Source organism: Gossypium arboreum, chromosome 4 (assembly GCF_025698485.1).
Source record: "Gossypium arboreum isolate Shixiya-1 chromosome 4, ASM2569848v2, whole genome shotgun sequence".
Lineage (NCBI taxonomy): Eukaryota > Viridiplantae > Streptophyta > Magnoliopsida > Malvales > Malvaceae > Gossypium > Gossypium arboreum.
Window position 1 is genome coordinate 72,674,509 of NC_069073.1, and position 72,089 is coordinate 72,746,597.

Genomic DNA, 72,089 nt, shown 5'->3' on the forward strand with positions numbered 1-72,089 from the left:
CTGTGTGACACGCCCATGTGAGAAAGTCCAGGCCGTGTTGATTTCCTACGTGGGTCCGTTTTCTCCGTTTTCAGCCCATTTCTCACTCTTTTTACTCTTTTATGCTCACCTAAGTATAAAACATGAAATTAAAGGATTAGGAGCATCGAATTCACCAATTTTAAGGAGAAACCATCTATAAATGTTCTAAGCATGGGATAAAAATATGTATAAATTATGGTTTATCAAATACCCCTACACTTAAGCATTTGCTTGTCCTCAAGCAAAATCCTCAACTCATAATCAAAATAAATTCTTCTCAATTTATAATCCCTATCAATAACATCTCAAAATAATCCATAAGTATTCATACATTGAGAATTCAACTAAAAGTACATCAAAGTTTCAAACATTCCAAGTTGAGCATTTTATCATGAAAACATAGGTGTCTCCTCTTATCTAAGTGATTACCTTTGATCAAAATATCGTAAATTTTAACATCCTTACTAAAGATTCACTCAAATCACTCAAGGTGTTTAAGGACATCAATAAAAGCACTCATTAGTCAATATGAAAAGCTATTGCCATAGGCTTGCTTGAAAATCAAATCTCTACCACTATATATTGAGCTCATCCATCAATCAAAAAGCTCTTTTCAGAGGGTTGTAACGTGGCTTTTAAATTAGAGGGTGTGGTCAAAAGCTGAAAGAAAAGGTTAGAATCGAGATTGAATTGAAAAATTACATAGCTAGAAAAAAATAACTAGTCATTAATTGAATACAAGTGAGCTTCTTTTTAGAATATGGAATTAAAACTCAAGCTCAAAAATGATTTATTTCTAATAATATGTAATGAAATATTATATATATACATATTTATAAGAAAGTCAAATACATAGAAGAACAAAACATAGCTAAGCAATTAGGTCAAATCAAATCTCGATAAAAATAGGGATCAAATTAGGGGATTTCAACAATAATGGGTTATAGGTTAATATTGAGGGTAGATCAATTAATAGCTTGTTAAGCTCAAAAAGGGTTCACTAAGGGTTAATTATGTAGATAGGCTTTTGTGGAGTGAGTGGGTTAAACCTAAGTGCCTTTATCATCTTGACACATCAAATCAAATGGTGTGGTCTTGACATGCATAATCAAGCAAGTTCTAGAATAACAAATCAAAACTGACGCACTCATAATGAAAGTGAGCATGAAAGGAATAAAATATGCTCTAAAGGCTCAAGATCTCACAAAAATTATGGCTTTTTGATGTTTAAACTTGTGAATTTCAACTCAAGATAATACCTAAACTTAGGGAAACAACCTAAAAGTTTTTTAATTCTTCAAAAATCAACTCATCATGCTTGACTCCCTAATGTCTTAAAGTTTAAACAATCAATGCATAAACACCTATGTTTTAATTCAAGACATATCAATAAAAATCATAAATTAATCAAAATTCATTCTAATAGTGATATGAGTGATTCACGTGAGAATATGACACAATTCATGGATTTCTAATGATGATATAAAAGACCCCCATACTTAAGATGTACATTGCCCTCAATGTACAAAGAAAGATATATTGACAAAGATAGATTTATAATCATAAGATAGGGAGAGAAGTGAAACTTCCTGAATGATGAATGAACTCCTTGAATTGGAGTCATGGAGAATAAACGGCCAAATCAATGATGAGGGTGGAGGAGGATACTCCGTGGTGGTAGAGGTTGGGTTCCACAAATGCTGCTCCAAAATAATATTATATCCCATGTTGGCTATGGTCATGGTCGAACAGGGCATGGCATCGTGGAGAACCTTTCCCAGTGGAGTTTCAAGTTCCTAAGTAATAGTGAGCTTTGGAGCTCTTTATAACTGTGATAGAATCAGGAACTTTTTTAGGAAATATATAAAGAATAATAATTACTCGTAATGAAATAGCCAAAATTAAAGATTGTAAAATAATAATTATAAAACCTAATAAAAATAAGCTTAAAGAAAAATAAAAAGTAGTCTTAAAATAGAATAAAAGTAACAAAATAAAATAATAAATAAAAGTTTTTAAACATCTTCATCGTTAGATGGTTTGCGAGGTGAGGGTGGCGATGAGATGTGGAAGTGCTGACAAATCTGCTGTAGAGTAGCATCAATGTTATCGAAGCGCTGAAAGCACTGCTGCTTGAATCGTGTAAGGCGTTCAGAGATGTTAGCGTATGAAGCCGCCGTATGAACTGGACGAGAGGGGGGTGGTGGCTGAGATGGTGGGTCCTCATGACATGGAGGGACATCATCAGTAATATCCTCTAGATCCTCTTCTTCTGTGGGACAAGGCAGTATTGAGGAGGGTAGGTGCCACATCGTTTCTCGATCATCCTCATACTTAGCATGCTCGAGATGCCCTATGGGGATATCTGGCCGATGAGAGTGAGGAAGGATGATTGGGCTGCTGTGTTGAAGAGCCCGAAGTGCCGAGCCAGTCGAGTCACATAAGGCCCGATAGAGATGACCCCTCTCCTGTGTTGCTCCGTCTGGTGGCGAATGGCGATGGAAATAAAGTAGGCAAGGTCAATGATGTGCCATTCGCCATACTCCATAAGAAATAGGCGTCATGGGTGGTGACGACGCCGGGGCTCTCTCGGCTCCCTGTCAGAGTGTGAGCCAAAATAGCATGTAGATACCTCAAGGATAGAGAGAGAGTCGATACCTTGGAGCGACTAGGATCGTAGGTGGCCGAGGCAGAGACGAGGTCCCTCCAGCATTTTGAGAGGGAGTAGTGGATGTGGTGTTAGAGGGTGTTGAGTTCACTATCGTCCATGAATTCCTCCATGTATAGCCCTAGTGTAATCCTGAACTCGGGTACGCTCAACTGGCGTACTAGATCACCAATGCAGAGCTGGACCGTTCCTGGATCGTCGAAGTTTGTCATGACAGTCTGAAGATGGAACGTCGAGCAGAGTTCCATTGTGAACTTGAGATACGTCAACTCGACGATCTCAAAGAAGAGCCCCCACGGGTCAGTCGTTAGGAGGGCTCGGACCACATTAGCCAATTGAATATGTTCAAGTGTGGCCCAGTCAATGTAGCGGCCCACACCTAGGGGTCAGCCTGAAATATCTGATATAATTCCTCCTGGGGTCCCAAAGGAACTTGGAGGAACGGGTGCCTAATTCTGTGGTAGGACCTGAGGATGACGCTGCTCCTTTCCTCTTCTTTGAGGCGAGAACAACAGTCTTTTTACCATGTGAGGAGGACATTGTACCTGTGTTGAAAAATCGAAGTTCAACCAATACGTCCCAAAAATTGCACGAAAGCACAAAACTAAATAGGAATGTTTCATGAGACTTACGTAATGGATGAAGTAAACAAAACTACTAAACATATCAAGTTATAGGATTATGGAAATAATGTAACGGGAATATGAATGAATGCATGTGGGTAAGCATAAATTTCATGGAATAAGGAAAAATGAAAGAGTATAACATAATGTAGTAACTAAAATGACAAAATTTTTATAAACAAGCATGAGTATTTTAATATTCTAACTATGAATATTCATTCAAAATAGTTTAATAGAGCAGAGAAATCATGAAATAAGCAACATATTTAAAGAAAATAGAGAGAAAAGAGTAAACAAATGTAAAAGGCAGAAGATTGGGGTGTGACAGCCCAAAATTGACCCTAGTCGGAATGTGGTTTCGGTACCACAAAATCGAGGCATAAAAATAATTTAAAATTTATTTTGATGCCTATAATATGTGTGTGCTCATGTGTGAATTTTGAATTCTTTGATTTAGTTAATTTGATTGTGAATTGAAAGAAAAAGGACTCATGTGAAAGGATTTAAAAATATGTAGCTAATTTCAAGAGGTTAATAAAGGAATGAAGCAAAATAAATGGAGTTGCATGTCAAATACTCCATTTATTTTGAATGAGTGGCCGCCATGTCTAGATTATGGGCAAGGGACATGTTTCCAACATGTTTAGTTAGTGCATTATGTAGAAAGAATTAAGAAATGAAAAAGAAATGAGCATGGATGCCCCCATGGTGCCGTAGCTAGAGAGAAAGAAAGAAAAAAAAGTTGTCATTCATCCTTTGTTTGAGCAAAGACTAAGAAAGAAAAACAAAAAAATTGTTCATCTTTTCCCTCCTTCCTTTGGCCGAAATTCCTAAGAGGAAGAAGAGATTTTGCTTCATTTTCTTTGTTTAGAAGAGATCTAGAAGGAGATTTGGCTAAACTTGCATCAAGATTAAGGTATGTATGAGGTTGTGTCATGAGATTCATGCTTGTTTTGGTTGCTAACTTGATGTGCATGTTAGCCATGGTTCAAATCCTTGTTATGCCATGAAAAATGGTATTTGGCCAAGGTTGATATTGTGTTAAAGCCATTGCATGCTAAATGTGAAGCTTGCTAATGATGCATGCAATGATGGATTGACTACTCTTGAAATTTCTTTGTAGCAATCTTGAGTAAGACATTGAGTTCTTTGTTTAACCATGACCAAAGTTCAATGGGGTATGATTGTGATGTATTCGCCATGATGCATTCATGAGCATGATTTATGCTTGTTACTTGATTGGTAAAAATTTGTGTTTTAGAGGGTTATGAACACCTTGAGATTCGCCATGCACCTATATGTGTATATATGTTTGCACATGATATTTTGATTATGAAGAAAGTGATAAATATGTTTGTTTAAAGAAGAAATTTGTTGAAGAATGTTGTGAAATTTGCATGTACATTCGCCTAGTACATGTATAGTGTGAAAAACCTTGAAATTATTTTTGATTTTGTGTATTTATGACCATGTGTAATCGGCCACATGAGTAATTTGAGCACTTGATGTTATGTTAAAATTCTTGAGCTTAAATATATGGATGTATGTATATGTGGCCATATAATGGCGTGTTGGTTCAAAGGTTGAATGATAAATTATAATAAAGTGAGATGATATGAGATGCCGAATGTGATTTACTAGTAAACATTATTGATAGAAATATTGAATACTTCTACTTGTATTCATTAAGCTCAAGAGCAAAAGGGAGTTAAATCCGATAAAGGGAAGGAAAAAGTAGTCGAATAGCCATCGGAATCGTTCGACAACATCCGAGGTAAGTTTTCGAGTATCGAAACTTAGATTTTGATTCGATTGAATGAAGTAATAAGCAATTGAAATTCTGCCCTTGTATATGGCCATTGAGCCGAAATGATATTTTTGTTAAGTGAATTGTGCATAAAAGTTTTGTTGTGAAAATGAAACAAAGATGTGTATGAATGTTCGAGTGATATCCGGCTAAGCCCAAGGCAATTGTGCGAAGCTATGATATCCGGCTAAGCCCAAGGCAATTGTGCGAAGCTATGATACCGGCTAAGCCCAAGGCAATTGTGCGAGTTGTGATATCCGGTTAAGTCCCAAGGCATTTGTGCGGGTTACCATAACCGGCTATGTCCCAAGGTGTTTTGAACGAGTAGCTATATCCGGATAAACTCCGAAGGTATGTGATTTGAAATTTATAAGCTGCTGGAAAATTTTCAGTTATTGCATTTGTGAAATCCCCAACAAGGTATGTTTTGTGTGTGCTTTGCACACTATGAGTAAATGCGCATTTAATATTCGCTCTAATGATAAATGAGCTATCGGCATTAACTAGGCCGTTATTTGTGTATGAATATAAGAGTTGGGATTGTGAAGTAAGCATGTCTTTGAGAAATTGTGCATATGAATTATTGTTTAGCTACTTGAATGCTATGCTTTGGTTGTGTGTATATTATGGCTCAAACTTACTAAGCATAAATTGCTTACTCCGTTTCTTTGTTTCTCTGCTTATAGATTTTGCTCGTTAGCGATCGGATTCGGGATCATAGAAGTTGAAGTCAACCACACTATCAAAGCCCTTTTTGGTACTCCTTTAGTTGAGTTCGGATATGGCATGTATAGGACTACCCTCGGTTATTTTTAAGTACTTGTGATGTATATGTGTACGGCCATGCGAAAATGGTTCGTAATAGTGGAGTATGGAATTAGACCATTTGTGGTTTGTAATTATATATGGTTTCATGATGTGATTATGGATTGGAATGGGAGTGTTGGTCACATGATCAGCCATTGGAATGGCTAAATATGATCATATGTGGACCCATGTATGGCAAGACCATAGTTGGCCCATGAAGACTACAAATTAGGTAAAGCCTACCTTAAAAACAGATGCTGCCAGCTGCAGTGATGTGGAAGGGGAAAATCACCAAAATTTGTAGGAATGGTGTTAAATAGTGAATAAATTATGTGATTGAACCTTGACGAGTCTATTTTCATATGAAAGTAACGAAACGATCATATGATCAGTATACCGAGAGATATTAAAGTTCTCGTGAGACAGGGCCAGAACGGTTTCTGGGTCCCCTGTCACGACTTTAAAAATTCACTATAAATTATCCAGAAATAATTAGGAGTCATTCCTTATATGTGCAGATTCCCTTTTGAGTCTAGTTTCATTAGAAATAAACGGCACCAGTATTAAAGCCCTGTACAGAGAGATATTCAATTTGTAACGCTCGAAGGTCAGAGCAGTCGATCCCTGTAACATGGGTGACTTTAACTAATAAACTGTACCAATTGGCCCGACCAAAAATTCTAGAAATAAATCCAAGGAAGGATATATGAGTCTAAATTCAGGGAAAATTTACGGAATCAGTTTCCGAGTTTTGAAACTCGAGATATTATTTTTAAGGCTACAGTGATGCAGTTTTCCAGCCTGTCTGGAAATGCCAAATTGGTCGGTGCTTTAAGAGGACTTGGCTCGTTAACCCCTCGCGTCCGACACCGGCGATGGTCTCGGGTTCGGGGTGTTACATGGGGCATCAGAATTGGTGTTGTAGGCAGTACACGGGAGTGGGGGGTAGGGCGTGTGAAGTTGCAGCGGCTAGGGCTAGGAATTTTCGGGGAGGGAGATGATGAATAGTAAGGAGTTTATATAAATTTTGGGGCACACGACCGTGGGACACGCCCATGTGGCCTAATTTTTGCCCGTGTGTTTTGCGAATTTTGAATTTGGGCGTGTCTGACATTCGGCCCACGCCTGTGTTCTTTGGGCTTGTGGGAGCACACGGCTATGTCGCACGGTCGTGTCTTGCTTCGTTCGCTTCTCCTACGCCCGTGTACTTAGGTCCACACCTGTGTTCGTTTTGACAGTGTCGACCACTAGTGGATGGCATGGGCGTGTCTCACCCTCGTGTTACATTCTCAGTTTCAACCATGGTTTTGAGGCACGGGCGTGTCTCACACCCGTGTTGTTTTGGCAGTTTCACCCACGGCCATATCACACGGCTGTGGCAACTTATCGTTTCCCATGTTGGGGAAAAAATCTTGCCCTATTTTCACACTGCCTAATGCACGCCCATGTGCCTGGCCGTGTGGTCTTTAGCAAGCCTGCGTTCCATGATTCGGTTAGTATGTTAGATGTTAAAAACTAAAATTTAAAGAAATTAACACTATTAGTGCTCAGGTTACCTCCCGAGAAGCGCTTATTTATAGTCTAAGCTAGACTTACCTTTCTTCTGCATGGTCAAGGTGGTGCGAGGAGATTATACTTCTCATCCCTGCTATCAACTTTATTAACATAAGGTTTAAGACGGATATTTTTTTACCTTAAATGTGCCGAATTTGGGATGAATTACCTCGACTGTACCATATGGGAAAATACTGAGTACCGTAAGAGGAATTTCTTCATTAGGTTCAGGAGTGGCAATGCGAGGATCTGCTGCATCTAGTAGCACTTTGTCTCCAACCTTAAGTTGATTTAATGAGGTATTGAGCTTGTCCTGGCTCAGTTTTGGTTTATCGGGTGTTCTCAATTTCTGTGTCCGCCATTCATCTAGCTCCTCGATTTGTAGCCTTCGTTCTTCATAGATAGGCCCTTTGTTGTTGTTTGAACATGGCTCATATGTGTTCTTCGAAACTGTTTCTTGCATAGAGGGTGTCACCACATGATTAGTACTAGTAGAATAATTTATACAACCACCTTTAATTTTTGATGTGTTACTCGAATTATGAGCTTGAAGGGTGATTGTTTCGTCTCCCACAAGAAGTGTGAGTTCACCTGTACCAAGATCAATAATGGTTCTAACAATCGCTAAAAAGGGTCGTCCTAAAATTAAAGGGGCGTTACTATCCTCTTCCATGTCTAGAGCAGCAAAGTCTGTTGGGTATATAAATTTATCGATCTTAACAAGAACATCTTCAATGAGACCCCTAGGAAATCTAATGGTTTTATCAGCCAATTGAATGCTCATCCTAGTTTGTTTGAATTTCCCAAGACCTAGTTGTTTAAACATTTTATAAGACATAACATTAATGCTTGCCCCTAAGTCAGCCAATGCATTATGAACATCTAAACTACCAATTAAAAAAGGAATCTTAAAACTCCCTGGACCCTTTAATTTGTTGGGTAGCTTATTCTGTAATATGGCTGAGCAAACTACATTCAACTCCACATGCGACGCCTCATCCAACTTTCATTTATTTGTTAAAAGCTCCTTTAAAAACTTGACTGCGTTTGGCATCTGCGAAAGGGCTTCAATAAATGGTAAGTTAATGTAGTTTCTTTAAAAGTTTAAGGAATTTACCAAATTGTTCGTATGATAGGTCTTTCCTTGTCGTATTGGGGTATGACACACGAGGTTTATATTCTGTACTCATCGACTTTGGGTCATTTTGGCCTACCTCATCCTTACATTTGCTTACCACTATTTCTGGCCTTGGTTTTGCAACTAACCCTTCCTCATCTTGAATGGAAATCACATTGAGTTGCTCCCTTGGGTTAGATCTAGTGTTTTTTAGCAGGCTACCTTATGGTCCTTCAGAAATCAACTTGGCGAGCTATCCAATCTGAGTTTCGAGCACCTAGATTGATGCTTGTTGATTTTTTAGTGTCTTCTCGATATTCTAAAAATGAGTTTCTGACACCGAGGTGAATTTGGTTAGCATCTCCTCAAGGTTCAGCTTTTTCTCCTACTGGTATGCTGGTTGCTGAAATACTGGAGGAGGTGGTGGTCTCTGATTTCCTTGGCATCCCCATGAAAAATTTGGGTGGTTCCTCCAACCTGCATTGTAAGTATTGCTATAAGGATTGTTTTGAGATCGAGGATTGTTACCCATTTAATTTAACTGCTCGTTCTCCATGTTGTGGCCATAAGGTGGGTATTTTGAACTGCTTGATCTACCTTCACTTGCTTCGCACTACATTACTGGGTGAACCTGTGAAGAACTAAGAAAACCATCAATTTTCTTATTCAAGAGTTCTACCTGACTAGAGAGCATGGTGACCGAATCGACATTAATTATAAACGCCAAATTATACATGTTTTTACCCCAAATACTTAGCATATTTATGGATGTTTATTACTAGATTTGTGGATTTTGGTGCTCTTAATCCAGTTATCTCATGTTTGTACTCAGGAGAGCACCAAGAGACAAAATGAGCCAAAAAAGGACAGAACGGACCAAATCGAGAAAATGACACGGCCTAAGCCTTGCCACACGGGCTGTTCACACGCCCATGTCTTTCGAGGGCGTCGACCAAGGATTTCATGATGCACACGGCCTGGCCATTGACCCACAAGGCCATGTGCAATTTAATGGATCGAACAAGGCCTGGCAAACACATCACACGGCTATGGCACACGGGCGTGTCCCTTTTTCAAAGAGTTGTATTTTACACGGAAAAGGATACTTAAGGAGGAAGAAAGTCGATCCAAAGCCTATATAAACACCCTAAGTATGACTTAGAAGGGGCCACCCTCCTCTAGAACTTTTCTGGAGTACAGAACCATACACCGGGAATTACTTGAAGGAAGCCAGACGATCCATCCCAAAAGCCGGAGTTACTCCAAGACTGAAGATCTCTCTCAGAATTCCTTAAGGGGTTTTAGAGTTTTCTTTATGTTTTGTTATTTTCATATTTTTGAGATGTACTCTTATTTTATTATGAACTAAACCCCTTAGATACCTAAGGGGGTTGAAACCTATGATGGATCTTGTTATTATTATCTGAACTGTATGATAAATACTTGATTTGTTCTCAATTATGTGTTCTTAATGTTTAAGCTAATATTTCGGGTATTAATTCATGATTTGATGTGCTTATCCAGAGGAGCAAAAGTCCCTGTCTAATAGTAGATTTGGCATAATTACGCGGAGTTGATCGAACGCCTAGAAATATGGTTACAAGATTTTGCTAGATTAAGGTGAAACCTAATATGGGAGTCCATAGATCGATTTACTGCTTCCCTAGGGGTTTTAATTAAGAAAGAGATTTCGATTAATTCAACTAAGGGTTAGACATTATTAGTCTCGAAAGAGATGATAATATAGGTTAGGGAGTCTCACGAATCAAGTCAAGTTAATAAATCGTCTGGTTCAGAGTCAGATAACAAGTGAAATCTAGGTGGATTCCTCCTTGGGTGTCGTCTTTATCAATTACTTTTCTTTAAGTCTTTTTCCAAATTTTCTCTTCGCTTTATTTTAATCAGTTAATTAGTTTAGTTAATTAGTTTAATAAACAACTCCTCTTTATTTCTAGGTTAAATAATAAAAAGATAGTTATTACTAGTACTTTTGGTTCCCTTGGGTACGATATCCCGGTTTTGCCATTACTATACTATTGTTCGATAGGTACACTTGCCTTTTCTTCGTGATAATAGTTAGTCTAGGTTTGATCTTCATTATAAATATTTATTACTTGTTACGAATCACGCGATCAAGTTTTTGGCACCGTTGTCGGGGAACTAAGATATTAGGAATGCTAAATTTTTATTATTTTAGCCATTTATTTTCTTACAATTTTATTTAATTTTATTATTTTTATTATTTATTAATTTACTTTTTCCTTCTCTTGGCAAGTTTTTATAATTTATGACTAGAAGAAACCCGTCACGACCATTACTTTTTGACGAAGAAATCGATCATACAGTTCGTAGAAACCAAAGAGAAATAAGGCACAGCTTAAGATACACGGAGAATAAGAAAGAAGACGATACTCAACCTTCAACCGACAAGATGGCTAAAAACCAAAGCAATCAGCTACCTTCTGCAATTGCGGCTAATCAAAAACCTGCTCCACGTACTAGTATGACTATGCTAAACCCTCTTTAATAGGAACTGAATCTAGTATAGTTAGACCTGCTGTAGCTCAAATACTTTTGAATTAAAACCTAACACTATTCAGATGATACAGCAGTTTGTTCAGTTTGATGGTTTGCAGGATGAAGATCCCAACGCTCACTTAGAAAATTTTTTGGAATTTTGCGATACATTTAAAATCAATGGAATTTCTGATAATGCCATTCGCCTTCGGTTATTTCCTTTTTCATTAAGGAGCAAAGCTAAATAGTGGTTGAACTCATTACCACGAGGGTCAATTATTACTTGGGAACAAATGACCGAGAAATTTTTACTAAAATATTTTCTGCCGGCTAAAACGGCTAAATTACGTAATGATATATCTTCTTTTGTGTAGATGGATTTAGAAACACTTTACAATGCATGGGAGGGATACAAGGACTTACTGAGAAGGTGCCCTCACCATGGGTTACCGCTTTGGCTTCAAGTACAAACATTCCACAATGGTCTGAATCCCTCAACTCGGTAAATGGTTGACGCAGCTGCTGGCAGAACCATCAATAATAAAACACCGAAAGATGCCTATGATTTTATAGAGGAGATGTCACTGAATAACTATCAGTGGCAAGTTTGAGGACAAAGCCAACGAAAGTATCCGACATGTATAACGTCGACTCAGTTACTATGTTGTCAAATTAGGTAGAACTTTTCAATAAAAAGATTGATGGTTTAGTTGGTTCTACATAGGTACATCCAGTAATGAGGTGTGACTCAAGTAGAGGAGGTGTGCATACAGAATATCAATCCTTCAATCCCACAACTGAAGAGGAACAAGTCAACTATATGGGTAACAATAACTTTAGACCTCAAAATAACCCATATAGTAATACTTATAATGCAGGTTGGAGAAACCACCCAAATTTTTCCTGGGGTGGTCAAGGGAATCAAAAGCCACAAAATCCTCAGGGTTTTCAACATCTACCTTATCAACAAGAGAAGAAACCGAACCTTGAGAAGATGCTCTCAAAATTCATATCAATGTCAGACACCCATTTCCAAAATACCGAGACAGCACTTAAAAATCAACAAGCATCGATCCAAGGACTCGAAACTCAGATAGACCAGCTTTCTAAACTGATCTCTGAATGACCACAAGGTAGCTTGCCAAGTAATACCGAACCTAACCCAAGGGAACAACTCAACATAATTAATACTCAAGATGACGAAGGAGTCGTTGAGCCTAAACCAGAATCGAGGCAAGAAACTGTGGTAAGCAAAGGGAGAGATGAGGTAGGTCAAAATACAAATAAACCAGTGACTGTCGAATATAAACCTCGTATGCCATACCCTAACGTGACAAGGAAAGACCACTTAGACGAACAATTCGGTAAATTCCTTAAACTTTTGAAAAAATTAGATATTAACTTACCGTTTATTGAAGCTTTGTCGCAGATGCCAAATGCAATGAAATTTTTAAAAGAGATTTTAGTAAATAAGCGGAAGTTGGATGAAGCATCGCATGTGGAGCTAAACGCAGTCTGCTCAGCTATTCTACAGAATAAGCTACCCTACAAATTGAAAGATCCAGGGAGTTTTACAATTCCTTACAAAATGTTTAAGCAACTAGGTCTTGGAAAACCTAAACAAACTAAGATGAGCATTCAATTGGCAGGTAAAACTATAAGATTTCCTAGAGGTATTATTGAAGATGTACTCGTGAAAGCAGATAAGTTCATATTCCCTGTTGATTTCATTGTTCTAGACATAGAAGAGGATAATAACACCCCTTTGATTTTAGGAAGGCCATTTTCAGCAACTGCTAAAACATTTATTGATGTTGGCATAGGTGAGCTTACACTTCGTATGGGAGACAAAACGATCACCCTTCGAGCTCGTAATTCTAGCACCACATCGAACATTGAAGGTAATAGTCCACACCAATCTACTAAAACTGACAATATGACTTTGCAGAAATTAAGCTTCAAAGAAGTTCACGAGCCATGTTCCAGAAATGATAAAGGACACATTCATGAAGAACGAAGGCTACGGATAGAGGAGTTAGACGAATGGCGAGAACACAAACCGAGAACACACGATAAATTGAAACTACGCCAAAACAAGCCCAATACCTCTCCTAATCAACTTAAGGTTGGCAATAAAGTCTTACTAGATGACATAGATCCTCACATTGTCACTACCACACCGAATGAGGAAATCCCTCTTACGGTACTTAGTATTTTTCCATTCAGTACGGTGGAGGTGAGTCACTCCAAGTTCGACACTTTTAAGGTAAACAACATCCGATTAAAACCCTATTTTGATGAGATTGATAGTAGGAAAAAAGAGTATAAACTCCTCGAACCACCCTGGCCATTCACTAGAGAGGTAAGTCAAGCTTAGACTATAAATAAGTGCTTCTCAGGAGGCAACCCGAGCACTAACATATTTTGATTTCTTTATTTTTTATTTTTTATTTCTAACACTTTAAATAATTAGATTTATCTTTGAATTACAAAGTTTTTCAGCACACGCGGCCAGGAACACGGGCGTGCCTAAGACCGTGGCCAAGCAGGGGAAGAAACACGACTGTGCGATACAGTAGTGTGGAAGCAGGACATGATCTCCCCAAAACACGAGATGCGATAATCCCCACGGCCGTGCGACATGGCCGTGGGGGAACTTGATAGGATAACACGAGCGTGGGAATGGAAAAACACGCCCGTGCCGATAAGCCGTGGACAATAATACACGGGCATGGTACCCTAACACATGAAGGTGGGATAGTAGCCGAGCACAACCTAAATTGCAAAATTCGAAAAACAAGTGCTCACTTTCAGAGTAAACGAGCATGACTTTAGGCCGTGTGCACCTCCCCTATATAAGCAACTCACTATTCATTTTCTTCCTTTCAAAACCCTAGCCGAAATCTCCCCTTCCCCACTTCCTAATCCCTATTCGGACCAGCATTACCTAGATTCTCACTTCTCCAACCCTCAAATCACCTTAAAATCCACTCCCCCTAAATTAATCCTCACTTTCCCCTCTCTTTTCCCTCTTTTTTTCCTCCACACGGTTGTACACCCACGCCACACGCCCGTGCGCTACCCTACAACAGCTTTTGGTACAATATGTCACCATCGAGAGGCAAGAAGGCCGCAGTCCCATCTTTAAAGAGACGTAGGGGACCGGGTTCTTCCTCAGTACATGCTACAGCCGAAGTTCGGCACCCATTCCTTGAGTTTTCGTAAGCTTCGCAGGAGGAGCTATTTCAGATACTACGCGCACGACCCCTCACTACAGGTCGCTGCATTGACTGGGCTACCGTAGAGTAAGTCCAACTAGCTGATGCCATCCGTGCCCTCCTGACCACAGACCCATGAGAACAGTTCTTCAATATCACCGAACCCACTTATTTAGAGCTAACTTTAGAATTATGCTCTACTTTTCATTTACAGGTGGTGATGACGAAGAATGACAACCCCGGCACCATTCACTTCCGATTAGGTGGTCTAGTTCGTGCAATAAGTGTCCCAGAGTTTGGAGTCGCTTTGGGACTTTACACCGATGAGTTTATGGAGGAGGAGGACATGAATGCACTACCACGCGATATCCACATTTCTCCCTCCTTGTGCTAGAAAGCTTTGGCACCACTCTTTTCCACCTATGACCCCAGCCGCTTGAAGGCCTCAGCTCTCACCCCTTCCCTACGCTATCTCCATGCCATATTGGCACACACCTTGATTGGAAGGAGAGAGATCACTGGGGTTGCCAACACCTACGACTCCTACTATTTATGGTGCATGGCGAATGCACATGTGATTGACTTGGCATACTTCATCGCTTTCGCCATTCGCCAGCAGACCGAGTGGCATCGGAAGGGAGTAATCTCTATCAGCCCCTACGTAACGTGCCTTGCCAGACACTTCAGCCTCCTTAACACCGTGGCCCAGTCATCAGTGCTTAAACTGATAGGTTAAATGTCCCCAGAGGGCATCACGACTATGTTACACATGAGGATGATTGAGTACCGCCGTGGGACAGATGTGACAGCCCTAAATTGACCCTAGTCGGAAAGTGGTTTCGGGACCACTAAACCGAGTCATAAAAATAATTAATTGTTATATTCTATGCTTACTATGTGTGTGCATGCATATGTGGAAGTTTCATTCTCTAATTTTACCAATTTTATGAGAAATTATTAAATAGGGATCAATGTGAAACATGGTGAAATATGATATGCTAATTTTAAATGGCTTATTAATGCATGTTAACACAAGGGTGGAGTTGCATGTCAAATAACCCATTTCCTAAGGTTAGTGGTGGCCATGACATGATGATGGGCAAAGAAAACATGTCCTAGACATGTTGGCCTAGTGCATTATGGAAGGAAAATAAAGAAATGAAAAAAAAGGAAAATGATGAAAAAAAGAGTGTGGATGCCCCCTTGTTGCCGTGAGTTGAGGAAAAGAAAGGAGAAAAATTTTGTTGTTCATCCTTTCTCATTTTGTTACAATTGCCATGACTTGAGAAGAAGAAAAAAAGTGTCCATTCTCTCATTTTTCTTTGCATGGCTGAATGTACTAAGAAGAAAGGGGGAGCTTGAGAAAATCAGCCATGGGAGCTTACTAGACTAAGGTGTTTTGATACAAGAAGGTATGTTTTATGCCACTCTTGAAAATGCATGCATAGTTTGGAGGATTGGTTCAAATTTTTCCTTGAATCTTGGATCGAAACTAAGTTGTTAGGTGAGTTAAATTTCGCCAAGAATGTTGTATTTCCTAATTAGTGTTTTGATGTTGTTGTGATGAAAGCATGGAGATGAGTGAGTTCGAATGTTTAACAAAAGGAGATTTTTATGCCATTGAGTTCTTGTTGTTATGTGTGTATGTGCATGAGTATTCGCCATGCTATAAAATTTATGTTGCAAAATGGTTTAATGCTTAATGTGATATATAATAGTACTTGTGAATGAGCTTGAGAGCACCTAAATTATTAGTTGGGAGTGCCGAATGTAGTCTTGGATGAATTTTAAAGAACAAAGAAATTTTGGGTGACTAGAGGTCAAGGACATTCGCCAAAGGCTTGTGTGCTAGCAAAATTTGGCCTAGATGGGGTAAATGTTAAGTGTTAAATGCAATGGAAATGCTAGATTAATGTTGCACATTCGGATATAGTTAGGCATGTGATCTCATTTAGACGATTAGACATAAAAAGGGTGGTAATGAGGCTGAAAATTGTTGAATGGCTAGTTGGGTAATGAATGTAGCATTCGCCATATGGGGTAAAAATGGGTCAAATGTTCGTGAAATAAAACTTTGTGAATTGATGAATTAATGATGATAGTATTGTTGATGTCATGTATATATGTATAAATATTTGGCAAGACGGTTAAACTAGTTAATTTATTGATTAGCTCAAGAAGCTAGAGGGGGAGAATCAAGCAAAAGCAAAGGAAAGAACATCGAATAGCCGAGTTGGAACCATTTTACCCAACACAAGGTAAGTCATTAAGCATATATTTGGCATTGTTTTAAATGATCATAATATCTATGCAATTGTGTTTAATGAGATGATATGTAAATGAAAATGTATGTGTATGGAATGATGACATTGTTGAATGTAAAAGAAATAGTGAAATGTGTAGAAAGTTTGCTTTCGGCACTAAGTGTGCGGCAATACGTGTGTATGGTGACGAGATTGGCACTAAGTGTGCATGCTGGAAATATATGGCACTAAGTGTGCATGCTGGAAATATATGGCACTAAGTGTGCATGCTGGAAATATACTGACCTTTGGGTGTGCGAGCTCGAAGGGTATGGCACTATGTGTGCGGGCTTAAATCACATGGCACTAAGTGTGCGAAATCGAGTATTAAGCACTGTGTGTGCGTACTCTATATATATATATCTCCGATCGAACAATTATATGGAGGGTGTGTCTTCATCGAGTTGAGTATGGACAGCGGAAAGAGTAAGTACCTTGAGTTCGTGGCTAATAGATACTATGTTCATGCTCGGAGTTGAGTTGGTAAGTTTTAAATCTATGTGATGATTTCAATTGCATGATTGTTGCGGAAATGAAATGATGTATGGAAATTGCTTCAAATATCCTATTGAATAGTATATGAAATGTAAATGTATGACTTGGTATGAGATTGATCCGAAAGGTCTAAGGAACTATGGTATAGTTCGGTATGGTGGAACGCTGGCCTTGTTTCATTATTTCATTTTATGATAATTTTAGTAACGGATGGTTGTGAAATGCTTATGACTTACTGAGTTATAAACTCACTCGGTGTTTTCTTGTCACCCATTTTAGGTCTCTTGGACTCATACCGTTTGCGTGCTCGGAACCGTCGTTGAAGTCATCACACCGGCTGGAAATCTTTTGGTATTGTCTTCGTAGTTGAGCTAGGAGAACATTTGGCATGTATAGGCTATTTTGTTTGTTGAATCTCGGGTTGTAAACTTTAAGCCATGCGAAGATGGCCTATGTGGTCGGTTGAGTGTGAATCTAAAACCTATAGGCACGAGCCTTAGAAACATTAATTTTGATAAGGTGGCCATAGTTTGTATTATGTATGATGAAATAGTTGGCCATGGAAGAATTATGAAATAGTCATTGTTTGCTTTAGTACCAGATGCTGCCAGCAGCAGTGAGGTGAGATGGAAAAATCACTAAAATAGTAGAAGTAGAATTAAATAGTGAATAAATTATGAAATTGAACCTTGATGAATCTATTTTCATATGGACGAAACGAAACGACCGTATGAGCTGTATTTTAAGAGATATTCAGGTTTTCGAAACAGGGCCAGAACAGTTTCTGGATCCCCTGCTCCGACTTGGAAAATTTACTATAAATTATCCAGAAACAATTAGAAGTCATGCCTTATATTCATAGATTCCCCTTTGAGTCTAGTTTCATTAGAAACAAACGGCATGAGCATTAGAGCTCTGTACGAGATGATATCCAGGTCGTAATGCGTAAAGGTCAGTGTAGTCGAACCCTGAAACAGGGGTGACTTTAACTAATAAACTGTACCAATTGGCCTGACCAAAAATTCTAGAAATAAATCCATGGATGGATATATGAGTCTAGTTTCAGGGAAAATTGACGGAACTCATTTTCGAGTTCTGGAACTCGAGATATGATTTTTAAGGTGACAGTGACGCAGTTAACTAGCCTGCCTAGAACAGAAAAAGGAAAACAAAAAAAAAAAAATTTCCAAGAGAGGAATAAGTAAAGTAAGCCCGGTAACACCTCGTGGTCAAATCCGGTGATGGTCACGGGTTTGGGGTGTTACATTTAATTGGTATCAGAGCTATGGTTTAGTCGGTTCTAGGACTACCATAGCGCGTGTGAGTCTAGCTATACATGCCAAATCGTTAGTGCTTAATAATGTGATGACTTCTGACGGTTGAAATTTTGTTTTGATTAGCAATGGAACCCGGGGTAGAGAGACCCTTGGCGGATGACGTTGAAAGTGTAGCGGCTGCTCCTGCGCAAGGGACACCGCCTGTTGAGCCTCACCATCCGCGAATAATCAAAATGAAGGCGAAACAAGCCTTCTTCACCATGATGAATGAGTGGGTCGCGAATATGCCCGAACCAATCTGGCTGTCCAACCATTCCCGAATTTAAATAATCCACCCTAAGAGCCCGTAATGCCATCGCCATCGATCCCGTGAGGTGAGTAAACCACCTGTGGACTTGATTAGGAAGCGTGGGGCGAGGAGTTTAAGGCCATAGTTACCGATAATGCCGAAAGGGCCGAAGTTCGCTTGATAACACCATTAGAGTGTTTGATGAACTGTCATGCACACCCGATGAATGCCTTAAGTGTGCTATATCTTTGTTATGAGACTCACCTACTATTGGTGGAGGACCTTGATTTCCATAGTCCCAAAGGAACAAGTTACTTGGGATTTCTTTCAAACGAATTTCGAAGAAATATATTAGTCAACGGTTCATCGATCAGAAGCGTAAGGAATTTTTGGAGCTCAAGCAAGGCCGTATGACAGTATCTGAATACGAACATGAGTTCGTAAGACTTAGTCGGTATGCTCGGGAGTGTGTGGCTGATGAGGTTGCTATATGCAAAAGATTTGAAGAAGGATTGAATGAAGATTTAAAGCTGCTAGTGGGTATTTTTGAGATAAAGGAGTTCGTAACACTAGTCGAACGAGCCTGCAAGGCGGAAGAACTTGGAAAGGAGAAGAAGAAGGCTGAATTTGAAGCAAGAGATTATCGTAAAAGATCGGCGAGTAAAGCTCCGTTCTCGACCGTAAAGAAATTCAGGGAGGACACTAGTAAGTCGAGGGCGACTGCGGGAATTTCCATCAGAGCCCAACCATCGACGGACTCCCGAGCTACTTCGGTAGCTAGTGTGGGCAATAATCGTCAAGAGAAACCTGAATGCCCCCAATGTGGAAGACGACACCTAGGTGAATGTTGGGGTAAGTCCATTAATAGGGCCTCATTATGGATGCGGTTCGAGGACCACTTCATTAGAGATTGCACGAGCTAGATGAGAGGAATAAGACGCAAGGTGCAAGACCTAGTGGAACGACGGTGGAGGTAGGCCCCCGAGAATTTCTGGAGGTAGGGGTGGTAATCAGAGAGGAACCTCTAATACGGCTGTCCGATCCGAGACCCGTGCTCCTGCTAGAGCATATGCCATCCGCGCACGAGAGGAGGCATCCTCCCCGACGTTATCACCGGTACTTTTACTCTCGTGATACTAGTGTGATTGCATTGATTGACCCCACTCTACTCATTCGTATGTATGTGAAACCTTAGCATCCAAGAAGACTCTACCGTTGAGTCTCTCGAGTTCGTAATTCGGTGTCAAACCCTTTGGGTCAATACGCATTGTTGATAAAGTGTGCAAGAGATGCCCCTAATAATTCGAGAATCCTGTTTTCCGGCCGATCTAATGCTTCTACCATTTGATGAATTCGATGTTATTCTTGGTATGGATTGGCTGACCGTACATGATGCAGTGGTGGATTGCAAAAGGAAAACCATTGATTTGAGGAGTGTAAATAACGAGGTAGTCCGAGTCGAGTCTCTCGATTCAAAAGGAGTGCCAGTGATAATATCTTCTATGACCGCTTCGGAGGTATGTGAAAAGGGTGTGAAACATACCTTGCGTATTTGTTTGAAAGTAAAGAGACGGAAAGGAAACTCGAATCGGTACCGATGGTTTGTGAGTATTCGATATTTTTCCGAGGAGTTACCGGATTGCCACCGGTTCGAGAAGTGGAATTCGCATCGGTTGTACCGGTACTACGCCGATTTCAATAGCCTCGTATCGTAGGGCATTAACGGAATTAAAGGAATTGAAGGTTCAATTGCAAGAATTGACGGATAGAGGTTTCGCCGACCGAAGTTTTTCTCCATGGGGCGCACCAAAGATTGTTTGTGAAGAAGAAGGATGGAACTATGAGATTGTGCATCGACTATCGCCGTTGAATAAAGTGACGATAAAGAATAAATATCCGTTGCCACGAATTGACGATTTGTTTGATCAATTAAAGGGAGCCTCGGTGTTTTCAAAGATAGATTTGAGGTCGGGGTACTATCAGTTGAGGGTCCGAGAATCGGACATACCCAAAACCGCTTTTAGAACGAGGTACGGTCACTACGAATTCTTGGTGATGCCGTTTGGGCTCACTAATGCCCCTGCGGTATTTATGGATTTAATGAATAGAATTTTCAGGCCATACTTGGATCGGTTCGTAGTTGTATTTATCGATGACATTTTGGTCTATTCGAGAGATGAAACTGAACATGCTGAACACCTGAGGCTAGTGTTGCAAATTTTACGAGATAAGCAGTTATACGCAAAGTTCAAGAATGTGAATTTTGGTTGAGAGAGGTTAGCTTTTGGGGCACGTGGTGTCTCAGACGGGTGTCGTGGTGGACCCGAACAAAATTTCGGCCATAGTCGATATGAAACCTCCAAGGAATGTTACCGAAGTTAGGAGCTTTTTGGGACTTGCCGGATACTATCGACGATTTGTGAAAGGTTTTTTGATGATAGCTATACCAATGACGAAACTACTCCAAAAAGATGTTAAGTTCGAGTGTTCTGAACGCTGTCAAGAAAGTTTCGATCGACTAAAAACTTGTTTAACCGAGGCCCCAGTGCTAGTACAGCCGAGTCCGGTAAAGAGTTTGTCATATACAAGGGACGCATCCTTGCTTGGGTTAGGTTGTGTGTTGATGCAAGAAGGTCGAGTTGTGGCTTACGCGTCGAGACAACTAAAGCCGCATGAGAGAAACTATCCGACCCATGACCTTGAACTAGCAGCCATAGTGTTCGCCTTGAAGATATGGCGGCATTACTTGTTTGGAGAAAGGTGTCATATTTATTCGGACCACAAGAGTCTAAAATATTTGATGACTCAGAGAGATTTAAACCTGCGACAAAGACGTTGGCTTGAGTTGTTGAAAGACTATGAACTCATCATTGATTATCACCCGGGAAAGGCCAACGTGGTGGCCGATGCTTTAAGTCGCAAGGCACTGTCTGCTTTGAGAGCGATGGATGCTCATTTATCCGTTTCACCCGAGGAGGTGCTAGTAGTCGAATTAGAGGCCAAACCGTTATTGATTCATCAAATACTTGAATCTCAGAAGGTCGACGCTGAATTGGTCGCTAAGCGAGCGAATGTGTTTTGGATGAAGAATCGAAATTTCGATTGACGACAATGACCGCTGACGCTCAAGGGTCGATTATGTATTCCAAGGAATTCGAACTTGTTTCGATGATTTTGAGCGAGGCTCACAGAGTCGAATGTCAATCCATCCGGTAGTACTAAAATGTACAATAACCTCAAACGCCAATTTTGGTGGCCCGTATGAAACGAGACATTTCAATTTGTTTCAAGGTGTCCGATATGTCAACAAGTGAAAGCGGAACATCAAGTGCCATCGGATTACTTCACCAATCATGATACCGAATGGAAATGGGATCGAGTGACAATGGATTTTATATCCGGATTACCAGTGTCGGCAAGTAAGAAAGATGCGATTTGGGTCATTGTTGATAGATCGACCAAGTCCGCTCATTTTATCCTCGTCTGCACGGATTTTTCGCCGATAAATTGGCGTAATTATACGTCTCCCAAATTGTTCGATTGCATGGGGTACTGCTTCTATCAGACGGATAGAGACCCAAGATTTACATCGCGATTTTGGAAGAAATTGCAAGAGGCTTTGGGTACCAAGTCGCATTTTAGCACTTTTCATCCCCAAACCGATGGTCAATCCGAACGGATAATTCAAATCCTTGAGGATATGTTGAGATGTTGCATCCTTGAGTTTAGTGGTTCATGGGAAAGATATTTGCCTTTGATTGAATTCGCTACAACAATAGCTTTCAATCAAGTATTAAGATGGCGCCTTACGAGGCTTTATACGGTCGTAAATGCCGTACCCATTATTCTCGATGAACTTATCAAGGTAAAATCTTCGGGTTGATTTGATTAAGGATGCCGAGCGTAAAGTTCGAGTAATTCGTGAAAGTTTGAAGGTCGCCGGATCGCCAAAAGTCGATGCGATTTGAAAAGGAAAGACATTGAATATCGTGTTGGAGACAAGGTATTTCTCAAAGTCTCACCGGAAGAAGGTGCTTAGATTTGGCCGTAAGGAAAATTGAGTCCGAGGTTCATCGGTCCGTATGAAGTATCCGAACGAGTTGGACCAGTAGCGTACCGATTAATGTTACCCCCTGAGCTTGAAAGGATTCACAACGTTTTCCATGTCTCGATGCTTCGACGATATAGGTCTGACCCGACACACGTAATTACTCCATCTGAGGTCGAGGTTCAGCCTAATTTGAGTTATGAAGAAGAGCCGGTTCGCATTCTGATGCGCGAAGTAAAAGAGTTGCGCAATAAGAAAATCCCATTAGTGAAGGTGTTGTGGCATAAACACGGAATTGAAGAAGCCACTTGGGAACTTGAGGACTCTATGAGAGAGCGATACCCGAGCCTATTTACCGGTAAGATTTTCGGGACGAAAATTTCTTAAGTGGGGAAGAGTTGTGACAGCCCTAAATTGACCCTAGTCGGAAAGTGGTTTCGGGACCACTAAACCGAGTCATAAAAATAATTAATTGTTATATTCTATGCTTACTATGTGTGTGCATGCATATGTGGAAGTTTCATTCTCTAATTTTACCAATTTTATGGGAAATTATTAAATAGGGTTCAATGTGAAACATGGTGAAATATGATATGCTAATTTTAAATGGCTTATTAATGCATGTTAACACAAGGGTGGAGTTGCATGTCAAATAACCCATTTCCTAAGGTTAGTGGCTGGCCATGACATGATGATGGCAAAGAAAACATGTCCTAGACATGTTGGCCTAGTGCATTATGGAAGGAAAATAAAGAAATGAAAAAAAGGAAAATGATGAAAAAAAGAGTGTGGATGCCCCCTTGTTGCCGTGAGTTGAGGAAAAGAAAGGAGAAAAATTTTGTTGTTCATCCTTTCTCATTTTGTTACAATTGCCATGACTTGAGAAGAAGAAAAAAAGTGTCCATTCTCTCATTTTTCTTTGCATGGCTGAATGTACTAAGAAGAAAGGGGGAGCTTGAGAAAATCAGCCATGGGAGCTTACTAGACTAAGGTGTTTTGATACAAGAAGGTATGTTTTATGCCACTCTTGAAAATGCATGCATAGTTTGGAGGATTGGTTCAAATTTTTCCTTGAATCTTGGATCGAAACTAAGTTGTTAGGTGAGTTAAATTTCGCCAAGAATGTTGTATTTCCTAATTAGTGTTTTGATGTTGTTGTGATGAAAGCATGGAGATGAGTGAGTTCGAATGTTTAACAAAAAGGAGATTTTATGCCATTGAGTTCTTGTTGTTATGTGTGTATGTGCATGAGTATTCGGCCATGCTATAAAATTTATGTTGCAAAATGGTTTAATGCTTAATGTGATATATAATAGTACTTGTGAATGAGCTTGAGAGCACCTAAATTATTAGTTGGAAGTGCCGAATGTAGTCTTGGATGAATTTTAAAGAACAAAGAAATTTTGGGTGACTAGAGGTCAAGGACATTCGCCAAAGGCTTGTGTGCTAGCAAAATTTGGCCTAGATGGGGTAAATGTTAAGTGTTAAATGCAATGGAAATGCTAGATTAATGTTGCACATTCGGATATAGTTAGGCATGTGATCTCATTTAGACGATTAGACATAAAAAGGGTGGTAATGAGGCTGAAAATTGTTGAATGGCTAGTTGGGTAATGAATGTAGCATTCGGCCATATGGGGTAAAAATGGGTCAAATGTTCGTGAAATAAAACTTTGTGAATTGATGAATTAATGATGATAGTATTGTTGATGTCATGTATATATGTATAAATATTTGGCAAGACGGTTAAACTAGTTAATTTATTGATTAGCTCAAGAAGCTAGAGGGGGAGAATCAAGCAAAAGCAAAGGAAAGAACATCGAATAGCCGAGTTGGAACCATTTTACCCAACACAAGGTAAGTCATTAAGCATATATTTGGCATTGTTTTAAATGATCATAATATCTATGCAATTGTGTTTAATGAGATGATATGTAAATGAAAATGTATGTGTATGGAATGATGACATTGTTGAATGTAAAAGAAATAGTGAAATGTGTAGAAAGTTTGCTTTCGGCACTAAGTGTGCGGGCAATACGTGTGTATGGTGACGAGATTGGCACTAAGTGTGCATGCTGGAAATATATGGCACTAAGTGTGCATGCTGGAAATATATGGCACTAAGTGTGCATGCTGGAAATATACTGACCTTTGGGTGTGCGAGCTCAAGGGTATGGCACTATGTGTGCGGGCTTAAATCACATGGCACTAAGTGTGCGAAATCGAGTATTAAGCACTGTGTGCGTATCTATATATATATCTCCGATCGAACAATTATATGGAGGGTGTGTTTTCATCGAGTTGAGTATGGACAGCGGAAAGAGTAAGTACCTTGAGTTCGTGGCTAATAGATACTATGTTCATGCTCGGAGTTGAGTTGGTAAGTTTTAAATCTATGTGATGATTTCAATTGCATGATTGTTGCGGAAATGAAATGATGTATGGAAATTGCTTCAAATATCCTATTGAATAGTATATGAAATGTAAATGTATGACTTGGTATGAGATTGATCCGAAGGTCTAAGGAACTATGGTATAGTTCGGTATGGTCGAACAATGGGCCTTGTTTCATTATTTCATTTTATGATAATTTTAGTAACGGATGGTTGTGAAATGCTTATGACTTACTGAGTTATAAACTCACTCGGTGTTTTCTTGTCACCCATTTTAGGTCTCTTGGACTCATACCGCTTATGCGTTTCGAACCGTCGTTGAAGTCATCACACCGGCTGGAAATCTTTTGGTATTGTCTTCGTAGTTGAGCTAGGAGAACATTTGGCATGTATAGGCTATTTTGTTTGTTGAATCTCGGTTGTAAACTTTAAGCCATGCGAAGATGGCCTACGTGGTCGGTTGAGTGTGAATCTAAAACCTATAGGCACGAGCCTTAGAAACATTAATTTTGATAAGGTGGCCATAGTTTGTATTATGTATGATGAAATAGTTGGCCATGGAAGAATTATGAAATAGTCATTGTTTGCTTTAGTACCAGATGCTGCCAGCAGCAGTGAGGTGAGATGGAAAATCACTAAAAATAGTAGAAGTAGAATTAAATAGTGAATAAATTATGAAATTGAACCTTGATGAATCTATTTTCATATGGACGAAACGAAACGACCGTATGAGCTGTATTTTAAGAGATATTCAGGTTTTCGCGAAACAGGGCCAGAACAGTTTCTGGATCCCTGCTCCGACTTGGAAAATTTACTATAAATTATCCAGAAACAATTAGAAGTCATGCCTTATATTCATAGATTCCCTTTGAGTCTAGTTTCATTAGAAACAAACGGCATGAGCATTAGAGCTCTGTACGAGATGATATCCAGGTCGTAATGCGTAAAGGTCAGTGTAGTCGAACCCTGAAACAGGGGTGACTTTAACTAATAAACTGTACCAATTGGCCTGACCAAAATTCTAGAAATAAATCCATGGATGGATATATGAGTCTAGTTTCAGGGAAAATTGACGGAACTCATTTTCGAGTTCTGGAACTCGAGATATGATTTTTAAGGTGACAGTGACGCAGTTAACTAGCCTGCCTAGAACAGAAAAAGGAAAACAAAAAAAAAAAATTTCCAAGAGAGGAATAAGTAAAGTAAGCCCGGTAACACCTCGTGGTCAAATCCGGTGACGGTCACGGGTTTGGGGTGTTACAACAGATCCTCCTCAGTACCGTCTTACTCATGCCATTGACGAGGAGGATCTAAAGGACATTCCTGATGATGTTCCCCCACAGCACAAGGAGCCTTCTACCACGCCACATAGGGAGTGACCAGTTCATGTAGCTGCTTCATTGGCACACCTTTCCGACAGACTCGCTCACTTCGAGCAGTATTGCACTACACAGTTCGAGATGATTCATGAGTGATATCGGTGATGTGATAGATAGATGGACGACAAAGTAGGTCATGATGCAGTAGTTGTGCCAGCAGTTTCACATCGCCACTCCAGTGCCACCACCTGATGGCCCCACTGACGAGGATCATTGAATCCTCTTATCTTTTTATTTTTATTTTTATTTTTATTTTTATTTTTATTTTTATTTTCATTTCAATTTTATTATTTTCTTTTGAAAGACATATCTATATTAGTAAATCTTACTTCCTTCATTTTTCTGGTATCTCTAACAAGTAATCCCACTACACTCTGTTCCACACCAACTCTTAATAAGCTCTTCGGATTCTATAGACTTCCAACCAAAACTACTAGGAATATTTTATGAAATGAGGAAACAAATGGGAAACAATACCTCACGAGTGCCATGTTCAATGACCCAATTTTTTCATCTAGCTAAGAACAGTGGCAGCTACCACTTTCCCCAAACACTCCAGCCCCAGAATCAAGCTCTACATCCATATAACAGGGAGTTTCACCTCCTTCCCTCTTATGATTTTCTTTATTTTTAATAATCTATCTTTGTACATTGAGGGCAATATACATCTTTAGTGTGGGGGGTAAACATGAACATGATGCCTAACTTTTTGCATTATTCTCAAATCCCTGAATTTGATCTTGTGCTTAAGTGATTTTCTCATAATATTGATCGAATGAATTCTGATTGATCTATAATTATTGTTGATATGTCATGAACTAGACCATGGGAATTATGCATGATTATTTGATTATAGGACATTAGAGAATCGAGCATGATAAATTGATATTTTGAGAACTAAATTTTTTCTAAATTGAGGTATTATCTTGAAATCTTAAGTATACAAGAATGACATCAAAAACCCAAATTTTTGGTGAGATTTTTGAGCCTTTTGAGCATATAGCTTTCTTTCTTGCTTACTTCTTTTGTGGTTTGAGTGTGTCAACATTGAACTGTTATTCTAGAACTTGCTTCGATTATACATGTCGAGATCACACGTATGATTTGATATACTGAGATGATAAAGGCACTTAGGATTTAACCCACTTACTCCATAAAAAGCCTTCCCACATAATTAAACCCTTAGTAGACCCTTTTGAGCCTACTAACCCTTTTTATTAATTAACCCTCATCATTAACCCATTAACCCATTATTGTTGAAATCCTCTTACTTAATTTACCCTTTTTTATTGGGATTATTTTTAATATTGTTACCTCACTATGTTCACCATTTTTTGTTACTAAATTAGGAAGTATGATTTCTATATTGTATTGACTTGATTTGTTCTTAAAAAAAAAATCAATTTTATTATTGTAATTCTCAACATGCTAAAATTGTCATGAGCTCATGTAATATAGTTCTAGATATTTGTTTGTGATTTGGTAATTAAGTTTTTGATAGTGGGGTAATATATTGAAATTATCTCGATTCTATCCTTTGTCTCTTCAGCTTGTATCCATACCCGTAACCTAAACCCCGTTACAACCATACAAAGACCTTTTGATTTGTGTATCATATCATTTACAAGTGGTGGAGATTTGATTTTCATGCAAGCCTATAGTAATAACTTCTCATGTTAGACAATCGAGTGCTTAATCTTGAACCTTAAACACTTTGAGTGATTTGAGTGAATCTTTAGTAAGGATGTCATCTCTTGTATATTTAGGACTAAAGTTAATTACTTAGAGGCAGGAGATTACCTATAATTTTATTATCAAAATGTTCGATTTAGATTTTTTGAGGCTTTTAATGCCCCTATAATTAAATTCTCACTGTATAATTTTCCGTAGAATAGTTTGTAACATTATCAGTAATGATTCTATGATTGAAAGGAATGAATTATATAAGTAAATGAGAGTTTTGCTTGAGGACAAGCAAATGCTTAAGTGTAGGGGTATTTGATAAACGCCAAATTATACATGTTTTTACCCCAAATTCTTAGCATATTTATGGATGTTTATTACTAGATTTGTGGATTTTGGTGCTCTTAATCCGGTTATCTCATGTTTTGTACTCAGGAGAGCACCAAGAGTCAAAAGGAGCCAAAAAGGGACAAAACGGACCAAGTCGAGAAGATGACACGGCCTAAGTCTTGCCACACGGGCTGTTCACATGCCTGTTTCTTTCGAGGGTGTCGACCAAGGATTTCATGATTCACACGGCCTGGCCATTGACCCACACGGTTGTGTGCAATTTAACGGATCAAACACAGCCTGGAAAATACGTCACACGGGCGTGTCCCTTTTACAAGGAGTTGTATTTTACACGAAAAAAGATACTTAGGGAGGAAGAAAGCCGATCCAAAGCCTATATAAACACCCCAAGTATGACTTAGAAGGGGCCACCCTCCTCCAGAACTTTTCTGGAGTACAGAACCACACACCGGAAATTACTTGAAGGAAGCCAGACAATCCATCTCAAAAGCCGAAGCTACTCCAAGACTGAAGATCTCTCTCAGAATTCTTTCAAGGGTTTTAGAGTTTTCTTTATGTTTTGTTATTTTCATAATTTTGAGATGTACTCTTATTTTATTATGAACTAAACCCCTTGACACCTAAGGGGGTTGAAACCTATGATGGATCTTGTTATTATTATCTGAACTGTATGATAAATACCTGATTTGTTCTTAATTATGTGTTCTTAATGCTTTAGTTAATATTTCGGGTATTAATTCATGATTTGATGGGCTTATACAGAGAAGCAAAAGTCCCTGTCTAAGAGTAGATTTGGCATAATTAAGCTGAGTTGATCAAACGCCTAGAAATAGGGTTACGAGATTTTACCGCATTAGGGTGAAACCTAATATGGGAATCCATAGATCGATTTACTGCTTCCCTAGGGATTTTAATTAAGAAAGAGATTTTGATTAATTCAACTAAGGGTTAGAAGTTATTAGTCTCGAAAGAGATAATAATATATATTAGGGAGTCTTACGGATCAAGTCAAGTGAATAAATCGTCTGGTTCAGAGTCAGATAACAAGTGAAATCTAGGTGGATTCCTCCTTGGGTGTCGTCTTTACCAATTACTTTTCTTTAAGTCTTTTTCCAAATTTCTCTTTGCTTTAGTTTAATCAGTTAATTAGTTTAATAAACAACCCATCTTTATTTCTAGGTTAAATAATAAAAAGATAGCTATTACTAGTACTTTTGGTTCCCTTGGGTACGATATCCCGATCTTGCCATTACTATACTATTGTTCGATAGGTGCGCTTGCCTTTTCGTTGTGATAATAGTTAGTCTAGGTTTGATCTTCATTATAAATATTTATTACTTGTTACGAATCACGCGATCAATTATAAACGCCGACTGTTTTCGTTGGATTTGTCCTCATGACTTGCCATTGATAGTTATTCAGTGACATCTCCTCTATAATTTCATAAGCATCTTCAGGTGTTTTATTATTGATGGTTCCTCCAGCAGCTGCGTCAACCATTTGTCGAGTCGAAGGATTCAGGCCATTACAAAAGGTTTGAACTTGTAACCAGAGTGGTAACCCATGGTGAGGGCATATTCTCAAGAGGTCCTTGTATCTCTCCCATGCATCGTAGAGTGTTTCTAAATCCATCTGCACAAAATTATGTAATTTGGCTGTTTTAGCTGGCGAAAAATGTTTTAATAAAAACTTTTTGGTCATTTGTTCCCAAGTAGTGATTGATCCTCGTGGCAAGGAGTTCAACCACTGTTTACCCTTATTCCTCAATGGAAAGGGAAACAACCGAAGGTAAATGGCGTCATCAGAAATGTCATTGATTTTAAAAGTTTCGCAAAATTCTAAGAAATTTGCCATGTGAGCGTTGGAATCCTCGTCCTGCAAACCATCAAACTGAACAAATTACTGTATCATTTGAATTGTGTTAGGTTTCAGTTCAAAAGTATTTACAGCTACAGGAGGTCTAACTATGCTCGATTCAGTTTCTGTTAAAGAAGGTTTAGCATAATTATACATAGTACGCGGAGCAGGATTCTGATTAATAGCAATCACAGAATGTAGCAGATTTTCTTGGTTTTCAGCCATCTCCTCGGTTGTGGTTGAAGTATCATCCTCTTGCTCTTCCTCTGTGTATCGTAAGCTTCGCCTTATTTCTCTTTGGTTTCTGCGAACTGTGCGATCAAGCTCACTATCAAACAGTAATGGTCCTGATGGGTTTCTTCTGGTCATAAACAAGAAAAACTTGTCAGAAGAAAATAAATGAAGAATTAGAAAAAAAATAAAAATCTAAATTGCAATAAAAGTAAAATGGCTAAAGTAATAAAAATCGAGTGTTCCTAATATTCTAGTTCCCTGGCAACGACGCCAAAAACTTGATGTGTGATATTCGTAACAGGTTTTAAAAATTTATAAATGAACCATTCTTGAGACTAACTTATTATCACGATTAAGGCAAGTGTACCTATCAAACAGTAGTATAGTTCAGCAGGATCGGATTGTCGAACCCAAAGGAACTACTAGTACTAGTATTTACTTCCTTTTTATTATCTAGCCTAAAAATTAAGAGGTTTGGTTATCTAAACTAATTACTAACTAAGAATGCACAGAAAGAAAACTTGGGAAAATACTTTTGGGAAAATTCGATTGATTGAGACAATACCTAAGGAAAAATCCACCTAGACTTCACTTGTTATTTGACTCTGAATCAGACAATTTATTCATTTGACTTGATCCGTAGAAATCCCTAAGTTATATTATTATCTCTCTCGAGACTAATAACGTCTAACCCTAAGTTGAATAATTGAAATCCCTTTCTAATTAACACCCTAGAATTGCATTAACTCGACTTATGGATTTCCTTATTAGGTTTCACCCTAAACGACAAAATCTTGTCACCCTATCTCTAAGCGCGTAATCAACTCTGCTTAATTATGACAAATTTACTCTTAGACAGGGCCTATTCCTCCTTTAAATAAGAACATTAACTTGAATCAATATCCTGGAATATCAAGACAAGAATTAAGAACACATAATTAAGAACAAGTCAAATATTTATCATACAATTTAGATAATAATAACAAGATCCATCTTAGGTTTCATTCCCCTTAGGTATTTAGGGGTTTTAGTTCATACTTATGAAGGAAAACATATCAAAACCAATAAGATAACAAAACATAAGAAAACCCAAAACTCCTCAAGGAACTTGAAGGGAGATCTTCAGCCTTGATGATGAATCTGGCTTCTGAGATGGATCAATCGGCTTTCCTTGAGTAATTTCTTGCTTCCTACTCTGCATCCCCGTTCTAAGTGCCTCCTCAGGTGTTTAAATAGGCTTTAGAATGCCTAAGAGCCCCCAAAATTGGCCTTTTCTGAATAGGGTTATACTTGGGCTAGGTAGGGACACGCCCGCGTGACACGCTCGTGTGCGATTACTCCAGCCCGTGGTCAAGGCTGTTGAACAGGCACGGGCATGTAGTATGCCTATGTAAGTCATGCTTCAATCCTACCAAAGGGACACGGCCGTGTGACACGCCCGTGTGAAAAAGTCCAGGCCGTGTTGATTTCCTACGTGGGTCCATTTTCTCCTTTTTCGACCCGTTTCTCACTCTTTTTACTCTCTTATGCTCACCTAAATATAAAACATGAAATTAAAGGATTAGGAGCATCAAATTCACCAATTCTAAGGGGAAACCATCCATAAATGTGCTAAGCATGGGATAAAAATATGTATAAATTACGGTTTATCAAATTACATGTTGATGATATTAAGTATGAGAAAGTGATGCCAAATGTTAATAACATTTATGTGATGATTGAATACATTGGAAATTTGATGGAATATGATATTCCATTGAAACAAGTAAGATGTGTGTAAATATTACAAATTTATCGTTATTAAGCATTTAATGATTGATTTTGCATAAAATGCTTAAATGTGACTATGAGTAATGTATGATGAGATTAATACGGGAAACTCCCGATTGAACCCTAAGAATAGATCAGAAACTAATGCCATGATGCTAGGGATAAATAAGAGCTAGTGTAAGACCATGTCTGGGACATGGCATCGGCCTCGAGATATGAGAGCTAGTGTAAGGCCATGTCTGGGACATGGCATCGGCTTGATATGTGCCAGTGTAAGACCATGTCTGGGACATAGCATCGGCACCGATAGATGAGAGCCAATGTAAGACCATGTTAGGGACATGGCTTCGGCCTCGACATACGAGGGTCAGTGTAAGACCATGCCTGGGACATGGCATCGACTTTGATGTGTGAGCCAGTGTAAGACCATGTCCAGGATATGGTGTTGGCACCTTACCCTATGCTTGAGGCTTATTGAATATCCTGTAGTATTCCAAATGGTTCAACGGGAAATTTATGGTTTATGTCAGAATAAGAGAGGTTATGACCATGTTGTGAGTGGTACAAGTACTTACATGAGATTCATGAAATGCATGCTTAATTTATGTCGTATGATTAGTAAGGAATGAAAATGAGTAAGCTATGTTTATGATCATGTTGAAAGGGTACAGGTTGTACTAAAATTTCATGAGTGATGAGCTCGATGTATATTGGACTTTCGGTAAGAATGTAAATGAGTAACTCATACCTATGAGAATGACTTTGTGACGACCTAGTAAATATTAGGTCGATACCTATTGTGTATAATTATGTGGTAAATTTTGATGGATGATTATGTGTGAGGCTTTTAGGTCGAATTAAATTGGGACATGGTATGTTTATCCCTTCACCTTATAGCCTAATGAATATGGAAAGAGAAATTGATTGGCATAAAATCCTATTTAAAGATAATTATGAAAGGGTAAAATTAGCATTGAAATAGTTTTGGACAGCAGCAGCAGTTCGACTTTGAAAATCAACCAAAAATTGTGAAAATCGAATTAGAGGCTGAATAAAATATGAAATTAAAGCTTATTGAGTTTAGTTTCATATAGAAGAAAAGGTGTAAGAAAAAGTTCATATTATGAGATATTTGGATTGTTGTGAGACAGAGTCAGAATGATTTGGAAATCCCCTATTTCGATTTGGGGAAATCATTAAAAATTGTAAAAAAAAATAATTATGGGTTATAATTTATATGCTTAGAATCCTTAATGAGTATATTTTCAAAATAAACAAAAGAGAACATCATTTGAATCCCGTATGAGGAGATAATTAATTTTTAGTGAAGAGGGATCGGAACTGTCGGACAACAAAATATGGGTGACTTTAAAGAATAAACTGTAAGATTGGCTAAACCAAAAATTCTGAAATTTCTATGGTAAAGATATATGTGAATCTAGTTTCTGGAAAAATTAGCAAATCTTAATTTAGAGTTCCTTAATTCCATATATAAATAATTTAGTGACTACAACTCGAGAAAACAACTTGACTTGCACACAAGCAAAAACGCAAATATTGTGGTATTACCTTGAGAAGCAAGTTGACAAATTGCTTATTAATTTCATATGGTCTTACTAAGCTATAAAGGTTACTCCCTTCCTTTCCTTTTCTTTAGTGTTGATAGGTTAGCTCGAGGTTAGAGATCATCGGAGGTAACACCACACTATCAAACCATCACCTTTGGAATATTAATATATATATGTTAAGCGCCTTCAAGTGATTGGCATGTATAGGGACTTCGTTTTTTTTTTTTTTACGATTTGTGTTAACATTACTAGCCAAATGTATTGGCCTATATTAAGTTATTTGTACATGGCCATGAAGGGTGGCTCATATTGATTATGGTGTGTGAACCTATCTATCTATGCTATGTTCTAATGTTTGTGATGTGATTATGCTTGTTGGCCATATATATTTGGTGTTATGAAATATGTGCATGATGAATTTTTTATAACCAATCTAATTGGTCATGGCCATGAATTTAATGTGTAATATGGAAATAAAGATGTGAAGGATTAAGGGTAACTTAAAGGCTTGGAAAATAGCTTAAGTGCTGGCCACACGAGTCGAGGCACGACCGTGTGTCTCAATTGTGTGGGGGAAACGGCCTTAGCACACGGGCGCGTGGTTTGGCTGTGTGGTTCAAATTATTCACTGACGTCATAAGCAGAGAGTTACACGGCCTGAGGACACGGGCATGTCAAAGACACACGAGCGTGCCCTTGGGTCCACACGGGTGTGTGACCCTGTTTCATGAGAAAACTTTTCAAAGTTCTTGGTTTAGTTCCAGACCTCTCCCAATGTATGTTTTGGGCTTCGTAGACCCAAATAAGGGACGATATGCATGCGTATAAATAATTTTTTTTAATTTAAATGAAATTTTATGGCCCGATTTTACATGATTGTTTTTGTTTAAGTCTGGTAATCCCTTGTACCCTATCCCGGCGTAGGACACGAGTAAGGGGTGTTACAGTCATTGCCACCGCACCATCCTTGCCATCCTATGATTTTTGCCATAGAAAGTCTTTACCACTTTGCTAATTTCTTTCTTTTTCCCTTTGTGCAGAAACTTTACCAATTTTTAGGAAAAGATACCATGTCTCACAAAAGAACTAGATCTTCAAAGACTACTCTTGAAAACCCGATTTTGATTGATGAAGAAGTGAAAGAGAGATTTGATTCAATCTTCAAGCATCAACCTATGATGCCGGAAAATGGTTTTGACTTGAAGAGTAATGATTTGATGATTGTTCCTATACCAATTAGAAAGAAAATCAATGCTCAATGATTTTGTGACGCTCGTTCACTATCCAATGATAAACTAGTTTGAGAATTCTATGCTAGTTTGACTATGCAAGAAGCTACTGAGGTTATCGTTCGAAAGAAAAAGGTACCTCTTACTTCTAAGTCCATCAATGATTTATTTAACTTACCTGATGTTGAAGAAGATGGATACTACCCTATGATGAACAATATCAATTGGGATTTTCTTTAACAAGTGCTTGATGTTGTGACAAATCCTGGATCCCAATGAATTATAAGAAAGTATGTGAGCCATTCTTGCCGAAGGGAATACTAAAACCAGTAGCAAAACTATGGTTTTTTTTTTGTTCGCTATAGTTTTATGCCTATCTCACATAGTCCCACCATCTCGATGGAACGAATGCTCTTGTTATATGCAATTTTGACAGAAAAGTCTATTAATGTTGGGAAAATTATTCTCAAGGAGATTCATGATTGTGCTAAAAAGAAGGCAGGATGTGCTTATTTCCCATCATTAATCACTTCAGTTTGCTTAAGGGCCCGTGTTAAAACACAAGAAAATTTGAAGGGGCGATATGTTCAAGGATGCATTGCAAATTATGATCTTAGAAGATTAGTAGAGAGGGTGCATGAGCTGAATCAAGGTGAGCAAGAAGAGCCAACTGAGCCAGATACCAAGGAGTCAATTGAAGCTAATTTAGTTACAGACATTGAAGAGGAAGAATCTAATAAGGAGTCAAACAGTCCTAAACCAATTAAATGTTCTGAAAATCTTGAACCAAGGGTTGAGCCAGAAGAAGAACTAGTCAGGCTAAGTGTTGAACCTGAACCTACAACTTCTATACTGACTTTTACAAGTGCTTTAAGGAAATCGAAGTTGTCAATTTTGATAGATATGTGAAAGTTTATGCACATCAACAACAAACTTACTGGAAATATGCAAAAATTAGATATGACTCAATTCGAAATACTTTTAAGAATATCTTTAATACTTTTGTTCCTGAGGTCCGAGATACTATCTTTGAGACATGGACAGAAGGTATTGACGATACAAGCAGAGATGGAGCTAAAGAAGATAAGGGGAATGAGTTAGAAAAACAAAAGGGGGGATTCTTATCTTTTTATTTATTTAATTATTTTTAGGTCTTAGGAATTTATTTCTTTTTTAATTAGGATTTAATTTTTGTAGAATAAAACATAGCAAGCATGAATAAACTTAACACTTCTTTAGAAAGAAAAAGACTAAGTGATGTGGTAATGGGAATGAACATGCCTAGGATTGGGTTATTAGGAAGGACTTGGTATTTAAGCAGTCTTAATGAATCACCTCTCTTTCTTTACAACCTTACCTGGTGTTCAATTTTCATTCATTACTTTGTTCTTGCAATGAGGACATTGCTTCTTTTTAAAGGGGGGTAAGGCAAAAAAATTGCTCAAATTTTTAAAATTTTCAAGAATGTTTCAACCATTTCTTTCATAAGTATGTTTTAAAAAATGAATGTTTAGAGACATTTTTTGTTAATGAGATGGTTTGTATGCAAGTATGAATGATGATTTTATCTGAGTGAAAGTATGTTATCATGAAGAATGGAATGCTTGTATGATCTTAGCCTTAGTAATGTCTGCCATAAAAATTAGTTTCTTTTGAGATTAGACATGCATGAAGGTTTATATCTTTAGAATTGACTTAGTAACTTTCTTAAGGCAAAATCCTAGGCTACATAAAAGTCTAAAATGATATAGGCACTATTTCTTTGGATCGTTTGAGCCTGTTCAAGCCAACCCTATGATATTAGACCCCTGAAACTGTAATTTTGAGCTTAAAGGCTTGTTTATTGCAATAAACCTACAGTATAAGCCACATTACCATCTTTTAAAGTTATCCTAATTTTGTGCACCCATCTTAACTAAAGTTGTCTTAGTAATCAACATTTGAGGAAATTTTCAAAAAGATGTATGTGGTCATGCTTACAAAAAACAAAGACCAAGGAAAAGCGAAGAAAAGTTTACCCAGTCTCCAAAAAGGAAAAATGTATGAGCTTGAGTTTAAAATAAGTTTGGGGGTGTTCCAAAGGTTCATTTAAAGAGAAAAGTTATATTACGAGAAAACCAAGACAAAGTTAAAGGTTAAGATTTTTAAAACTGAAATGTCCCATCTCTTAAAATCCCTACCTTGAACCGAGCCCCATTACAATCTTATAAAAGACCTATTGATTAGATGATTATGTCACCTACATTAATGGAGAGGAAGTCTTAAGTTCAACATATGGAGATTATAAATAAGCCTTATGATTGTTTTCTTGATTGATAAGAAATTATGTTGAATGAAGAATGCTATTAGTGGTTGTGACATACATACAAACTATGGTTCATGTTGGCATATTTTGAAACTTATTATAAAATTCTCAAAATGTTTGCATATAAATTACTTGTTAATAAAAAAGATCGATGAGCATAAAGTTTTTAATACATGATTATGGGACAAACACTGGTGTTGCTTACACAATTAGCAATTTTGCCTTAGCAAGACCTTTTGTTGTGCATAAACATTACTCGGGACGAGCAATGATTTAAGTTTGGAGGCGTGTAAACGGAAAAATATATAGGATTTTTCCTATATAATTTATCACCTTTTTACTTAAATTCATTGTTTAAACTAAGTAATTGTTTAATAAATTAATGAAATATGTGGAAATATGAAATTAGGACATAGAAAATATTAAAATGGGATTTTATGTTTTATTATATAGTTTTCATGCATAAAATGACTTATTTTATATTGATTTAAGCATATTGTATTTTTAAGTCATAAAATGGGCCATGCATGATTAAATTAATTAATAAAATATAAAATTATATTTAATAATTCATTTTAAGATATTTCATTAATAATTTGGGTTTTAATTAATTATTTAAATTGATTAAATTTTATTCTTTGGTCCTATAACTTATTAATTTATTTTGGACAGGCCTGATAGTTTTGTTGGATTACAAAACCGTCCAAATTGAAGACCAAGTCAACCGAAATTCAGATACTTATGGCTTCTCCTTTAAGCCACTTTTTGGTTTAATTACACAAGGTCCTTACATTGTTGAAGAAATAAGAGATTTGCCCAAAGATTTACGATTCACCGAGTCTCAGTCCTGAGTTATTATGGCATTTAATTTGCATAAAAATCAAGCAAAAATCAGCTCAAATTCCACTAATTGTGGTTGGCCATCCAAGGAAGAGATTTGAAGAGACTAAACCTAGCTATTTTTAGCAAACTACCCAGCTCTCTTCACCTATAAATAAAACCCCTTCATTCCCTCATTCATCATCCCTCATCATTCATCATTCTCTCTTCTCTCCAAATTCTCTTAGCCTTTTCCATTTCCCATGCCTAGCATGTAACACCCCGTGCCCGAGGCCGTTGCCGGAGTCGGACACGAGGGGTTCACAGACAAAATTCATTTCTTGCACAGCCCATTTTAACATTTCCAGACAAGCTGGCTAACTGTGTCACTGTTACCTTAAAAATCATATCTCGAGTTCCAGAACTCGAAAACCAGTTCCGTAAATTTTTCCTGAAACTAGACTCATAAGTCCATCTACACATTTTTTTCTAGAGTTTTTGGTCAAGCCAATTAGTACAGTTTATTAGTTAAAGTCTCCCCCATTTCAGGGTTCGACTACTCTGACCTTCATGCATTGCGACTTGAATATCTCCCTGTACAGAGCTTCAACACTTATGCCGTTTGTTTCTAAAGAAACTAGACTCAAAAAGGAATCTTTAAATATAGGGAATGACTTCTAATTATCTCTGGTTAATTTATAGTAAATTTTCAAAGTCGTAACAGGGGATCCAGAAATCGCTCTGGCCCTGTTCCACGAAAACTTAAACACCTCATAAGATACGGCTGATATGATCATTTCGTTACTTCCATATGAAAGTAGACTCATCAAGGTTTCATTACATAATTTATTCACTATTTAATTCCATTCCTACTATTTTTAGTTATTTTTCAAATTTACATCACTGCTGCTGTCAGCATCTGCCTTTAAGGTAGACTTTACCTATTTCATAGTTTCCATGATTCAACTAACCCTTTTAGCATATATAGCACAAAATATGATCATGATTAACCATTCCAATGGCTAATCGTTTACAAACATTTCCATACCTCTTAATGAACAACATACAAAACGATTATAATACTATGCTCAAAGTGTATATAAGCCATTTTCGCATGGCTATCCAAATATATACAAAACCAAAGGGTACATGACCCACAACAAAATGGGTAGTCCTATACATGCCATTTCAAAGTTCAACCAAAAGTGTACCAAAAGGGCTTTGATAGTGTGGGCGACTTTGACTTCAATAATCCCGAGTCCGATAGCTAACGAACCAAAATCTATAAAATAGAGATTCAAAGAACGGAGTAAGCATTTAATGCTTAGTAAGTTTTAAGCAAAACAAAGTGTTCTCAATCACTATCGTTGGTCATTCATTTCAACTATTCGATTAAGTTAATCTAGAGCTTCATCTCGAACTATAATATCATTAAACGCAGCACTTGGCTGTCACATATATACTTTCGAATAATAATGACCTAGATGGTCAAATATTTCCAAAGCACATTCTTCATCAATTTTCAACTTTCCATGTTCCTTTCCACTTATTCATAATCACACCCTTATTTTTAAGTATTTCAACATGACAAATACTAAATTACCGTAGGCACATAAAGAAACAAACATATTCCTTATCACATATACGTAAATGTGCAAAACATAATCCTTACCTTGTCTTGGTACATTTAGCCCAACCCATACTCAAACCATAAGGCTTTTGGGCGAATATGCTCTAATACATAAGAACATTTCATCACATACTTCATTATACAGCATACCATTACCAATTAGATCATTCACATATTTGGAGTCATAATATTAATCACATTACCTACCTCTTCGATCTGATAATTCACCTCGAAATCACTCCACCGATGAGTAAGTAATACGTACCTGAACATCTTAAATACATAACACATATTTGATGGTTACTTATTGCGATACTCAATATCAAAGTCTTACTTGAATCCTAGCATTTAGCCGTTGGGTCTTTAAAGCTCGGATATAGTACAAGCACGAAGCCTATGGACATTAATCAAGATAATATTCTCGCATAAAGCTCATGGGTTTTAACCCTGATATAGTATCGACACAAATGCCCTTCGGGACTTATCACATTTATACACTTTCACATCCATCACATTGGCCATTTGGCCTTATCACATATATACACATTCACATTCATCACATTGGCCATTCGGCCGTATCACATATATACACATTCACATTCGTCACATTAGCCATTCGGCCTTATCACATACACATTCACATTCGTCACATTGGCCATTCGGCCTTATCACATATATACACATTCACATTCATCACATTGGCCATTTGGCCTTATCACATATATACATAATCACATTCGTCACATTGGCCATTCGGCCTTATCACATATATACACATTCACATTCATCACATTGGCCATTCGGCTTTACCACATATACATATCTTATACATCAATTTCAGCAATAGCTTATAAGCAACTCAAATAGTTTCATCAATGTTTACAACAAATTCACATATTCACTACAAACTGTTTTTCCTAAGCAATAGTCACTAAATTATTTATAACTGGAGCTACAAAACTCAAAATCAATTGCCGTTAATTTTCCCTGAATATAGACTCATATATCTTCTATCCATAAAATTTTCAAAATTTTATGTTTGGCCAATCAATACCAGATTTTTCTTAAAATTTCCCCTGTTTCACTGTTTGACTAATCTGACCACTCTTCACTACGAATCAAATTTCTCATTGAAAAAAAATTCAAAATGTGTTCTATTTGATTTCATTTGAAACTAGACTCATTAAGGAGTCTAAGCATATAAATTTTATCTTATAAACATTTTTGTACAATTTATAATGATTTTCTAAAAATGGAACAGGGGATTTCCGAGTCATTTCGACACCGTCTCACACAACTTTAATTATCTCTTTATAGGAGATTTCTTTGTTTACACAGTTTCTTTTATAAGAAACTAGACTCATTAAGCTTTGATTACACATTTTATTCAGCCTCTAATTCAATGCCAACAATTTATGGTGATTTTTAAAATCACATTACTGCTGCTGTCCTAAGCAGATTATTAAAATTTTGTTCTTAAAATTTCCAAGTTCAAACAATTGAGAACTTACGATTTGTGTTTAGAACATATCATGGCCACATCATATCTTACTAATTCAGCTCATCATATCCTATTATGATTGAATTCACTCAACGTTTAATCACTTAAAACTTACCTCGGAAGTGGTCGACGATTAGATGTCCACGGCTATTCAATTACTTTTTCTTTCCCCTTATCCAACTTTGATCCTTTAAGCTCTTGAGCTAAATCAAACAAAATTTACTTCTCAATCAAACACATTCGTACGGCAACCATATGCATTTCAAAAACCAATTCATTCGTATCATTTGTCCATATATTAGCTTTTAGCATATTTGGTCATTAGAGCGACCTATTTAACTTTCAAGCATTCATTTCAAATTTTTAATTAAACAATGCCGAATGCCATTAACTACTAATGCCACACACTCACATACACAAAATTTTCCATTACAAACACATTCGGCCAAATACAACTATGTTACAAATCACAACTAAATTATTGATTAGATCACGTTTGCAAAACCTTTTAATCAAACTCATTATTCATGACATAATAATTACCAAGAGCCGAATACGTGATCGCTTAGTAAGCTTAAATTCATGTGAACTTTAATGTTAAAAAAAATGTCTATGAAATATTTACTCACTATTTTCTATCTTCAACTCAACTTCCTAGCTCCCAATCGGCACACTAAGTTCATCTTAATTTATTTCTCATCTTGTTAAACATAAACCGCAAAGCTAATCCTCATAAACTATTATCATCAATTCACTCATTTCTCTAGGGACAAAGCCGAATGTTCAATAAGCAAATAAGGCACACAAAGCATGACTTCTTCAATTAAACCTACCATTCCCTATTTCAATGATTTTAACAATATCTAACTAATGGCCAAATATAAATACTTTCCCCATACCACTAATTCACCTATTCTAAGCTCAATTTACCAATTAAGTAACAGCACTAATGTTGAGCATTATTTGACAATTTGTCTTAAGTGGCCGACTAAATTCATGTTCCCAATTCATAATTTCAAGTATTTCATTCACAAATTATATAAACTATGCTCAAAACCTCAAATTCCATTTCGGTAAGCTCCAACATGTTAGCCAAAATTCCCAAAGCACCTAAACCACTACTATGCATATCTAACAAGTTTAAACCTCACTTATCCACCTTTACTCATAAAAGCATAAAACAACCACCATCTCTTACCATCCATATCATGGCCGAATGCCCAATTTACCATAGAATTCAAAATTTCAAAATGGGCTAAGTCAAATACTTAGTTATCAACCACACTTAAAAAAATTCAAAGGAAATAACATGAGATTTTACCTTAATCTAGCAAAAATCCAAGAGTGACCGAAAGCCTAACTTTTCCCTCCTATATTCGGCAATTGAAGAACAAAGAAAATGAACTAAGCCTTGTTCTTTTCACCTTTCACTATTCTATTTATTTTATTATAACACTAATAACATATATTATTATAATAATATAATAATACTAATATATGTATAAAATACATACATTTTCATTGATTATCCCACATGGCCGCCACTATATATATAAAATGTTAATTTGACATGCAAGTCCTTGGGTTTTAAAGTCACATAATACAAGGTCCTTTCAAAATTTACCTAACACAATTCTCAAAATTTTCACATAAGTCCATTTTCAATTAATTTCACATCAATTGGTAAAAATTAAAGCATTTAAAATTCACACAGGCATAAACATATATTTTAGATATAAAATATTATATCCAAATATTTCGTAATTCGGTTTAGCGGTCCCAAACCACTTCCCGACTAGGGTCAAAATAGGGCTGTCACAACTCTTCCCCTTTAGGATTTTCGTCCTCGAAAATTTCTACCGATGCATAGTTTAGGATAACGTCCTCTTATTGAATTATATTCATATAAACATTAGCTCATCGATAGCAATTGTAATTCATTATTGATTTTGCATCGATCTATAAAATCATTTTCTTATCTTAAAACAAATACATAAACATTTCTACAAGTATGCACATATATCTCATTTTCTTGATTTCATAAGCAATAATCACTTAATTTAATTCACAAATACATTTCAAACACATATTAAGCACATATTAATATGTATAATTCACATCATCAACCCACATATTTGTAACCCACATTTTCATTCATGTATAAGTTGTAACCCAATCGAAAGTACACATATAGTCAAACATCCCAATAAATATCCTTTATAACTCCATCATATCTCACTATTCAACTTAACCTATTTCCAACAGAAATCAACTTCCACATACCCGAACATTGAATTCATTTCTTAACAACATATCCACCATCTTTTACGTATTCACTTATTTAGTATACATAACATAATATAATATGAACTCATAAATTTTACTTTCATTTGATTTTCACATACCTTCCGTACATACCGTATCACTTATTCGATCTTACTTTATTTATCATCTTAAATATACCCGTTGAATCATTCGAAATCATTACGGATACTCATTAAGCATATATAGCTCTTACAATGCCATATCCTAGATATGGTCTTACATATTCTCACATATCGAGCCGATGCCATGTTCTAGACATGGTCTTACACACTATCTCAAATCAATTTCTTCGTCCCAGATGAGGTCTTACATGAATTCCATTTCACACACTTAGTGCCCACTGACCGATCTCGCACTCATAGTGCTCGGTTAAAGGAATTCGCACACACACAGTGCCTCTAATCATTCACACACATAGTGCTCTTATTCATTCGTTATTACACATTGAAATGACTTAACCAAGTCTATAAACATCATGTATGTACACTTTTAAACATATCATCTCATTTAAGTTTGAATTAGTATAGTAATGAACACTTAAACTTTGCTCAAATTACCAAGACGAAGCCTACTAGGCACGAAGGCTTAATACACGCCACCAAAGATGATTGCTCTTCGGGGTTTAGCACGAATATATCACTAGCACGAATACTCTTCGGAACTTAGCCCGGATACATCACTAGCACGAATGCCCTTCGGGGCTTAGCCCGGATATATCACTAGCACGAATGCTCTTCGGAACTTAGCCCGGATACATCACTAGCACGAATGCCCTTCGGGGCTTAGCCCGGATCATCGTCGAGACCTTTAGCTCGGATGAAATCTCCACACAAAGCCAGCGAATTTTAATCCGGACATAATCTCTGTACATAGCCATCAGGTCTTTACCCGGACATAGTCTCTTCATATAGTCAGCGGGTCTTTAAACTCGGATTCACATCACTAAGTCTCATACATATTTATTCACATGTTATCATGTTTCACATAGCACAAATCACGTTTATAATTTAATCAATTCATTCACATGTAAGCATATAACATGATTCTTGACTTTAAGTCGTAAATATCATTCAAATCTAACACATGTATGCTTCTTTTACTAAACTTTCAGCTCAATAAGCAATCACACACAAGCATATATCCCCAATCTCTTCCTTTGTTCATTTCTCTATTAACCTTATTATGATAAGGACAATGGGACATCATTCATCTATCATACATGTATATCATGGCATTTTAAATTAAATACCAAATTCAATTACTCAAAACTTACTTATATTATACCCTTCTCAATATTGACATATCATAAGCATGTCTCAGTCCTCTCAATACCATCTCTTTCACACTCGATCGGGATCGAATTCATTACAATAAATAAACACATTTTCAATTGTCAAAAATCACCACACTATCAAATAATCACATAATGGCATGTATAGCTAGACCCAAACGTATTACGGTAGTCCTAGAATCGACTAAACCGTAGCTCTGATACCAATAAAATTGTAACACCCCGTACCCGAGGCCGTTGCCGGAGTCGGACACGAGGGGTTCACAGACAAAATTCATTTCTTGCACAGCCCATTTTAACATTTCCAGACAAGCTGGCTAACTGCATCACTGTTACCTTAAAAATCATATCTCGAGTTCCAGAACTCGAAAACCAGTTCCGTAAATTTCTCCTGAAACTAGACTCATAAGTCCATCTACAAATTTTTTTCTAGAATTTTTGGCCAAGCCAATTAGTACAGTTTATTAGTTAAAGTCTCCCCCGTTTCAGGGTTCGACTGCTCTGACCTTCATGCATTGCGACTTGAATATCTCCCGGTACAGAGCTTCAACACTTATGCCGTTTGTTTCTAAAGAAACTAGACTCAAAAAGGAATCTTTACATATAGGGAATGACTTCTAATAATCTCTGGTTAATTTATAGTAAATTTTCAAAGTCAGAACAAGGGATCCAGAAATCGCTCTGGCCCTGTTCCACAAAAACTTAAACACCTCATAAGATACGGCTGATATGATCATTTCGTTACTTCCATATGAAAGTAGACTCATCAAGGTTTCATTACATAATTTATTCACTATTTAATTCCATTCCTACTATTTTTAGTGATTTTTCAAATTTACATCACTGCTGCTGTCAGCATCTGCCTTTAAGGTAGATTTTACCTATTTCATAGTTTCCATGATTCAACTAACCCTTTTAGCATATATAGCACAAAATATGATCATGATTAACCATTCCAATGGCTAATCGTTTCCAAACATTTCCATACCTCTTAATGAACAACATACAAAACAATTATAATACTATGCTCAAAGTGTATATAAGCCATTTTCGCATGGCTATCCAAATATATACAAAACCAAAGGGTACATGACCCACAACAAAATGGGTAGTCCTATACATGCCATTTCAAAGTTCAACCAAAAGTGTACCAAAAGGGCTTTGATAGTGTGGGCGACTTCGACTTCAATAATCCCGAGTCCGATAGTGATTTAACCAAAATCTATAAAACAGAGATTCAAAGAACGGAGTAAGCATTTAATGCTTAGTAAGTTTTAAGCAAAACAAAGTGTTCTCAATCACTATCGTTGGTCATTCATTTCAACTATTCGATTAAGTTAATCTAGAGCTTCATCTCGAACTATAATATCATTAAACGCAGCACTTGGCTGTCACATATATACTTTCGAATAATAATGACCTAGATGGTCAAATATTTCCAAAGCACATTCTTCATCAATTTTCAACTTTCCATGTTCCTTTCCACTTATTCATAATCACACCCTTATTTTTAAGTATTTCAACATTACAAATACTAAATTACCGTGAGGCACATAAAAAACAAACATATTCCTTATCACATATAATGTAAATGTGCAAAACATAATCCTTACCTTGTATCGGTACATTTAGCCCAACCCATACTCAAACCATAAGGCTTTTGGGCGAATATGCTCTAATACATAAGAACATTTCATCACATACTTCATTATACAGCATACCATTACCAATTAGATCATTCAAATATTTGGAGTCATAATATTAATCACATTACCTACCTCTTCGATATCGATAATTCACCTCAAATCACTCCACCGATGAGTAAGTAATACATACCGAACATCCTAAATACATAACACATATTTGATGGTAACTTATTGCGATACTCAATATCAAAGTCTTACTTGAATCCTAGCATTTAGCCGTCGGGTCTTTAAAGCTCGGATATAGTACAAGCACGAAGCCTATGGACATTAATCAAGATAATATTCTCGCATAAAGCTGCGGGGTTTTAACCCTGATATAGTATCGACACAAATGCCCTTCGGGACTTATCACATTTATACACTTTCACATCCATCACATTGGCCATTTGGCCTTATCACATATATACACATTCACATTCATCACATTGACCATTCGGCCAGATCACATATATACACATTCACATTCATCACATTGGCCATTCGGCCTTATCACATATATACACATTCACATTCGTCACATTGGCCATTCGGCCTTATCACATATATACACATTCACATTCATCATATTGGCCATTTGGCCTTATCACATATATACATATTCACATTCGTCACATTGGCCATTCGGCCTTATCACATATATACACATTCACATTCATTACATTGGCCATTCGGCTTTACCACATATACATATCTTATACATCAATTTCGGCAATAGCTTATAAGCAACTCAAATAGTTTCATCAATGTTTACAACAAATTCACATATTCACTACAAACTATTTTTCCTGAGCAATAGTCACTAAATTATTTATAACTGGAGCTACAAAACTCAAAATCAATTGCCGTTAATTTTCCCTGAATATAGACTCATATATCTTCTATCCATAAAATTTTCAAAATTTTATGTTTGGCCAATCAATACCAGATTTTTCTTAAAATTTCCCTGTTTCACTGCTTGACTAATCTGACCACTCTTCACTACTTAATCAAATTTCTCATTGAAAAAAATTCAAAATGTGTTCTATTTGATTTCATTTGAAACTAGACTCATTAAGGAGTCTAAGCATATAAATTTTATCTTATAAACATTTTTGTACAATTTATAATGATTTTCTAAAAATGGAACAGGGGATTTCCGAGTCATTTCGACACCGTCTCACACAACTTTAATTATCTCTTTATAGGAGATTTCTTTGTTTACACAGTTTCTTTTATTCAGCTTTGAGTACACATTTTATTCAGCCTCTAATTCAACGCCAACAATTTATGGTGATTTTTAAAATCACGCTATCGTCTTTGTCCTAAGCATTATTAAAATTTTTGTTCTTAAAATTTCCAAGTTCAAACAATTGAGAACTTACGATTTGTGTTTAGAACATATCATGGCCACATCATATCTTACTAATTCAGCTCATCATATCCTATTATGATTGAATTCACTCAACGTTTAATCACTTAAAACTTACCTCGAAGTGGTCGACGATTAGATGTCCACGGCTATTCAATTACTTTTTCTTTCCCCTTATCCAACTTTGATCCTTTAAGCTCTTGAGCTAAATCAAACAAAATTTACTTCTCAATCAAACACATTCATACGGCAACCATATGCATTTCAAAAACCAATTCATTCGTATCATTTGTCCATATATTAGCTTTTAGCATATTTGGTCATTAGAGCGACCTATTTAACTTTCAAGCATTCATTTCAAATTTTTAATTAAACAATGCCGAATGCCATTAACTACTAATGCCACACACTCACATACACAAAATTTTCCATTACAAACACATTCGGCCAAATACAACTATGTTACAAATCACAACTAAATTATTGATTAGATCACATTTGCAAAACCTTTTAATCAAACTCATTATTCATGACATAATAATTACCAAGAGCCGAATACGTGATCGCCTAGTAAGCTTAAATTCATGTGAACTTTAATGTTAAAAAAAATGTCTATGAAATATTTACTCACTATTTTCTATCTTCAACTCAACTTCCTAGCTCCCAATCGGCACACTAAGTTCATCTTAATTTATTTCTCATCTTGTTAAACATAAACCGCAAAGCTAATCCTCATAAACTATTATCATCAATTCACTCATTTCTCTAGGGACAAAGCCGAATGTTCAATAAGCAAATAAGGCACACAAAGCATGACTTCTTCAATTAAACCTACCATTCCCTATTTCAATGATTTTAACAATATCTAACTAATGGCCAAATATAAATACTTTCCCCATACCACTAATTCACCTATTCTAAGCTCAATTTACCAATTAAGTAACAGCACTAATGTTGAGCATTATTTGACAATTTGTCTTAAGTGGCCGACTAAATTCATGTTCCCAATTCATAATTTCAAGTATTTCATTCACAAATTATATAAACTATGCTCAAAACCTCAAATTCCATTTCGGTAAGCTCCAACATGTTAGCCAAAATTTCCCAAAGCACCTAAACCACTACTATGCATATCTAACAAGTTTAAACCTCACTTATCCACCTTTACTCATAAAAGCATAAAACAACCACCATCTCTTACCATCCATATCATGGCCGAATGCCCAATTTACCATAGAATTCAAAATTTCAAAATGGGCTAAGTCAAATACTTAGTTATCAACCACACTTAAAAAAAATTCAAAGGAAATAACATGAGATTTTACCTTAATCTAGCAAAAATCCAAGAGTGGCCGAAAGCCTAACTTTTCCCCTCCTATATTCGGCAATTGAAGAACAAAGAAAATGAACTAAGCCTTGTTCTTTTCACCTTTCACTATTCTATTTATTTTATTATAACACTAATAAAATATATTATTATAATAATATAATAATACTAATATATGTATAAAATACATACATTTTCATTGATTATCCCACATGGCCGCCACTATATATATAAAATGTTAATTTGACATGCAAGTCCTTGGGTTTTAAAGTCACATAATACAAGGTCCTTTCAAAATTTACCTAACACAATTCTCAAAATTTTCACATAAGTCCATTTTCAATTAATTTCACATCAATTGGTAAAAATTAAAGCATTTAAAAATTCACACAGGCATAAACATATATTTTAGATATAAAATATTATATCCAAATATTTCGGTAATTCGGTTTAGCGGTCCCGAAACCACTTCCCGACTAGGGTCAAAATAGGGCTGTCACATAGCATCATCTCTTCATAGAGATTTTAGCAATTAAATCCTCTTGAAGAGCCCTTGGTCAGCCACCTTAGAGAGCCATCAGCAAAGAAGCAAAGTGAAGAAGGGAAGGAGCCTCATCAGTCAGAGTCTTGGGTGACAGCCACTTTGATTTGGGCTTAATCTTTCCTTTCTTTAATTTAATTTAAAAACGTTTGCTATGTGTTCTTTGTTCTTGTTGACAATAATGTTAGCTTAATTTTATTTAAGCTAGGATGATTGCTTTTATTAAATAATATTTATTCGATTCATGCTTATAATGTTTGTGCCTCAATCGATCAAGTTTTCAATTAAAATCAAGTCTATATTTTGTTCATACATGATTGGAAAGCACCTAAATTAGCTGAGCGATCTTAACCAGACGACGGCTAATGGACGCATAATTGAAATGTTCATACTCAATTTAGATCCTAACCCGATTAAATTGTAGCTTGCATAACAACTCTAACCAAGCTCTGTTATCTGCATAGGCTTTAGATTTATGTGATTAAACTGTTTCAAATCTAACACGTCCCTGTTACCTCATACGAATACTAAGAAACCCTTAGTAAATAAGGATCAGTAAAATGCATATTTACTAAGTAAAGGATTTCGAAATGACCTAATCTGGTTTCCAAACTCATGAAAGATCGAGTTACCATGGAATGTTTTTTCAAATGTTATTAAGCAGGGTGATAATAAGTTGAGTTCAACTAAAGTAATTGTCCTAGTTTATTTATGTTATAATTGTTGCAAATTGTGTTTAATTTTGCTAAAATCTATCTCATTCATATAGTTTGCATACTTAGGATAATTTGCATTAGGGATCATTGCATTTAGTTTAATATATTTTAACCATCACTTTTCAACTATATTGTGTTTTTATTTACCAAATTGTTAATATAATTTTACAAATTAGGTGACTTGGCACAAATACAATCCCTGTGGAGACGATAACTCGATACTTACTTATTACTTGATAACGACTGTGTACACTTGCACAAACCTACGTGTTACATGATGGTCGAATCCATGAATCAAATGAAGATTTCACCTTTGGCTAGAATTTTTCTCCATTGATTTTATTTTATTTTATTTTACAATCTCTTTTTATTTTGTTTTAGTTTTAGTTTTAAATTTTAAACCCCATTTATCTTATTTATATTTTACTTGTTTATTAAAAAATAGAATTATCACTGGTCTCTGTAGATATGACCTTACTTGCCACTTTCTACTAATATTATATTTTTCATGTAGGTTTTTATTTTTGTAAGTCTTGACAGCCTAACATCTTGCACCCTAAAGTCTATCTTTCTTACTCTACTATATATTTTTACTAGCAACCTTAAGGATTTATTATAAACATTTTCTACATGGTGACGGAATTAACTTCAAGCTTGAAAATTCACCAAGATACGAGCAAGTTAGATAGGTTCAATGGACTAGTTACACAAGGTGAAAAGATGACTTGGGGTTTTCTATTAACTAAACTTTTAAATATTTTATGTTCTGGATACAAATGTTACTGCCAACATACGTGCATTGAAAATATGAAAGAAGTGCAATGTCTACTTCAAGTATACGGGTCAAATTGTAATATAGTTTTCATTACAACATGATACGAAAGTATTCCAATAATCATACCTAAGAGATTGTTAAATTAGTAAATGGAATCATCAAGTCAATTACGAGTTAAGCAATTATTAATCTAATAAATTCAGAAATTATTTGTGGAAACCAAATATGAAAATATATTGAGACAATTCTAGATTAGCATATAAAAATACTACATTAACTTTATTCCTTTGACTAAAAATGATGTAAATGGTTTAAATAAAGGGCGATGGATTCGTTAATCACTAATCTACACAAGAAACCTATCCTAATTATTTTGTTTGCTACTCCAAACTAAGAATCTCCTTTTGGTCTCACCCTAATTAAGAATTACCACATAAACGCTCCTCATGGGCTCACTTAGGTATGTAGTTCTCCCCTTGGTCTCACCACTCAGTATAATCATATACCAAACTATCACACGATAAACTCTCCTCTATATTTTGTTTGCCTAGATTTTCCACTAGAGGCATCAATTCTTGTTTTTTTTTTTAAATGTTTTAATATAATTAAACAAAAAAATAAATCAAGCATAGATATTTATAAATATAAGCAATTAACTCAGCAATCAACTAACAAACAAAATCAACACATGATTAAACTCCAATCTCACATAAGCATTTTATCAAACACACGATTAACATAATATATAAAAGATAAGGGTTGAGAAACTGCTCATTTATCAATAAAAAATTGATTAAGTGCAAGAGTTTAATCAATTTCCATTCACCATGTCTTCAACAAAATGAAGAAATTCTACAACAAAATGAAAGATAAAAGAAAGAAAATCCTATTCTACCAAGAAAAAATATATAAAAAGTCTCCTATGAAAACTACTCTAATCTAAAAATTATTAAAAATTATGAAATGTTGTGAAATGTTTTTTTTTTTAAAGTAGGGCAAGTAATTTGTTTATATAGGAATACATTGAAAGACAAAAATACCTCTAATAATTTTTTCTCCACAAAATTTGTAGGCCAAAAATGATAGTTAATTTCCCTTGAAAACTGAAGTCAACTTTTAGCATTACAGTGTGACATCGCAACTTGGGACATATCTCGTTGCGACGTGTAAGTTCAATGTCACGATGTTGCTTTACTCTACATTGTGACGAGACCGCCTATTTTAGCCTCATTTTTTTTTCTCTCGCTATTTGATGTGCATTCTAAGTTTCCAATTTGTCCTACACAACCATAATGAACAGAGTAGTGAGTTGGTGGGCTCTACTAGAAAACTTGGAAAAATTTAAGCTTGGTTAGTAATTAGTTGAGATGTAATTCTAGTTTAATTAGGCTGGAACCTGCTAGTTCCTTAGTGGGTAACATAATGATTAGTGATTAATGTTTTAGAATTTAGGGTCCTTGATGACCATGTGTGGGGGATAAATACATATGAGAAATGTCATTCTGTAGGGGAATTCTACTCACTTTTTTTCATCTTCTTCTTGAGTCTGTTCCAAAAAAAAGAGATTTTAAAGGAAAGCTCTTCATGGAGAGCTAAAACCAAAGTTTGATGTCTAATAGTAGAGAATCACGTAAACTGGTAGGATTCTTAACCTTTTTGCCTGCATAGATTTGAGGAAAAGATAAGGAAGTTAAGGATTTTTTGGAAAACTCTAAAAGGATTCTACATGTTACTAGATATTGGTTTCTAAAATATGAATGTTTCGGTTTAATTTGTATTATGGTTGCCATGTTTAGCTACCAGGATGAAGGAGCCTCTAGTGTTTGGAAAAGCTAAGCTATTAATAAGGAAGGATAACAGGTGAGTTTTTGTACTCCACCTTGGGTTTTGTTTATTGTTATACTATTGAAATGTTCTGTTTGAGTGTTTTATTTGAGTTTAGTCTGAAATCCATACTTGTATATGATTTTGATGATTGGGCAAACTATGTATGCATAAGGCTGTGGACATATATGAATGATTTTTTGTATGCTTTATGGATGTATAATGTGTTGGTGTATTGACATATTAAAACCTGGCATACTATATGTAATAGTAATAATTGAATTGTTGTGTGTGAAAATTATGTTTAAAAATAAGGAGTATAGAGAGAGTTACTTTGACGGGTTACTTGAAGATAGGAAAGTGAGCATAACAGAGGAATGGGCAAATTGAAAAGGGATTCAATGGAGGATAGAGGTATCGTGGAACGATTATCGACTGGTCCTTCAAGGCGACATCATGTAAATGATTATCGACTGGTTCTTCGGGGTGACACCGTGATGGTGATCTATAGGTTCCACGAAGTGGTACCATGATGACAGTCTACAGACTCCTTGTGGTGACACTGTGACGATGGTTTATAGGCTCTATAGAGCAAAACCTCGAAAGAGGTTTTTAGACTCTTGGAGTCATAAGTCCATGGATAGCCATGGCGTGATCCAATGATGAATAGTCACGCATTATGGCGATTGTAGCCTGCCAAGACAGTAGATAGGAATGTTGTTGGGGTATACAAGTGGGAATCAATGAATGATTAACATAGAGAAAAGTTTGACACAACGATTATGGCGTGTATGGGAACGGAGGCAAGGGAGCTAATAAGATCCTCCACAAAAAATGTAAGGGTATATTGGGAAGGAAGGGGGTAATCCCTTCAAAGCATTTTCAAATTAGTAGCCAACAATAACGTCTACCAGTGGTGAAAATTAAGCCAATTTTGGACCTGAGAAAGGCGAGACGGTTCCCCATGTTCTAATTCAAAGTGTTTCTTAGCAAAAAGGTTGTTATAATTGTGGAAAGTTTGCCACAGACTACATTGAAGATGAGAATGTCTGAAAGGACTATCATATGGATGGAAAGTCAGTCAAGGACTATCTAAAATGGGAAGTTAGTCAAAAATGGTCTAATGATGAGATATTACGCTAGGATCTATCTATGGCTTGAAAGTCCACTAAGACCATTTAATTAATGAAATTATATGCTCGGAAAAATCCTGAAGAGGAAAAGTTCAATGGGACTATCTTACTAGTACAATTCCGTAAGAAAAGAGTAGTTTTTAACTATTTTCCAAATCTTGTATTCAAAGTCCATATAACGAGGATGTATGTATATAGGCATCATGTCCTGAAACTAATAATGAAACTGTCAAAGTGAATAATTCAGATTCTAGAGGAGGTAAGAATTCACATATCGAAATCTACAGGTGACTACATGGGTTATTTTTCTCTGGAAAGATATATGCATGAGTTAAGCTGTACAAAGATACCGGTCAAGATAGTATGGTATGTCAATATCAGGTTTGACATGAAATGAAGGAAATCGGGAAGGGTTCGCCATATTAGTGAATCATCTACAAGCATTCCAAGCTAGTCATAATTTTGTATATTAGTTTCCATGGCTTATTTTTTTTAATAATAAGTCAAACCAGCAAGGAAGAATATAAGTCTGAGATGAAGCTTAATGAAGTCATGCCTCAAAGAGAAGTTTTCAGAAAGCGTACGATTGTATTCAATTTTCCCACGAATATATAAGCCAATATGTTGTTCAAGAAGAACTTGTAGTCGTCGTCTATACCCCTTTATTTGCAAAATCCTCTAGTAAACTCAAGGAGATTAATATATTATAAATTCTTTATATCCAAAATTTCAAGTGTTATTTAGAAGTATTGATGTATGATTCTCACTAAGTTCATCTGAACTTATTAAAGGATTTTTCCTTGATTACAGGATGAAGTTGAAATAGGATTTGTGGTAAGGGACCAAGCCAGACCTCACGGAACCTTAGTGAAGTCGAAGTTACAGTATCATGCATATAGAGGCACACCCTTCAAGGTTAAGCCTCAGGCTTAGAATAAGTGTAGTTAAATAGAAATATTGTTCGATATTTATTTGATTTATATATCTAGTAAAAGGAAATGATTGTAAGAACTTTGTTCTACTTAGTGAGAAGTCTTATTTATTGTTTATTTATAGAATGTGTTTGATAGTTAAGTATTTGAAAATAAAGTCATAAAAGACCAAAATTTTAATAAATTGAGTAAGATTAAAGGTTAGAAGTACAATTAACTAATTTGATTTGATTGAAATATTCAGAACCCGGACTAAGTGATCAGGTTGGGTGAAAAGTGTTACAAATTTAGTGGTATTAGAGTGTAGGTTTAGTTGATCCTCTAGACATAGGTAGTTAAGGAAGTGCTCTTATATGCATGTTACGATTAGATTTGGCTTTGTTCCTCTAGATGTTATAATGTTTGTGTATTATAAAGTTGGGTGCAAATTGCTGGACTGAAGCAGGACTGATGATGTACAGTTTGAAAACAAAAGAATGAGAAATAAATAAATGAAAATGTGAAAGATAGGTAAAGAAAGTAAAGGAAATTTTCATTAAGGATAAAGTAGGTTAGGACAAAGTGCAACTAAAGTTCTAATTTTCCCCTTGAGTGGGAGGAGCGGTGACATCTCTAGGATTCTTACTATCCGGGTCAACCTCTTCTAGAGACTTAAGGTTAGACACTCCTGAATCCTTAGCATAAAAGAGTTTCCCAAAATCCGTCCACTTCCTTTGACACTCTTCCCAATCGGGCCTTAGAATATTAAAAGCATTGAACCTGAGGCTGGCATTGATGAGCCTTCACATGCAGTTAAAGTTCACTTGGCTCAAGTTAAAGAGACCCACGGTGACTTGTGCTTGAAGAATTAGGTTAGCCCTTAAATTAGGCAGATATTCCTAAATGTTCTTCTATGCGTCCACCTTGTATTTCTCCAGGGCTTATTTTTCTCTCTTTGAATCTGTTCCTTCTCGGTGAGCTGATGCAACTCGAGGGTTTCTAGTTGACGAACTTTGTCCTCCAACTCCTTTACTAGGGTCTTCAAGGATTGGCATTTGGTTTCCTAGGTGGAGACAAATTTTGAGAGCTCACTAGTCTGGCAGAAAAAAAGATTTATAAGATTAGCATAGTTGGTTAAGAGATTTCTCGTCAGAGTGAAGGGCCCTATCAAATTCTGTCTGGATAGCTTCAGTTTCAGTGCAAGCCTTTTGAAGGGCCCAACTTGGTAGACCACACTTTACTGCCGGCATTGAAAAGGAACCCATGAGCTCAGTTCAAGTGGGCTTGTAAACACCTATGGAGGGGAAGGAAGGGTAGGTAAACCCCTTTAGCTTTTGGGACAACTCCCTATCTTATCTTTGTTGGACAGCGAAAGGTGAAAATGGGTATTATCCTAGGCCTACGTGCTTGCACCAAGAGAAAAAGGTCTGGACGTTGCCTAAAGGGGGAATAGAATAGAGGGCATCAATTAAGGGAGTATGGGGAGGTTGACGAGGAGTGTTCAAATTTGATCCCATGGGAAGTGGCACTAAAGTAGGTGCAAGGAGGTCTGCTACATTGGCAGAGTTAGCAGGAAGCTTGAGGATGACTGAAGGAAGATCAGGGGACTCACTTTCTAGAAGGATTGGCTCCTTACTAGGCCTGTGGTAGGTTAACCTATTGTCATTGCTCTCATCGACGTTGAAGAACCCTATTTCAAGTCCTAGCCTCTTCTGGCTACTACTACCAACTCGTGCTCTAGAGTTAGCTGCTTTTATAGCCTATTGTGCACTCTCTATTAGTGCCCCCATGTCTATGATTCTAAGACAAGAAGGTTATGATGGGATTGAGGGATGAGTAGGACATGCAGTAGTAACAACGAATTCAATAACACTCTCAACTAAATTTCTACCTGATAACTCACCCCTAAATCCCAAAATTGAGAAAAACCAACGACAGGGAGGGATATTATAGATAGTGTAAAAGAAATTTAGGGGCTCCCTTCTTCTCCAAACAAGTGCCCAGGCTAACTAATTATTGGCCTCAAATGGCCATGCCTCTTCAGTATAAAGATAAGTTGCCCGCAAACCATTTGGACTTTTTCCCTTGAAACAGTAGTGGAAGATATTTCTAATTGTGACGAGCCTCTTTAATTCTAGAGTGCATCCGGGGTTCAACCTTTTGACTTGTGTCACAGCGATCTCTATGTCTAAAGGTTGGGACTTGAGGCAAGTGGACTCCTTAGGAATTGACCATCGTGTGCAAAAGCCGAAGCTGCTAGCAAACCTACTTTTTACCAGGATGAATTTATTGCAATCTAGGAGAAGGTTTGTAGCCCAGTTCTTGAGAATGGGTTTGAAACCTTGGTGAACACTGAAATACACCATCCCAACTAAGGGCGCTTGAGTTTGGACATTCAACTGGTAAAAGCGTTGGAAGATGCCAAGTCATTCCAAATACCACAATCCAAGAAATGGGGCACTTAGGTCCACCAAGATATACTAGCCAACTACCCTGGTGTAATTTCGTATTCTTCGAGGGTTGTGTAGAAAATAGGGTCAAGGGTGTTGAAAAAACGAGTTCGGAAAACATAGTGGAAAATAATTTTAGGGAAAATAGAGTTTTAATTTTTTTTCCAAAACAAGATCTTAGTTGTGTTATCTAAAGTAATAAACACTTAATCAAATTTGTACCTTTTTTATTTGTCTAGGATGAACGCTTCGACCAAGTAGTCTTCTCTGTTTTCCTAAAGCTCACATCTATCAAGTGCGGGCTCACTTCGAATAAAAAAAAATTTCACAAAAATTACCAGTGGAGTAATTTCGCAATTTCTCTAAACTTTTGGGTCAAGTTGTAAATCAAAAAAATATCTCTAGTAATTTTTTGAAATAATCTCCTCAGAGAATTTTCTCTTTACAGCTTTCTCTTGATAGTGTGTATAAAATAAGTGTCAGACCCTAAAAATAGGTCTAGTATTTTTGGGTAAGTTTACTAGGCTTCAAGTGAAAAATTAGATGTTAATCGAGGTTATTGGTATTTTTCTCTTAGTTTAGTTAGCTTAATTTCATTTAAAAATAGAGATAATTTTTCGAAAATAAAAAAATTTAGAAATTTTTTATAGTTTTAAATAATTTTGGGTAAAATAAATATTTTGGGTCAAATTAGAATTGAAAAATAAATTAAAATGAGGATTTAATTAAGAGAATTTAAAATATTAATTGCATATGACCATTTTGCAAAACAAGGGAAATGTTTGAGTGGTTTTATGGAAAATTACCCATATTTTCAGAATTTTGGAGGGAAAATATTACTTTGTAAAATAAGGGAATTGTAGGAGTGTCTGATGGCAATTTCCCCAAATTTTGAAAATCATATGGGGGTTCTTTAACTCAAAAACATTGCAACCTCCTCACTTCACACACAATTTTCACCCGATTTCTAAGCATTTTCTCTCATTTTTCTTTTTCATTTTCGAAGTCCACAAGTCAAAGATTAGATCTCATCTTTTATTTTCTCCAAATTCTCTCAAAATTCTCCAGAAAAGATTTTCAAAGTTGGGAAAAAACTCATTCAAGTTCTTTGAAGATCTTGATCCAATCTTCAATATTGATGATTCTAGATCAATTGAAGGTAATTTCTCAACTCTAAATTCATTTTAAAGTTATTTTTAATCATTTTTTTCTATTTAAATGGTTTTTCAAATCTTGATCTCTTCTCTCTTGAACATGAAATTCATCAATGGCGAATTCATGCTTTTGAGTTAGAATCCAAGTTTAAATCGATATCTAAGATCAAATCATATTTATTAAGAGGTTTTTGATCAGAAAACAAAAGATTAAATTTGTTTGATTGATCAATTTTGACAAATCCATTTTTAAGTAAGAACATGAGTTGATTTTCTGGAAAATTATGAAATGGTTTTTTTTGATGAAATTGATGCTTAGGTTTTGTGTTGATAGATTAGAAATGATGTTTAGAAATGGTTTTCGGTGTAGAGAAGGTCATTTAGGGGCTAAAATTTGTGTTTTGGCTATATCGTGAATTTTTAGTAATGAAGATTGGAAAGGTGTTTTAGATTCGTGTATTTCATGATTTTTTTTTATTTTCTTATTGTTAAGGATAGCTTGTAACATATATGTTATCTTTGTTTAAGCTCCACAATAAGGAGAGGGCATTATTAATCAGAATCGAGGTCCAAACACAATTACTTCATACACTTTGGCTTGAGAAGCAAAGTGTGAAGGTGAGTGGTTTTTAAAGGCAATTGGTAAACATGCCTATTTACATTCTAAATTGAGGTTTTGAATTGTGTTTCTAATGATAGAATTGCATCTCAAATGGTTTAGATTATTAAAATTGATTTTAATTTTATATAAGTATATTTGTAAATGATTTATGGAAATTGTGATTTGTGTGTTTGGTGTGATTGATTTGGATTGTATTGAATAATAATTGAAGCATGAATTACTGTATATTAAAGCACTTGGTGATGGTTTAATTATTGGTTTTAGATCCATGGTCAAAGACAATTATTGTGCTTATCTATGTTGGTACTAAATTTTCTAAGTGACATGATTTAAATTGAATTTTTATATCATGAATTAAAAATATCATTTTTTATGCCCTGTATGATTGGTTATATTGGCAACATTGCATGGAGGATCCATTGGATATAGATGGCATGCCATAGGATTAGTGAGTACTCACCACTATATGTGTTATTTGTGAGAATATGGCCATAGGAGTATTGATTTTGTTGGGGTGGATAAGAAAGTGTTGAGACTTTTTCTCCATTTAATTATTGGTGATTTCGATGCGATATAAGGGAGTGTATGGCTACGCCCCACTCAACCGGAGTGTTGTATTTGATATTTGGGAGACTAAAAATCCGTTTATCTAATGCATGATCTCATGTTTATATTTTTCCATGGATGTCATTTGCCAATATAAGTGTTTGTTTGTTAATTAAATTATGCTTCCATTCGCCATAATAAATGTGATTTTTACTCATGGAATAACATATGGAATTATGATGTTATGATGTTGCATTATTGTTGGAAATTTCAGTCAATTGAATGCTATAATTGATCATGAAAATATAATTGAAACTATGATTCATATACTCAAAATTTGATACATGATTTGCCTTGGTTTAAGTATGTTTTTGATGTAGTTTACTTATTGAATTTATGGCCACTCACTGAGCTTTTTTAGCTCACACCCTCATAGCTTTGTACAAAGTTTTTTTTTCCAACTCTGGGGAGTTGAGGACCAAAGGCAACGCTGGTCCAAGTTTAAGGCTATTTGGTAGTATAGACTAAGGACTCTTCTTTAGAAACATTAGAGGGCATTGTGGCACTCAATTAGAATAGTTTGATATACTTGTAATAGACATTTGAGACTTTAGTTGGATTTTAATTTTGAGATGTTATCCTTGTTTTTTTTAATGATTGATTTTATGGTTAAATGTTGTGTGGATTATGGTATGTTTCTAAGTGATATCATGGTGATTGAAGCATGAAGTTTTCACTAATACATTTTAATTGTAGCTTGTCAAGGAGTCGATAGCTTTGTGGCTAAGGTATGTCCATTGTATGATTTAATTGTTGTTTGTTAAGCATGATTTTGAATGTTTAAATTATGAATACATGTTTTTATTAGTTGTAAGTAGATTAATTAAAATTGTATATATATGATTAAAGTAATGAAACTCAGCTGATATAACCTTAATAGTAAATAGATTAAGGAGAAATGGTCAATTAAAATGAATTTTAAGGGTTTCCCAAAATTGATTAAAAGGAAGTTGGTAATCATTTAGAACTAAAATCGAGATCGTTTAGTTTTAAATAGTAAAATAATTAAAATACCCTTAAGGTTAAATCTTTAAAAATAGTTTTACAATGGTTCACAAATCACCTTTCGCAATAAAATTAGACAGTTATTAGTTAGAATTGAGGTGTTATAAGGTTGGGGTGCTTTTGTGCTGGAGATTCATTTCGGTAGCTAATGTGTCACTTCGGATTTGGGTCGGTCCGTTCCGGTCGGGTTTGGGGTGTCACAATAATGACCCAAAGCTCTCTTTATATAGGGAGAGTTTAAAGAATTCAATAATGATTAAACTTAATCACATTAATATGAAATTTTGTTAAAATAATAGAATGTTTATCTACAAGATAAACATTAAATTAAATTTAATATTAAGATAATCACTTTAATATTAAATTAATAAAATACTATTAAGATGAGTATTAAATTAAATTGAATATTGAATATTGAATATTGAATATTGAATATTAAAATAAGATTATTTTTGGAATAGTTAATCTGAAATTAAATTTTCTGGTAGAGTCTTAGTAGGAGTGTAACTCTTTCACTGCTCAACCACCAAAGACCAACCACCGTCAGCCACCGGAATGCCACCATCGCAGCTGCTGGAATCGCCGTGTCCGATGATGCAAGTGCGACACCTTTACGACACCTTGAGCTGATTCGTTTTCTGTAGGTTTGGTCTGAGTCAATGATAACTGACCAATCCTGTCTAGCCACCGATTGGACCATAGACTCGATTCCCATACCGGGCCCGATCTGACCAGTTTTTGGGTCTTGGTCTCGTTTTTGGGCTCCCAGCTCCTGGTTCGACTAGTTCAAGTTCAATTACCCATTACGCTAATTGTTTGACTTGAAAATTAATTTCCAAAAATATCATATTAATTTTGATTAATTTAATTTTACTTTGATCAAAATAATTTTTCTAAAAATCATTTAAATTTTCCAAATGAATTTTTCAAGAAAATTCTCTAATCAAATTCTCTAGTTGAACAATTCTCATGACCACCTAATTTAATTCCACATCAAATAAATTGACTCAATTAAATTATTTTCAAAGTCGTAAATTTCTTTTTCTAAGTCAAATGTAGTCCGATCGAGCTTTTGTTGAGCTAGTGGAGGGACCAAACGAACATATATAATTAGGCTCTAGTAATTGCAATTATGTCCAAAAGCATCTTTTTGATAATTCGCAATTACTTAATCATGGAGTTAGTCCACAAGAAGTACCATGATTGAAAACTCTTTATTGTATACTATTTACGAAAGCAATTCATCCAACTGCTTTGTCCAATGACCTCATCATGTGTGTGTTACCGTCATATGATATCATTGATTCCTTTGAGTTAAATCTTTTCACTCAATACAACTCTATTTTATCTCATTGTCACCATCGTGCCTTCTTAATGATAAATAGGATGACTGTCAACAAATAACGGTAATGAATTGCTCGTTTGAGAACAAGCAACCCATGGCCATGTTCCATATTTATCAATCCACATAATGCCAATGAAAAGATATCATTAACTCTTTAATTGAGCTATGAATTCCACTCTTGCTAGTAAAGTCATGCCATACACAAGTCATGTACCCAACATACCGGCTATGGACTTGATCATCTTTAGAGCATAAGCCTCCACATATATTAAAGAACATGAGTTGCATTTGCATGGTCAGTGGCTAATTGAGGATTTAGGGAAATCACACCATGAACATCATTAGTGAATTAATTCACAAACAGATTCAAATTTAATTCATCTTGGGTCTAGTCCAATGTAGCATTCTACCAATGAATACATTTATGTCTCTACTCATTGAGTCAATTGCTCCGATAGCCAAGACTAGCCATCTCCCTAATTGGAAGATTGTATTCATTTTAATTCGAACTATGGCATGAGACATTATTTTTGGGATTATTATTTTGATTTACATGATAATAAGTTTTAAAAACTGCATAAATTGGTATTGATAAGATTACGCATGGAATATGGTTTTTAATAAAATTTGACAAAATCACTCTTTTCTACAGCGACAATGAAAATGAGTTTTGGATAAAATACGATTTAGTTTTTGAAATGAATAATCTTTACAAGGGAAATTCCAAAGGTAAATAATTTCTGAAATTAACATGTTTTCACAAATTAATGACAAATATTCAAGTTCACTAGTTTTGAATAAAAAGGGAAAAGGGTTTTAAAGTATGTTTTAAATTATGGAAGTTTTTTTGTGTCATTTTGATGACCAACGTAGCCTTTAGAATTCGGTCATAACGTTTAGACCAAGTTTAGGAAGTTACAATTGCTTTTGGTTTACGAAGCTCACTATCACAAATCTCTTTCTCACTAGAACAATATTCAACAATAGGCACAAAGTCACACTTACTTTCTTCTTTGGGTGGGTATTGAATTAGAAATTTAAAACTTCTATGGCCTTTGTTACCACACGAACAACATTTAAAAACATACTTAATATCATTCTTACTCTCACTTTCTTGCTAGAATCTCTCCTTTAATTAACACTAATTGGTCTGATACCTACTTTCCAATGTGTCATTTGGCAAAAGGTAGAGGAATGAAAAATTGATTGGCAATATCTTGAACATCATTTGAGGTTAATGCAAACGAAATATGTAGATCTCTCCATTTAAGAATTTGAAATAGCAAAGAAAAGTTATGAAATTCTCACCATTCGTAGTCACAAAAATAACACGACTAGAGGAAAAAAGTAAATAAGAACGTCAAATCTTGTAAATTTTAAAGAACAATAAGCAGCAATATACACTTCGACTGTTGGTGGTCATTCTCTAACAAAGCACACATAAAAGTTTTATGAGGCCAAGAAAAAAGTTCGACACTGAAAAAAGAAGTTGCACGGATGAAGTAAAAATATAACTTTTTCTAGAACCTACTAATACAAGAAAATAAAAAAGTGTTAGAAAGCATTAAGAAACAATAAAAACTAATAAAAGAAAAGCCTAAATACTAAGAATAAAGAAAATGAAAAACAATTTGAAATTTTATTCAAGGTGTTTGCAAATTTTTTAGATGAAAGCATGAGTTATTCGATAAACAAGTAGTTAGGAATTGGTTTTATAAATGTATGATAGATTTAATTTTATGATTAACTGTTACTGAATTTTGTACTCTAACATGCGAAATTTTAAATGAAAATTAACATGGTTAAAAACCGATTTTAGGTGAATGAGAAATCGTTCTCAAAATGGCGAAATTTTCAAAAACCAAAATTAATATTGTCAACTCGAGTTTAATTAAATACTTTTTTTTCTATGTAATCTTGGTCTAATAAGTCTTAGTACATCAATAAATTGTGACATGTATATTGAGTGTTTTTATGAGTTTCTCCTCTTATGGAGGTCAATTTTTCTATTTATATGATACAGTTATTGGATATGCCATACTAGGTAGGCCCCATATATACCAACATGTTATAGGATATGGTACAGTTATTGAAAATGAGTGATTTAAACGATTTAAATCTATTTAATTTAGTGAAGTTAAAATTGTTATGAAGTTAATTAATAAAGTTAATAATTTTTTAAAGTTTAATTACAGTAACAAATGTAGGTTTAATAAAGTTTACTTACTTTAATATATGCATCACGTATTTTCTTTCAGTAAATAGTGAGCTCATTTCATAACAACGTGGGAGAAAATTTATTTTGATTACTTTTCAACTTTATAAAAATACTTTTATCTCTCCATTTAATTATTCGTCCTTTTAGTTTTTAAATTTGTATTTTTATTAAATTACTCTAAAATAAATCAAAAGTTAATATTTTTAACTTTATTGACGTTGCATATATGTTGATTGTCATCATGACATGTCGGCATTTAATTAATTTTAAAATTTAAAATTTTAAAAATTATAAAAAACTATTTTAAAAATTAAAATCATTAAAATTATTTAAAATTATTAAAATTATTTTTTAATATTTTGAAAATTTAAAATTAATTAAATGCTTATATGTCATATACATGGCAACATGTCAACAAATTTAACAAACATTATTTTTTTTCCATCTATTTTGAGGTGATTTAATAAAAATAAAAGTTCAAAGGTTAAAAGATGTGAAAAATTAAATGTAAAGCTAAAACCATATTTCTTGTAATATTAGAAGGCCAAAAAAATCATTATGCTTTTATTTTTCACTCTTAAAATTTTCCATTACTATACCTTTTACAATAAATGAGTCAAAAGTTGCTCCAAAATGAATCACAATTCAATGTTAGTATATGTGGAGTTATGCCTTGCATTTTCGGACCAAATAGTGTGTGACATCACAACGAGAAAGTGTTCTTCGTCCTGACGAATAGCCAACATCATGATGAAAATCATCTCGATGACGCGATACCCCTTGTCCTAACGACACGATGCCAAGTCTCAAAATGGCAACGTACACCTTAAGTTTTTTGGCTTTCTTCTCCTAGTTAAACTCTATTTCTAGTTTCCAACTTAAACTCTGATTAACCTAGAGATATTCTAGTCATATATACTACAAATTTCAAACTATGGATAAGCCTTAGTTACTCTACACATAAGAAATATTTAGATTAAGAAAATTTTATTCTTTGTTTTGAAAGGTTTTTATTTGGGGGTTTCGAGTTTTCCTTTGATTTTTTTCATCTTTTGTAATCTCCTTTATTATAGTGAAGTTTCCTTTTTCCCATGTTTTTTTATCATCTTTTGAGGAGTTTTTCCATGTTAAAATTTTTTAATTCGATCTTTTCGATTTTATTTTATTTACTTGTTCATGCATATACAGGTTAATTCCCTACAAACTAGTATCAGAGCTAGTTCAATTTTCTCATTCAACCCGTTCAAAGATAGCAGCATCAAGGTTTGACATTGACAAGTTCGACGGAATAACAAATTTCAGTTTGTGGCAAATTTGAATGTCAGCAATACTAATTCAGAGTGATCTTGAGACGATCCTTGCAGAAAGGAAACTCATAGATATGCAACAAAAAAAAAGGAATAGGTTAGATAAAAAAAAAAAGCTCTATCCAAAATTAAATAATGTTTAACAAATAATGTGTCATTGGAGGTTTTGAAGGATAAAACAACATTTTAATTATGGAAAAAGCTGGAAGCTTTGTATATGACGAAATCATTGGCCAACATCTATACATGTTCAGAATGGCCGAATGAGAGTCCATTAGAGCTCATATTAGTATTGTGTTACCCTTCTTAATGAATTTAAGAATTTAGAAGCAGAAATTAGTAATAGGGACTAGAGTATGTTATTGTTATGTTCTTTTCTCTCTTCTTATAAAAAATTTAGGGAAGCTCTGATTTATGGAAGAGATCACCTCTCATTTGAGGATGTAAAAGGGAATCTACTAGACAATGATAAGCTTGACAATGAGTTAGGTCCAAACAAAAGGTTAGATGAGCAAGCCTCAGTTCTAGTTGCAAAGGGAAGATAACAATCCAAAAAGCCAGATCAAAACAGCTCTAAGGTGAGACCTAAAGCTAAAAACTGTGACAAAGAATATGACTATTGCAAGAAGAAGGGCCACATCAAGCCGGAATGTTACAAAATGCAGAATAAGATTAAAAAGGACGTCGAAAATAATCTGAGAGATTAGTACAAAGCTGAAATTGCTAATGCTAATGTAGCCGAAAATAGAAGTGATGATTTCTTGTAGTGTCGATAAGAGAAAGCTCTAAGCTCACTTTCGAATGGGTCCTAGATTCAGGGTGCTCCTATCACATGTGTCCCAACAAGGGCTAGTTCTCCACATACAGTTTAATTAAAGTTGAAGTTTTACTGATAAAAAATAATTCTCCATGTAAGATAATCGACATATGAATCGTAAAAAATAGGATGCATGATGGAATAATTCAGACATTGTCAGATGTTCGGGATGTACCTGACTTAAAGAAAAAACTCATCTCATTGGGAATTTTGGATTCTAACAGTTGCATGGTAGTCATTGAGTCAAATGACTTAAATGTTTCTCCTAGAGCTCTCGTTGTAATGAGAGGACAAAAAAAGGGGTCGCATTTACGTTCTATAAGGATCAACTATTACTGGTGCGACTACAATTACCGAAGAAAAGCCAAAATCGTCCTCACGTCACGACGAGAACTAACCTGACGTCACAACATAATTCTTTCTCTACGAATTCTGATTCAAAAAAACTCTGGCACATGCGACTTGGTCTTATAAGTGGGAAAGGTATAACAACATTGTGCAAACAAGGTCTTCTAAAAGACACTGGAATTGGTAAGATAAGTTTCTACGAACACTGCACTTACGAAAAGCAAATGCGAGTAAGTTTTGATTCAACAGATCATAGAACAAAATGAACTCTAGACTACATCCATTCCAATTTATGGGATCCAACTCCTAACATCTCAAAAGGAAGACATAAATATTTCCTAACTTTTACTGTTAACCATTCCAAAAAATGTTGGGTTTATTTTCTAAAATAGAAGAACAAAGTTATTAGAATCTTCAAACAGTGGAAAACACAGTTAGAAAAGCAGACCAGAAAGCTATTACAAAAATAGATTGAGAAGTCCATGAAGCAGTTGAGAACAAACAATGGACTTGAGTCTTACTCATCTAATTTTAATAACTACTGCAAACGGGAATGGATAGAGACACATCACACCGTTTTAGGTATTTTGCAACAAAATGGAGTTGCAAAAAGAATGAACAGAACCTTGCTAGAAAAGGCCAAATAAATGCTTCTAAATGCAGGACTAGAGAAAAATTTTGGGGATGAAATTGTAAATTTGGCAACTTATTTGGTAAACTGATCTCCATATCAAGCATTGAATGGTAAAATTCAAGAGGAGATATGGTCAGGTAATCCTACCAATTATTATAATCTTACCACTTTCTGTTGTCTTGCTTATGCTAAAGTTAGCAAAGGAAAGCTTAATCCAAGGACCATAAAGTGCATTTTTCTGGGCTAATCTACAGGTTTGAAAGATTTTAAATTTTGGTGTCCAAAAACCAATAAAATTATTGTTAGCAGAGGCTACGTTCGATGAATCTACCATGTTTCAATTAGAAAATGGGTTATTTACTTTTAAAGACAACAAATTTGAGTGCCTCAAGAAAGGTAGAGTCAAAATGCGACACAGGGGTGACGTTGCGACGACATGAAAAGCCTCGTAATAACTTCACAATGAACAGGATCATCGCCCCAAAAAGAAAGCAATTAACATCCCGATGACGTAATGAAATTATGGTTATTGAGAAATTGAAGCTATCTTTTAGTGCCTTATTCTAGACCCTTAAGGAGGATACAGGAATGGTGCATTACAGCCTTAAAGTCTTTTCTTATGAAAATGTAATTGGCAAAACCTCAAGTTTACAAAAAACATGTAGGTATTTGTTATAGTAGTAATATATAAAACATTTAAACTTAAGATCCCAAACACTTTTAAAACATAAAAGTTCATTGTAAAGATTGAAGGAAATAACAAGTTTAACTGATACATTTTTTTCGTTACAAAATATTATTCTTCAAATTTTGATCCTTAACATCACCTTCGTTTGTCAAGCATAATACAAAATCACTATAAGCCTTACACAGTATGTATCTTCTGGCATTGTCCTTGAAGGTTCCTTTATTTTTCTGGTGGTCCTAAGAAAGGAAGATAAACGGAGTGAGTTCATAGAACTTAGAGAGTTCCAAAGCGAACATCAGAATGTTTATGAGCCAAAAAGACAGAAGGACCCTTCTCAACTCAATGAAACATATAGTTTTCCCATTGGCGAATACACCATATAGACTAACTTCATGTAGCTCGTCTATTGGAGAATACCGAACTTACACGAACATGAACTGAGTATGACTCATTCCTGAGTAGAGACATAGATGTATAACTCTCTGAGTTGCCCCACACACCCAGTCGTGTCATGCCATGTAACTCACTGACTTGCATACAAAGGAACTCTCAGATGCCACACAATTGTGTCGCCAGGTCATGTGTCACACACAGTTGAGTCACACACCCATGTCTCAAGCTGTGTGGACCTAAAATTCACCTAGAATCAAACCATTTCAATACCATATCATGCCTAACTTCTCAAACCATTCATGCACACTTTAACGGCCCACCTAAACACATATCAAAATACCATTTCAAAGTCCTAGCACAACTAACCAATATGCCATTCAAAGGCACCTCAATCAATAACTAAATGTTGCCTATCTAAACATGTTAATTATACCATATTTCAATTATCAAATGCTAGTTCAACATTGACCAAAACATGCCACAAACTTAATCATTGTCGCATCATTTCAAACATACCAAAAGATTTATTCAAATATGCATAGTAGCATAACGAAGTTGACACAATTTGTATCAAAAGGTGCAAAACCAAGATAACATCCACAACTTATACATATCAAATCGTCAACTAAACATTCAACTAAATACCATTACAAGTCCACCTATACATGCCATTATAACCTTGGCCAAAACATTCAGAAACTACTGATATTTATGATGGATAGTGTGATAGATCTCTAAAGAGCTTCCAAACCAATCGAGCTTTCGATAATCTATAAAACATAGGAAAGAAACTGCGTAAGCAATTAGTGCTTAGTAAGCTTGTATAACTTAAACACAACTTACCATTTCATTTGCATAATGTAAATAGCATAAGTGTAATACCAACCAAACCATAACCTTGGCATAACACCTATACAACATCACAAACTTCACAAGTTAGTATATTTGTACATGGTTCAAAAGAATTCATCCATAACAAGTAGTTTACACATGTATTCACATCATTTAAATCACCATTTCCTTTTCATAAGTTCATGATACATTTCATTTGAACACTTACCATTTTATTTCATTTTCATACCTGTTGAACCATCTAGAATTACATCGGATACTCAAAAAAGCTCACACAAAGTGTGCCTTTACAGAAATGTAACATTTCGTTTACATCATTGTTCACACGAGCTGTGAAATGGGCTTGCTCACATGAGTCGTGGGTCGAAATGTAAGCTACACGATACTGCTCACACGAGCTGTGGAGTATCGACAATAAATGTAGGACCTCAGCCATCAATAGGGCATTCAAAACTAACACTTGAAACATGAAATTCGTAATGGCATGTCATTTGTATCCTACGAATTCCTAAGGTTCAACCAGGACTCAACATTTATCAATTCATCATAGCATTGATATGTTCATATATCAATCCATTTACAATATAATTAACAAAAGAACATTCAATGTAAATAACATATATGTGATAATCCTTCATACAAACTTACCTAGACAACTAAAGACATGAAGGTAAATCAAGCTAATCTGTAGCTTTACTTTTCCTTGATCTACGTCCTACGTGGTTTATCTTGATCTAAATAGATAAATATATTCAATTAGGTACTTCAATTAACCTTAAACACTCAATTCAATCCATATTTCACATTTATGTAAAATTAACATTTTTCCCCTAACATTTTAACTTTTCAGTCCTTAAGCTCATAAATTGAAATCTAAGCATTTTAATCCCTTTTATAGGCTAACCGTATTCTTTAGGGACTTAAACCAACCCAAATAAATCACCATTTAATAATTTAACATGAAATTTTACTATTTTTACAAATCAATCTATAAATGCAAATTTCATCAAAAATCATTTTACGAAACTTGTTTATTTCTTAGCAAAAATTCATAATCTAGCATTCAACATCAAGAACCAAACAAGAACATTCATGGAAAGTCCCTCAACTTTTAACAATTTTACAAATTGACCTCCGAGCTAGTTAGATTAAGCTAAAACAATATCAAAAACATAAAAATCATTAAAAGCGAGATGAAAAACACTTGCAACGAAAGTGTTTAAGCTAACTGAACTTCAGACCCTAAAATGGCTTCTTTTTCTTTAAAATTTCAGTGGTTATTAAACTTGGAAAAGATAATACCATTTTTTTTTTACATTAATTTAGATTTATTTATCAAATTACTAATTTAACCTTGATCATTAACTTTGAAAATCAATTAAATTATGTCCACAATTTTCCACTTACATTATGAATGGTATAATTACCCTTTAAAACCATTTACTTTTTTTGCCATAATCATTTAACCCTTTTAACTTTTAGAACTCTACTTTTACACTTTTTACGATTTAGTCTTTTTCACTTAATCAATCATGCAAACATCAAAATTTCTTAAAAATTTTGAATACGACCTTACTAATATCCCATAGACATTAAAATAATAAAAATAATAATTTACTCGTCAGATTTGTAGTTCCAAAACTATTGTTCCGATTTCACTAAAAATGGGTTATTACACAAGGTGTCGTAAAGGTGACGCATGTTACACAGGGTGTAGTAAAGGTGTCACACCTGCATCACCAGACACGGCGGTGTCAGTGACTGCGATGGCGGCATTTCAGTACTCGGTGGTGGTTGGTCTTCGGTGGTTGAGTAGTAGAAGAGTTACACTCCTACTAGGACTCTACTAGAGAATTTAATTTCAGATTAACTATTCCAAAAATAATATTATCTTAATAATTTTAAAATTAAATTAAATTTAATACATATCTTAATAGTATTTTATTAATTTAATATTAAAGTGATTATCTTAATATTAAATTTAATTTAATGTTTATATTGTGGATAAACATTTTATTATATTAATAATATTTAATATTAAATTTAGTCTAATATTTATCTTAATAAATATTTTATTAATTTCATATTAAATTGATTAAGTTTAATCATAGCTGAACTTTCTAAACTCTCCTATATAAAGAGAGCCTTGGTTCATTATTTTACACACACTTGAATTTAAGAAAAGTTGTAGAGAGAAAATTCTCTAAAGAGATTATTTCAGGAAATTTCTAAAGATATTTTTCTGATTTACAACTTGACCAAAAAGTCAATAGAAATTAAGAAATTATCT

The 72,089-nt window shown here is 35.5% G+C and overlaps 1 long non-coding RNA gene and 2 other non-coding genes across 3 annotated transcripts; 2 read left to right on the plus strand and 1 right to left on the minus strand.

Annotated features, from left to right (window-relative positions):
• Window positions 1–5,021: 5,021 nt before the first annotated feature.
• On the plus strand, window positions 5,022–6,036 carry LOC128291430 (uncharacterized). The gene is made up of 2 exons (XR_008281209.1): window positions 5,022–5,086; window positions 5,806–6,036. It is a non-coding gene; the product is annotated as an uncharacterized LOC128291430 (long non-coding RNA).
• Window positions 6,037–11,455: 5,419 nt separating this feature from the next.
• LOC128291959 (small nucleolar RNA R71) lies at window positions 11,456–11,562 on the minus strand. The gene has a single exon (XR_008281943.1). It is a non-coding gene; the product is annotated as a small nucleolar RNA R71 (small nucleolar RNA).
• An 18,546-nt stretch (window positions 11,563–30,108) lies between these two features.
• Window positions 30,109–30,216, plus strand: LOC128291915 (small nucleolar RNA R71). Its single transcript, XR_008281899.1, has one exon. It is a non-coding gene; the product is annotated as a small nucleolar RNA R71 (small nucleolar RNA).
• The last annotated feature ends 41,873 nt before the right edge of the window (window positions 30,217–72,089 follow it).